At 46.1% G+C, this 67,257-nt stretch overlaps 1 long non-coding RNA gene across 1 annotated transcript; it reads left to right on the top strand.

The window, feature by feature from the left end:
* The first annotated feature begins 36,085 nt into the window (after positions 1-36,085).
* LOC141084959 (uncharacterized) lies at positions 36,086-60,852 on the top strand. The gene is made up of 3 exons (XR_012231186.1): positions 36,086-36,368; positions 60,218-60,344; positions 60,702-60,852. It is a non-coding gene; the product is annotated as an uncharacterized lncRNA (long non-coding RNA).
* Positions 60,853-67,257: the final 6,405 nt, after the last annotated feature.

Genomic DNA, 67,257 nt, shown 5'->3' with positions numbered 1-67,257 from the left:
CATGGAAAGCCCGCACCAGGCGATCAGCATGCATCAACCGGGCTGGTACCCAGGACCTGTCCTCCGGTCCATACCCCTTCCAATGAACCAGGTACTGTACCGACTGCCGTACCAACCTGGAATCTATGATATGACCAACCTCGTACTCAACCTGCCCCTCGACCAAAACCGGAGGAGCAGCAGACTCGGAGTCTCCCCGGACTGCTTCAAAAGGTTTCAGTAGAGATTTGTGGAAGACGTTAGGGATCTTGAAAGAGGGTGGAAGGCACAGCCTATACGCCACTGGATTGATTTTTTCCACAATCTTGTACGGGCCAATGAATTTGGGTCCCAACTTGGCTGACGGAATCTTTAACTTAATGTTTCACGTGGAGAGCCAAACTTTCTCTCCCACCCGAATCATGGGACCAGGTGTTCGTTTCCTGTCCGCGAAAAACTTATACCTGCCTTGAGACCTAGATATACGCCGCTGTACTTCTGCCCATGTATCTTTTAACCGCTGAACAGAATCCTCAGCCCCGGGACACCCCGAATCCAGACGAGAAAACTCACCAAAATGAGGACTGAACCCATAGTTAATCAAGAAAGGGGACCTACCAGTGGATTGACTCACCCGACTATTGAAAGCAAATTCAGCCAACGGCAGTGCATCGCACCAGTCATTCTGTCTAGCAGAGGTTAGACACCTGAGGATCTGTTCCAGGGACTGGTTAGTGCGCTCCGTCTGCCCATTGCTCTCAGGATGGTATGCAGACGAAAAGGACAGAGACATACCTAATTTTTTGCAGAAAGCACGCCAAAACTTAGCCACAAACTGCACACCACGATCAGACACCACATTCAGGGGTACCCCATGCAACCGGATCACATGCTGCACAAACAACCTGGACAACGTCTCAGCTGACGGTAGTGCGGACAGGGGTACGAAATGAGCCTGCTTAGAAAACCTGTCCACCACTACCCATACCACTGTATTACCCTTAGATGGAGGGAGATTGGTAACAAAATCCATGGATAAATGAGTCCATGGCCTTTCGGGCACTGCCAAGGGTATCAGCTCCCCTGCCGGCCGGCTATGAGAGCTTTTAGAATGAGCGCAGACCCCACAACCAGCAATGAATTTTTTTATGTCCGAACCAAGGGTAGGCCACCAAAAGATCCTAGCCACCGCCAGACGTGTGGCTGAAATACCAGGGTGAGCACTCAGCTTGGATTCATGGAACTCCTGCAAGAGTTTCAGGCGAAGTTGCTCTGGGACAAACAACTTCCCCTCCGGCTTGGCCGCCGAGGCCTGCGACTGGGCCCCCAGAATCTCCCGTTCCAATTCAGATGAGACCTCTGCTATCACAACCCCAGGGTGAAGAATGGAGGACGGTGGCTCAGGGGGCGACACCGGCTGAAAACTGCGTGATAAGGCGTCAGCCTTGACATTCTTAGACCCTGGACGAAATGTAATCGTAAACTGAAAACGGGAAAAAAAAAGTGACCAACGGGCCTGTCTGGGCGTTAGTCTTTTAGCAGACTCAATGTACGACAGATTTTTGTGATCCGTGATCACCGTAACCGGGTGACTGGCCCCCTCCAAAAAGTGTCTCCATTCTTCAAACGCCAATTTGACCGCAAGAAGCTCTCTATTGCCTACATCGTAATTTCTTTCCGCAGCAGAGAACTTCTTGGAAAAGAAAGCACATGGCCTGAGGTTGGTTAGAGTGGCAGGCCCTTGGGACAACACCGCCCCCACCCCCACCTCAGAGGCGTCCACTTCCACGACGAATGGTTTGGACGGATCTGGCTGCACTAACACAGGAGCAGACATAAAACATTTTTTCAGCGTTGCAAAGGCCTCTTTTGCGAGCGAGGACCAATTTCTCACATCCGCACCTTTGCATGTTAGATCCGTGAGAGGTTTGACCACTTGCGAAAACCCCCGGATAAATTTGCGGTAATAATTGGCGAACCCCAAGAAGCGCTGAAGACCCTTAAGATCTCGGGGTTGCACCCAATCCGCAATGGCCTGCACCTTCTTGGGGTCCATGCAAAAACCCTCACCGGATACAATTAACCCCAAAAAGGACAACTCTTGTACACAGAATACACATTTCTCCAATTTGGCATACAAATGATTTTCTCTAAGCCTTTGGAGCACAGTTCGTACATGTTCCAAATGAGAATACTTGTCGGGGGAATATATCAAAATATCATCTAAGTAGATAACGACAAAACGACCAATGAGATCCGAGAATACCACGTTGATGAAATTCTGAAATATGGCAGGGGCGTTGGTAAGACCAAACGGCATGACTAAATTTTCAAATAGTCCCTCGGTCGTGAGGAACACGGTTTTCCATTCATCCCCCTCCCGGACCCTTATCAAATTATATGCCCCCCGAAGGTCCAGTTTAGAAAACCACTTTGCCCCTGATAGCTGGTTACATAAATCGGGAATCAACGGAAGGGGGTACGTATTCCGTACAGTAATTTGATTAAGCTCCTGGAAGTCGAGACAGGGACGTAACCCGCCATCTTTTTTCTTTACAAAAAAGAAACCTGCCGCTACAGGTGAGACTGAAGGACGTATGTGTCCTTTGCGCAGACTTTCAGTAATGTACTCCTTCATAGCCAAGCACTCAGGACCAGACAAATTAAACAGACGGGCTTTGGGTAATTTAGCCCCCGGGACCAGCTCAATAGCGCAGTCAAAGGGTCTATGTGGCGGTAACGTCTCGGCCTCGCTTTCGGAGAATACATCTTCGAAGTCCTTCAGGCATTCCGGAATGCCTTCCAGCTCGACAGATGATACAGACACAGATTTAACTGGTTCAACCAGCAGTGCGGATTTATCACATAACTCAAAATCATTAAACCCCCATTGAACAATCTCCCCCGTTTTCCAGTTAATAACTGGGTTATGGCGTTGTAACCAGGGCATGCCCAACACCAACCCTGCAGGTAGATTGTCCAGCACAAAACAACTTATGTTTTCCACATGAATAGCGCCCACTCTGAGCGAAAACACATCAGACATAAAGCGAATTCCCTCCTTAGTGAGGGGAGATGAGTCAATGGCCATCACCTTGATCGGAACCTTGAGCCTAACTGTCCCTATCTTGCAGTGTGTGACCAATTGGGAGTCAATGAGGTTAATAGATGATCCGCAGTCGACGAAGGCTGTAGAGGAAAAAGAACTACCGTCCACAAATAGTTCCACAGGCAGTAATACTTTAGAAAACGAGGAAAATGGTACCTGAGGGTCTGAGCAGCCTCCCCGTTGACTACCCAGACCTAGTCGTTTCCCGCCGACCGGGTTTGAAGACGGGCAATTCGGGCACTCCCTTTTCCAATGTCCCGTTTTACCGCAGTAAAAGCATAACTGCTTGTCCTTCCAGCGTTTCATCTCCGTATCCTTCAGGGAGAGGGCGCCTACATCCATGGGCTCAGGGGCAGTCTCTTTTCCACTGGGGAATAATGGAGTATCCACCTGCATCACCCCTCTGGCCCGCAGCCTGCGGTCCATCCGGACGGCCTGGGTCATGGCGTCCTCGAGAGAGTTAGGTGGGGGATGTAACACCAAGGCATCCTGCAGCCGCTCGGACAAGCCTCTGCGAAAGAGTCCTCGGAATGCCGCGTCGCTCCAAGAGACCTCTGCCGCCCAGCGGCGGAACTCAGAACAAAACCACTCAGCTGAATGTTTCCCCTGACAGACACTCATCACCATGTCCTCTGCCAATCGCACTCGGTCAGGTTCATCATAAATGTGCCCGAGGGCCTCAAAGAATGCGTTCACTGACATACGTTCAGGAGCAGAGGAAGACAGAGAGAAAGCCCATGCTTGCGGAGCCCCCCGAAGTAGGGAAATAATGACCCCCACCCTCTGGAACTCATCCCCGGAGGAGCGGGGCCTTAGAGAAAAAAAAAGCTTGCATCCTTCTCTGAAAGACCTGAACTCCTTTTTGTCCCCTGAGAAAAAGTCTGGCAATTTGACCAGAGATTCGGGGGACGCTAATGACACATCCCTACCCCCAGAACTAGAAGCCCCTGCATCGACAGCCTCCTGCACAGTAACTACCAACTGTTGCTGGGTCTGGGCCATCGTGCGTTGTTCCACATTGAGCTTATGGAACATTTGGGTCAGGTGCTTGACCTGATCAGACAAGGCTTGTATGGGATCCATGAGGATAACACACACACACCTTTTTTTTTTTTTTTTTCTTCAGAAAAAAAAAAAAAAAACACCAACAACTGAAATGGTCAGTTATAATGTCAGGAACACCGCACTGTACTTGCTCACTGAGCCAGTGCGCGTGTCCTGAGTGTCAGCGCCGGCGTGCAGCCTCCGCTGAGCAGTGACTCACCCGCAATGTAGGGGTACCGGGGTCAGGTACAGCCAGAAAGTACCGATGCACAGGACCTGTGGATGCTGAAGTTTAGGAAGCCAGCATAGGACCTATGGTCATGTGAATGGTCATGTGACTGCAAGGGGGTGGGGCTTAGCATCCTGCACACAGAGAAGGAAGAGAACTCAAAGTCCAAGCAAAGCAGAGGTTATGCACAGTACAGACCAGCGAGGTACAGGAGAGATAAACAGATGGGAGGTCAGACAAAGCCAAAGGTCATACACAAGATATCAGTACAGTACCAGGGAGGAGACAGAGCGGATAATCAGGGCCAAGCAGAGATCAAAACCAAACAGACATAGGAGGTACCAGGCAGAATCCAAAGCGATATCCAGGGAACAGACCGAGTCATACACAGAGAATCAAGCAACCAGAACACAGCACTAACACACTCAGGGGTCACCACACAATGCCAAGGGCAAGAGTATAACTGACAGGGATGGGAGCGTCCTGAGGCTATAAGAAGCCTCCCCCAGAACCAGGGAGAGGCCACAATCATAGCCCCAGGTGTGCAGGTAAGCCTGCACCGGGATCACAACCTTTAACCCCAGAAATGCCAGTCATCAGCACTGGTTCCAAACATTAACCCCACGTGTGCGAGTCAAACCCGCACTGAGATCATGACAACATGTTTTAACTTTTTCACTTTCATAAATCTGCTTATTTGAGCTATTTCTATGTATTCTAATTAGTTCTCCCACTGGTATATTTTTGATAGTGTGTGCTGGATGACATGAATCAGCATGTAAAATTGTATTTGATGCAGTCTGTTTCCTAAATGGAGCAATATCTACTTTCTTAGTTTCTGCATTTCCTGAAAGAGTGATATCCAAAAAAATCTATTTTATGACTATCATAAATACAAGTAAATTTTAGATTAAATTCATTACAGTTAATAAATTCGTTGAAATCATCTAATGATTTTTTATCCCCATTCCATACAAATAACAGGTCATCTATATAACGCCCCATCCAAATGATGCGATTTTTAAAAGGATTTTGTTCATTATATACAGTAGGTGTTTTTCTTCCCATCTTCCCATGACTAAATTAGCCAGGGATGGTGAGAACTTCGCACCCATACTAACTCCTTTTGTTTGGAGAAAATATCTGTCACAAAATCTGAAATAATTATGTTCCAATAAAAATTTAACTGCATCCAACAAAAAATCTTTTATCTCTTTTCTATAATTACTATAGGTTTCCAAATAGTAATGTAAACTTGCCATTGCTACATTAAATGGTATCGAAGGGTATAAACCGATGACATCACAGGTGACCCAAGAATAAGTAGGTTGCCATTCAAATGATTCCATCATACCTACAACTGCTTTAGTATCCCGCATAAAGCTGGGAATATTTTTTACCAAAGGTTGCAAATAAAAATCCACCCACTCACCTAATCTTTCCCCTAAACTTCCTATACCTGCCACTATGGGCCTTAGTGGTGGGGGAAAAATGTTTTTATGAACTTTCGGGAGTGAATGATATATAGGTATTATAGGAAACTCAATATACATATATTCTTTTAATTTATTACTAATGGTACCAGTGTATACCCCTTCGTCTAGTAATTTTTTTATTAACAAATTAAATTTATTCGTTGGATCTTGTTTTAATTCAATAAAGGAATCCTCATTCTGTAATACCATTAAATTCAGTTTTTCATATAAACCTGCATTAATCAGGACTATCCCTCCTCCCTTGTCTGCTTTTCTTATTAATAAATCTTGATTTTTTTCTAACTCCTCCAAACCTATCCTTTCTTTATAAGTCAAATTATCTCTTTTTTTGATTTTTCCAATACCATTATTTAAATTGATCAACTCTTTCTCTATCAGTTCTTGAAAAATATCCAAAATAGGCGGCCGGGATTTCAGAGGGTAAAAGGAGGGATTAGATATAGGAAAGTCCTGATTAAGTGTGATTTCTTCTAAATTCCCACTTTTTTTCATCGCATTCATATTCATTAAGGCGATCTGTTCATCAAATAGGAACAAATTATCTGCTTCTATATCCTCTTCAATGGAGATATTCTGTTCTACCATCTCCTGTTCTTTGAAATGGCATTTCAAGGTAAGGGATCTTGCTAAACGATTAACATCCAGTATTGTCTTTTTCGTATTTTTTTTTTTTTTTTATATGTTTTTAAAAAAAAAAAAAAATTTCTTTTTTTTTGGGGGGGGTTTTTTTTTGTTTTTTTTTGTTCATATGGTAAATTTTGTGATATCTAAGAATAAATATAAGATGCGAATAATAATGTATTAGATAAAAATAAGGGCACTTTGTAGCGATATGCTTTAAATATGTAGTACATTTTGTATTTAACAAAAAAGTTTTATCCCTGTGTAAGGGTATACACCCTATTTTAATTAAGCCAAATTTTGTAATTGGATCAAGTTCCTGGAAGCAGGGTATATTACTATCTTGAACACTGCTCACACTTAAGACCTAGAAGAAGACCTAGTAAGGTCGAAACGCGTAGTCTGCACGCATAAAGCAGCAGTGTGCCCTTTTTTTCTTCTGACCCCCTGTATATATTTGGGTTTCTGCCACATGGAACTATTTTAAAAGATAAAAATAAAATGGATTTTATGGCCAAGTAGGAAGCATCCGCTGGAATTATTTGCTGTTTTTTGTTTCTATTGCAACATGGGTGTGCCTCTCCCATTACAACTCCGTGCGGCTTCCTGGCAGTGAGCAGAACCACTAAGGACGTCTAACTGGGTGAGCTGGCTATAATTTTTCTTGTTTGAATTTGTATTTTGAGGCATTTAGCCGTGCACATAAATCCCAGTTTTTATACAGGGGGTAAAGTTTTTTGGACTCACATCTTATTAAACCAAAATGACTGAAAATACAGGTCAAAGTTTTGAAGACATTGAAGATTACAAGGCAAGGTTGAACAAATCTGCCTCTATATTCCAGGGGTCTAAATCGAACCCAGGACATCTAATGAGTACATCAGTGGAATTGACCACTTTAATGAAAGATTTGGAATTGAAAATGTGTAAGGAATTAAAGAATTGGTGGGATCAAAATACCTTACAAACCTATTATGATAAAAATATGGTCCCCAGAGGCCTCCGTATAAAAAAAAGAGTTACACAGCAATATGATGAAAACTTTCACAAAGACTGGGATGGAATACTCAGTGACTGTTCCTTAAAGTTGATACAACTAATAATTAAGGAAGAAAATAAACAGTTGGAAATAGTAAAAAAAGAGATTAAAACTTTACAGAACAGCATGCAAAGATTTACAGCTACTGAGGAATTTAAATTATTAAATAATAAACTTAAAAACAATCTGATGAAATTGGAAACCAAAATTACGGATTTGAAAAAGAAAAAATATGAAAGAGATTTAGAGGATTATAAAAATAATAAGGTTTACACATGGGCTAAACCAATGCGATCATCATATGGTAGTTATAAAAATTTAAAAGGAAAGAAAAAAACCATATTGAAGGAAACAAGAGTTACCTTTCGAGAGTTAAATACCACATTGGAAACCACTGTGTATTCCTCAGAGGAAAACATGGAATCCTCTGATGAATCCGGAGAAGAAAGAAGGACTATGCTGGAAAATTCTTCTAAGGCTGCATTTCCAAAAAACGGAGGAAGCGGGGAGGGAGGAAGCACTGCAAGAAAGGGCTACAACACACGGAAGAAAAATCGTATGAAACAATGAAACCAATCTGGAATTTATCCAGTTATTTGCTAACAGAGGCCCAAATCTCAGTGCTTTCCAAAGATCTCAGTTTTGCTCCCACTAATCAGTTTAATGTCTTCAGAACAATACTGGATGTTAATCGTTTAGCAAGATCCCTTACCTTGAAATGCCATTTCAAAGAACAGGAGATGGTAGAACAGAATATCTCCATTGAAGAGGATATAGAAGCAGATAATTTGTTCCTATTTGATGAACAGATCGCCTTAATGAATATGAATGCGATGAAAAAAAGTGGGAATTTAGAAGAAATCACACTTAATCAGGACTTTCCTATATCTAATCCCTCCTTCTTTTACCCTCTGAAATCCCGGCCGCCTATTTTGGATATTTTTCAAGAACTGATAGAGAAAGAGTTGATCAATTTAAATAATGGTATTGGAAAAATCAAGAAAAGAGATAATTTGACTTATAAAGAAAGGATAGGTTTGGAGGAGTTAGAAAAAAATCAAGATTTATTAATAAGAAAAGCAGACAAGGGAGGAGGGATAGTCCTGATTAATGCAGGTTTATATGAAAAACTGAATTTAATGGTATTACAGAATGAGGATTCCTTTATTGAATTAGCCCCTTCACGACCTTTGACGCCACGTAGGCGTCATGAAAAGTCGTGTCAGAACGACCCATGACGCCTATGTGGCGTCATGACTTTAAAGCCCCCCTGCGGGTCGGGTGACCTAGGTCACTGAAAGGTCACCCGACCCGCAGATACAGGGGGCTTTGTTCTTCGCCACAGGGGGCGTGGCTTCGCCCCCACGTGGCTACGATCGCTCTGATTGGCTGTTAAAAGTGAAACAGCCAATCAGAGCGATAGTAATATTTCATCAATGAAAATTGATGAAATATTACAATCCAGCCATAGCCAACCTCAAAAATTGTGGAGGGCACCACTAAGGGATCACCAATTACATGCTTAAGACCAATATCATAAACCAGAAAAGAGGCATGTAAAAAGGAGGGATCACCAATAAGGTATAACAAAATACAAGATAATAAACTTTTTATTAATCATCCAAAACAAACAACATGCAGTGCAATTATAAAAACAATTAAAACCGCACAATCGCGTTCATTTAACACAATAACCCCTGCACAAACCCTTCATGATGCTATTATTTGCAAATATGCTAACAAAGCACCTGGTATAAGTATATAAAATCCTATCAACAGGTAATGAAAAACATACACTCCACCTTCCACCTTATATAATAATGGATGCAAACTACCTAGTTGGTCTAACAAATTGTTAGGACAAAAAACCTGCTCAAATTAGCACAAAAAACCCCTAACAAATAAACAATGTGTATACACAAATGAGAGCATAGGGGTTGATAGGGTAAAAGGCTGCTAATGCAGTGTAAACAGAACAAAAAACAAGGGTCCCAATTGCCAATGGCCCCCTCTATACAACCTGTTAAGAGCAAAATAATGCTGGCAGGTAAAGCCCTAATCCAGTAACCAGTGGAGGTAAGAGTGAGAAGTGGTGAGGCAGGGGCAGAGGAAACGCCCGACGCGTTACGCCAGAGCAACTGGCTTCATCAGGAGCAGTGTCATGTTGTGAGTGGATGGTGTATAAATACCCATAACATCAGCTTTCAGCCAGGGAACAGGTGTGAGAGCAAGGCTCAAGGGTTGCCATGACATAGTGCAATGATCACAAACCGGAAGGGAGGTGTCTGGTTTTGCACAGCCGCAATAGACTGAGATGAAGTCTTCATAATAGTGTACAAAAATGGCGCTGAGAAAACTCTAATGCGCATGCCCAAAGTAGCGCAACTTCCGGGACCACACCGGAAGTAGAGTGTCCGGTGTTGCGCAGCCGTAATAGGCCAAAATAAAGCGTACAAAGTACACCAAGATGGCTTCTGGCGGGCTCCAGAGCGCATGCCTAGATACAAAAGACATTAATGAGCGGGTAAGGGTCACCAGCCATCTCCCACATCCTATCAGAGACCGGAAGCCATAAAAATATGAGAAAAAAAAAAAAAAAAAACCACTCAGCAATAAAAATAATAACGGAATCCCAGTTTTAGAATGAATGCGCTAAGTGAGCTTAAAGTCATGAGCCACAGTTCTATTCAAGTGCTACTTGGTATGATAGAAACAGTGTGTAAAAAAATACCATACAGAAAGGGATAGGAAAGAAAGAAAAAGGGGTTAAATGGGGAATTAGAATAGCGGCTAGTTATATCATGATGAGACCACATATGTGCCTTACAATAAAATTAAGGCAACTAGCCTGAAAATATAACCTGAAAATATACACAAAGAAAAAAAAAAAAAAAACACAAGTCTCATATGATTTTGACAGACTAACAGTCCCATTCTTTCTTTTGCATTTAATTAAAAAAACCATGGTTTTTTAAGCAGATAGAATACAATTCATCTGCAAAGTTGAAATACCAAGAAAAAATAGGTTTTAAATTTATATTCCTTAAATTTTAATCAGATTTTACCCCTATAGCTAAAAAAAAATATATATATATATATACCGGGTGAGTCATAAAGGACGGATGTATTTGAAGTGGCTATAACTCACCACCAGGTGGAGGTAGAGATGTGCGGGAGGCGGGGTTATGTTTGTGAGGTGAAAGCATTGTTTTTATTTTAGTTTCAGTTTAAGCTATGGTGCCGTGGACGATAGAACATCGCGTTTTTGCGTACGACAGTTTTGTCAAGAATAATGAGTGTATCACAGCCGTTCAGCGTGAGTTTCGGCGTCATTTCAATATTCACAGAAATCAAGCTGTTCCCGCTCGTAACACTATCCTACGTTGGGTTGAAGCACTCCGTACACGAGGTACACTAATGAACAAACGACCACCGGGGGCTCCACGAACGGCACGTACCGCTGCACAGCCCTAAGGTAACGGTGTGGTGCGCTATGGGCAAATATGGGCAAATACAGTCTATCCTTAATGCAGCAGCCAGGGTTGTCCATCTGGCTAATCGTTTCTCAGACGCGTCCGCTCTTCGCCAGTCGTTACACTGGCTGCCAATTCATTACAGGGTACAATTCAAAGTACTTGTTCTCACCCACAAAGCTCTCCACAGTGCGGCACCCCCTTACATCTCCTCCCTCATTTCTGTCTATCGGCCTAACCAACCGCTGCGCTCTGCAAATGACTTTCGACTAACCTCTGCCCTAATCCGTACCTCCCACTCCCGACTCCAAGACTTCTCCCGTGCTGCGCCAATCCTCTGGAATGCTCTACCCCAAAATATTAGGACCATCCACAATTTGCATAGTTTTAGGCGCTCGCTCAAAACACATTTGTTCAGAGCGGCCTATCACATTCAGTAATCAAAGTCATGTTTGTGTGTGTGTAGCCCATTCACTATCTCCATCTAACCCCCACCCCCTGAAGATGGCTGGACCGTCATTGTAAATACATCATTGTAAATACAAACCTGTGCTTTGTATCCCCCCCACCTCATTGTAGATTGTAAGCTCCACGAGCAGGGTCGTCTTATTTCGCTTTAATTATTGTATTGTTAACGTTGTTACTTATGACTGTTGTGTTTGAAACTGTTCAACTGTAAAGCGCTGCGGAATATGTTGGCGCTATATAAATAAAGATTATTATTATTATTATTATTATTATTAAATATGGCGTGATCGGTCCGTACTTTTTCGAAGGCGATAATGGCAATACTGTTACCGTGAACTCACAACGTTATATCGCCATGATAAATAACTTCTTTGTTCCTGAGTTACGACGGCAACATATCCCCATCTCTAGTGTGTGGTTTCAACAAGATGGGGCAACGGCCCACACAGCCGGAGCAACAATGAACGTTCTTCGCCCTCTCTTCCCTGGTCGCATCATTTCCAGGTTTGGCGATATTAATTGGCCTCCTAGGTCCCCAGACCTGTCCATGTGCGATTATTACTTATGGGGTCACCTCAAATCACGTGTATACAAGCTTAAGCCTCGATCATTACAAGAACTGAAGGAAGCTATTCGAGTGGAAGTTGCCCAAATCGACAGAGTTGTGTTGGAACGTGTTGATGCCAACTTCCAAGAACGCCTTTGGAAATGCATCACTGATAATGGCCACCACATGGCAGATGTTGTTTTCCACACTTGAATTTGTCAAATGCTATTAGTATACGTAACCAAATCTGTGAATACATTTATATTTAAATAAATATTTAACGATTTTATGATTAGTTTAAAAACGTCCGTCCTTTATGACTCACCCGGTATATACAAAAGCCAGTATATGCTGATATAATAATTGACTAGCCCCCATAAGAAAGCGCAAGGACCAACAAACATTATGAAAATCAAAATAGGTCCATCAAAGATCTAAAACGGATTTGATTGCAGTGACCAATTCTCAGTCTGTGAGCACAAAAGTTGAATGCTAGGCAATAACGATGTCCATGTCCAGTTGAGCCGTAAAGGAGAAGGAGACTAAGAAATCTGTTGAAATAAGGAATGATAAGATATGAAAAAGCTATACACAAAGACCATAAAGTAGAAACCCAGAGGGAGCACAACAGAGTCACGATCCTTTATAGTTGTTTGTAAAACCCTGTAAAGAGTAATTCTGCATTCAGACCCCTTGGAGAGAGACTGCCCAGATCGTGTATCCATTTGGATTCACATCTGAGCAGTCTCAGGCCCACATCGCCCCCTCTAATATTGGTAGGCACTTCTTCCAGGGCCATTGCCCTTAGTCCCATGGAACGTCCATTATGTACCCTATGCTCTCATTTGTGTATACACATTGTTTATTTGTTAGGGGTTTTTTGTGCTAATTTGAGCAGGTTTTTTGTCCTAACAATTTGTTAGACCAACTAGGTAGTTTGCATCCATTATTATATAAGGTGGAAGGTGGAGTGTATGTTTTTCATTACCTGTTGATAGGATTTTATATACTTATACCAGGTGCTTTGTTAGCATATTTGCAAATAATAGCATCATGAAGGGTTTGTGCAGGGGTTATTGTGTTAAATGAACGCGATTGTGCGGTTTTAATTGTTTTTATAATTGCACTGCATGTTGTTTGTTTTGGATGATTAATAAAAAGTTTATTATCTTGTATTTTGTTATACCTTATTGGTGATCCCTCCTTTTTACATGCCTCTTTTCTGGTTTATGATATTGGTCTTAAGCATGTAATTGGTGATCCCTTAGTGGTGCCCTCCACAATTTTTGAGGTTGTAACTGTTTTCTGGGGTATCTCTTTTGGTTCCCCTTTTCTTAGGAGGAGGCACGCTATAGCAATTTTATTGGTATTTTATCACTGAGAGATGGATTTATCTGCCAGGGAAACGGCTTGGAGCCAAAGGGCTCAGGGGATTTTTGATACGGGCAGTAGTGATGTAGGTGGTCCATCTAATACAGATGAGAGCTTTACCGCCACTACTAATGAGTTGATCAATCTACATAAATCACTCACAAAAGTATGGTGGAATATAAGGAGTTTGGAGGAGTATAAGGTCACAGGCCTCATACCAAGGGGCTTGAGAGTACAAATCTTTCCAGCCTGGGAAGTCGATGAGACTTTTCAAGATATGTGGGAGGCTGGTTTGGTTAAATGTTCCCTTTTATTGATGGACATGTTAATAGCCCATGATCAGGGTCTGTTGGTCAAACTTAAGGATGATATTAAAGTGTTGGAGACTAAACTTCTAACTTTTGACCCCACTATGGTTTCTCCATTTAAACAGCAACTAAAAACAGTTATAGACAAATTTGAAAAGGAGATCATAGAGGGGAAAAGTCATAAATTTCAGCGGGATAAAATGGATTTCAATAATGGCCGAGCCTATAAGTGGAGACATAAAGGGAACAAGCGGGCTACCTTCTCTCAAACAGTGACCCATAAAGAAATTAACCCTAGATACGAACAGTCTTCTAGTGATTTTTTATCTTCGGACCACAGCGACCCAGAAGGAGCAATAGGAGGGGTAGACGCAAGAATAGGTGGCACAAGGAAAAGAAACAGGGGCTACAAACAGACGTCTCCAGCTTACAAGAGGGAAACGAGGTACAACCGCAGGAAACGGTGACCACCCCCTCCTCATCATCTGCAACAGGTGGCACATCCGGTCCAGGTAATTTACAAATTATCAACTTAACATCTTATAATCTCACTACAGCTGAGAGATCTGTTTTGGAACGGGGTCTAACTTTTGCTCCCATGAACACCTTGGATAAATTTACCCTTGTAAAGGATGTGTATCTCTTTTGTCGGCAGCTGACCTTCAAGCTGCTTTACCATCATCCCTCTCCAGTCGATAATTTTCCGAATGTTGATAGACAAGTCCTTAGAGACCTGATGGACCTGCTGCAGGAGAATGAAAATACGACCTCCAGAAGACCTTTTACTAGTCGTCTGCCTTCCCAAAGTACACCTTCTCTGGCCCTTTTTCCAGCAGTTCATATTTTCTTTATGAATATATGTCGGGACATTCAGAATCTTCCTCTTGACACGCTTAAGAATCAAAATTTAAGTAAGGACGAATACAAAGCACTCCTTGATTTACAACGTAACAAGGACTTTTTGATACAGGAAGCTGACAAGGGGGGAAATATTGTTCTGTGGCCTAACTCTCTCTATTTACAGGAGGTGATGCGTCAACTACAAGCCACTCCATGTTATACCCGCCTTCCAGCGGATCCCAGTGAAGTATTCAAAAAGAGGTTGGATGTTCTAATTGGACAAGCTTTGCGTCAGGGGACCATCAATAAGAAAGAGGCTGATTTTCTGACTACTGATGATCCAATAGTACCTACTTTTTATCTTCTTCCTAAGGTACACAAATCTTTGGAAAATCCACCTGGCAGACCAATAGTCTCTGGTATTGGGGGTTTGTTTGAAAAACCGTGTATTTACCTTGATTTCTTTTTACAGCCTCTTGCTGTTAATTTGAGCTCTTATATTCGGGACTCGACATATCTTATTCAAATTCTGAATAACTTTTGCCTACCATCACAGACCTTACTGGTCACTTTGGATGTTGAGTCCCTGTACACGAGCATTAGCCACGATTTGGGCCTGGAGGCTATTGCCTTTCATTTAAACAAAGATTCCATGGGCGACAGGGCACACAACCGCTTCCTTTTGGAGTTGCTCTTCTTTATTCTCGATAAAAACTATTTTGTATTTGATAGGACCTTTTATAGACAGAGTATGGGGACTGCTATGGGAGCACGCTGTGCCCCCGCTTATGCGAATTTGTTTTTGGGGTGGTGGGAGGAGTTGGTGGTGTATTCTCATGTTGGCTTTAAAACACACTGCCTTAAATGGCTACGGTATATTGATGATGTCATCTTTTTCTGGACAGGCACAGAAGAAAGTTGCAGATCATTCATCAGTGAGCTGAACCAGAATCCCTATAATATCAAATTAACGTTTAACATTTCTTGTACGACGGTGGAATTTCTGGATCTCAGTCTCTCTTTGGAAGGTTCGCATATTTCAACTAAATTATACCGTAAGCCTACAGCCACCAACAGCCTCCTACATTATACCAGTTTTCACCCCCAACACTTAAAAAACGGTATCCCCACAGGTCAGTTTTTCCGAGCTAAAAGAAATTGTACTGATCCATCGGACTTTTTGTCGGAAGCAAGAACATTGACAGATCGTTTTAAGAGCCGTGGTTATCCCAAGAAAGTTATTTCTGCCTCATATCAAAGAGCAAGAACAAGTACACGCGCAGAATTGCTACAGAGAAAGCCACGTGAGTCTTCTAGACCTATAGGGATAGTGACCACTTACAACAATCAGTGGCACGATGTACGTAAAATCTTGGGCAAGAATTGGGGTATTCTATTGAGTGAGGCAAAATTGGTACCACATATCTCCAATATGCCCAGTCTGGTAGCACGAAGGGCTCGGAATCTCAAGGATCGGCTTTGCCATAGCCACTATATACGCCCCACGGTTAGACTAAACAGGGGGGTTAGGACTTTGGGTACCTACCCTTGTGGTGATTGCAATGTGTGCCAGCATATGGTTGCCAGACATGGCATTTCATTACCTATCTACCCTTTCCAGATTGTACCCAAAAAGGCATACTTTAATTGCAAGTCACGAAATTTAGTCTATGCCCTTGTCTGTAATTGTCCAAAGATATATGTGGGACAAACCACTCAAGAATTCAGAAGGAGATTACAACAACATCTTTCTAATATCTCCACTGCCAACAGGGATCGTGACAAGGGCAAACATATCACCCCAGTGGCTGCACACTTTTTAGAGGTACATAATGGACGTTCCATGGGACTAAGGGCAATGGCCCTGGAAGAAGTGCCTACCAATATTAGAGGGGGCGATGTGGGCCTGAGACTGCTCAGATGTGAATCCAAATGGATACACGATCTGGGCAGTCTCTCTCCAAGGGGTCTGAATGCAGAATTACTCTTTGCAGGGTTTTACAAACAACTATAAAGGATCGTGACTCTGTTGTGCTCCCTCTGGGTTTCTACTTTATGGTCTTTGTGTATAGCTTTTTCATATCTTATCATTCCTTATTTCAACAGATTTCTTAGTCTCCTTCTCCTTTACGGCTCAACTGGACATGGACATCGTTATTGCCTAGCATTCAACTTTTGTGCTCACAGACTGAGAATTGGTCACTGCAATCAAATCCGTTTTAGATCTTTGATGGACCTATTTTGATTTTCATAATGTTTGTTGGTCCTTGCGCTTTCTTATGGGGGCTAGTCAATTATTATATCAGCATATACTGGCTTTTGTATATATATATATATACACTCACTGGCCACTTTATTAGGTACACCATGCTAGTAACGGGTTGGACCCCCTTTTGCCTTCAGAACTGCCTCAATTCTTCGTGGCAGAGATTCAACAAGGTGCTGGAAGCATTCCTCAGAGATTTTGGACCATATTGACATGATGGCATCACACAGTTGGCGCAGATTTGTCGGCTGCACATCCCTGATGCGAATCTCCCGTTCCACCACATCCCAAAGATGCTCTATTGGATTGAGATCTGGTGACTGAGGAGGCCATTTGAGTACAGTGAACTCATTGTCATGTTCAAGAAACCAATCTGAGATGATTCGAGCTTTATGACATGGCGCATTATCCTGCTGAAAGTAGCCATCAGATGTTGGGTACATTGTGGTCATAAAGGGATGGACATGGTCAGCAACAATACTCAGGTAGGCTGTGGCGTTGCAACGATGCTCAATTGGTACCAAGGGGCCCAAAGAGTGCCAAGAAAAAATTCCCCACACCATGACACCACCACCACCAGCCTGAACCGTTGATACAAGGCAGGATGGATCCATGCTTTCATGTTGTTTACGCCAAATTCTGACCCTACCATCCGAATGTCGCAGCAGAAATCGAGACTCATCAGATCAGGCAACGTTTTTCCAATCTTCTACTGTCCAATTTCGATGAGCTTGTGCAAATTGTAGCCTCAGTTTCCTGTTCTTAGCTGAGAGGAGTGGTACCCGGTGTGGTCTTCTGCTGCTGTAGCCCATCTGCCTCAAAGTTCGACGCACTGTGCGTTCAGAGATGCTCTTCTGCCTACGTTGGTTGTAACGGGTGGCAATTTGAGTCACTGTTGCCTTTCTATCAGCTCGAACCAGTCTGCCCATTCTCCTCTGACCTCTGGCATCAACAAGGCATTTCCGGCCACAGAACTGCCACTCACTGGATTTTTTTTCTTTTTCGGACCATTCTCTGTAAACCCTAGAGATGGTTGTGCGTGAAAATCCCAGTAGATCAGCAGTTTCTGAAATACTCAGACCAGCCCTTCTGGCACCAACAATCATGCCACGTTCAAAGGCACTCAAATCACCTTTCTTCCCCATACTGATGCTCGGTTTGAACTGCAGGAGATTGTCTTGACCATGTCTACATGCCTAAATGCACTGAGTTGCCGCCATGTGATTGGCTGATTAGAAATTAAGTCTTAACACACAGTTGGACAGGTGTACCTAATAAAGTGGCCAGTGAGTGTATATATATATATATTTTTTTATTTTTTTTTCTTCTTATCTTCATAAGTGTATATTTATTGTTGTAATTGCAATGAGCTATAGGGGTAAAATCTGATTAAAATTTAAGGAATATAAATTTAAAACCTATTTTTTCTTGGTATTTCAACTTTGCAGATGAATTGTATTCTATCTGCTTAAAAAACCATGGTTTTTTTAATTAAATGCAAAAGAAAGAATGGGACTGTTAGTCTGTCAAAATCATATGAGACTTGTGTTTTTTTTTTTTTTTTTTGTTTTTTTTTTTCTTTGTGTATATTTTCAGGTTATATTTTCAGGCTAGTTGCCTTAATTTTATTGTAAGGCACATATGTGGTCTCATCATGATATAACTAGCCGCTATTCTAATTCCCCATTTAACCCCTTTTTCTTTCTTTCCTATCCCTTTCTGTATGGTATTTTTTTACACACTGTTTCTATCATACCAAGTAGCACTTGAATAGAACTGTGGCTCATGACTTTAAGCTCACTTAGCGCATTCATTCTAAAACTGGGATTCCGTTATTATTTTTATTGCTGAGTGGTTTTTTTTGTTTTTTTTTTCTCATATTTTTATGGCTTCCGGTCTCTGATAGGATGTGGGAGATGGCTGGTGACCCTTACCCGCTCATTAATGTCTTTTGTATCTAGGCATGCGCTCTGGAGCCCGCCAGAAGCCATCTTGGTGTACTTTGTACGCTTTATTTTGGCCTATTACGGCTGCGCAACACCGGACACTCTACTTCCGGTGTGGTCCCGGAAGTTGCGCTACTTTGGGCATGCGCATTAGAGTTTTCTCAGCGCCATTTTTGTACACTATTATGAAGACTTCATCTCAGTCTATTGCGGCTGTGCAAAACCAGACACCTCCCTTCCGGTTTGTGATCATTGCACTATGTCATGGCAACCCTTGAGCCTTGCTCTCACACCTGTTCCCTGGCTGAAAGCTGATGTTATGGGTATTTATACACCATCCACTCACAACATGACACTGCTCCTGATGAAGCCAGTTGCTCTGGCGTAACGCGTCGGGCGTTTCCTCTGCCCCTGCCTCACCACTTCTCACTCTTACCTCCACTGGTTACTGGATTAGGGCTTTACCTGCCAGCATTATTTTGCTCTTAACAGGTTGTATAGAGGGGGCCATTGGCAATTGGGACCCTTGTTTTTTGGCCTGTTTACACTGCATTAGCAGCCTTTTACCCTATCAACCCCTATGCTCTCATTTGTGTATACACATTGTTTATTTGTTAGGGGTTTTTTGTGCTAATTTGAGCAGGTTTTTTGTCCTAACAATTTGTTAGACCAACTAGGTAGTTTGCATCCATTATTATATAAGGTGGAAGGTGGAGTGTATGTTTTTCATTACCTGTTGATAGGATTTTATATACTTATACCAGGTGCTTTGTTAGCATATTTGCAAATAATAGCATCATGAAGGGTTTGTGCAGGGGTTATTGTGTTAAATGAACGCGATTGTGCGGTTTTAATTGTTTTTATAATTGCACTGCATGTTGTTTGTTTTGGATGATTAATAAAAAGTTTATTATCTTGTATTTTGTTATACCTTATTGGTGATCCCTCCTTTTTACATGCCTCTTTTCTGGTTTATGAATCCAGCCATGGCCGATGCTGCTGTAGCATCGGACATGGCTGGAGACACCGATTCCACCCCCCCATTGGCGATCGCCCCCCCGCAACTGAATGACAGCGGCGATCTGCTGTCCCGACAGCTCCCCGACAGCTCCCCTCTGCTCCCCGACAGATTCCGATAACCCCCTCACCCCCTCTCACCTCCCCCGGCACCTTCTAAGTCCCCCTGTCGCTCCCGGTGTCCGGCGGGTCCGGTTCATGGGCGCCGCCATCTTAGAAAATGGCGGGCGCATGCGCAGTGCGCCCGCCCGAATCTGCCGGCTGCAGATTCCATTCTTTCATTTTGATCACTCTCACAGTGATCAAAATGAAAGAAAAAGTAAATAAACCCCCCGATTATCACCCCCATAGGTAGGCAGAACTAATAAAATAAAGAAAATATTTTTATTTTTATTTTTCCATTAGGGTTAGGGTTAGGGTTGAAAAGAGGGTTAGGGTTGAAAAGAGGGTTAGGGTTAGGGTTGAAAAGAGGGTTAGGGTTAGGGTTGAAAAGAGGGTTAGGGTTGAAAAGAGGGTTAGGGTTAGGGTTGGAAAGAGGTTTAGGGTTGGAAAGAGGGTTAGGGTTGGAAAGAGGGTTAGGGTTAGGGTTGGAAAGAGGGTTAGGGTTAGGGTTGGAAAGAGGGTTAGGGTTGGAAAGAGGGTTAGGGTTAGGGTTGGAAAGAGGGTTAGGGTTAGGATTGGAAAGAGGGTTAGGGTTGAATTAGGGTTAGGGTTGGAATTAGGGTTAGGGTTGGAATTAGGGTTAGAATTAGGGTTAGGGTTGGAATTAGGGTTAGCGTTGGAATTAGGGTTAGGCTTGTGGTTAGGGATGTGTTAGGGTTAGGGCTGTGGTTAGGGGTGTGTTGGGGTTAGGGTTGGAGTTAGAATTGAGGGGTTTCCACTGTTTAGGCATATCAGGGGGTCGCCAAACGCGACATGGTGCAACCATTGATTCCAGCCAATTTTGCGCTCAAAGTCAAACGGTGCTCCCTCCCTTCCAAGCCCTGACGTGTGCCCAAACAGTGGTTTACCCCAACATATGAGGTATCAGTGTACTCAGGAAAAATTGCACAACAACTTTTGGGGACTAATTTCTCGTGTTACCCTTGGGAAAATAAAAAATTGGGGGCTAAAAAATTATTTTTGTGGAAAAAAATGATTTTTTCATTTTCACGTCTCTGCATTATAAACTTCTGTGAAGCACTTGGGGGGTTCAAAGTGCTCACAACACATCTTACATACGTTCCTTGGAAGGTCTAGCTTCCAAAATGGGGTCACTTGTGGGGGGTTTCCACTGTTTAGGCACATCAGGGGCTCTGCAAACGTAATGACGACCGCAGACTATTCCATCAAAGTCTGTATTTCAAAACGTCACTACTTCCATTCCGAGCCTTGACGTGTGCCCAAACAATGGTCCCCCCCCACATATGGGGTACCAGCGTACTCAGGACAAACTGGACAACAACTTTTGGGGTCCAATTTCTCCTGTTACCCTTGTGAAAATAAAAAATTGCGGGCTAAAAAAATCATTTTTGGAGGAAAAAAAAGATTTTTTATTTTCACGGTTCTGCGTTATAAACTTCTGTGAAGCACTTGGGGGTTCAAAGTGCTCACCACACATCTAGATAAGTTCCTTGGTGGTCTAGTTTCCAAAATGGGGTCACTTGTGGGGGGTTTCCACTGTTTAGGCACATCAGAGGCTCTGCAAACGTAACATGATGCCCGCAGACCATTCAATCAAGTCGGTATTTCAAAACGTCACTACTTCCCTTCCGAGCCCCGACGTGTGCCCAAACAATGGTCCCTCCCCACATATGGGGTATCAGCATACTCAGGACAAACTGGACAACAACTTTTGGGGTCCAATTTCTCCTGTTACCCTTGTGAAAATAAAAAATTGCGAGCTAAAAATTCATTTTTTGAGGAAAAAAAAGATTTTTTATTTTCATGGCTCTGCGTTACAATCTTCTGTAAAGCACTTCGGGGTTCAAGGTGCTCACCACACATCTAGATAAGTTCCTTGGGGGGTCTAGTTTCCAAAATGGGGTCACTTGTGGGGGGTTTCCACAGTTTAGGTACATCAACGGCTCTGCAAATGTAACATGATGCCCGCAGACCATTCCATCAAAGTCTGCATACCAAAACGTCACTACTTCCCTTCCGAGCCCTGACGTGTGCCCATACAGTGGTCATCCCCCACATATGGGGTATCAGCGTACTCAGGACAAACTGGACAACAACTTTTGGGGTCCAATTTCTCCTGTTACCCTTGTGAAAAAAAAATTGCGTGCTAAAATTCATTTTTTTTGAGGGAAAAAAAATGATTTTTTATTTTCACGGCTCTGCATTATAAACTTCTGTGAAGCACTTGGGGGTTCAAGGTGCTCACCACGCATCTAGATAAGTTCCTTGGGGGGTCTAGTTTCCAAAATGGGGTCACTTGTGGGGGTTTTCTACTGTTTAGGCACACAGGGGCTCAGCAAATGTAACATGACGCCCGCTGACCATTCCATCAAAGTCAGCATTTCAAAATGTTACTACTTCCCTGCTGAGCCCCAACGTGTGCCCAAACAGTGGTTCCCCCCCACATATGGGGTACCAGCGTACTCAGGACAAACTGGACAACAACTTTTGGGGTCCAATTTATCCTAGTACCCTTGTGAAAATAAAAAATTGCCAACTAAAAATTTTTTTTCTAGGAAAAAAAAAGATTTTTTATTTTCACTGCTCTGCATTATAAACTTCTGTGAATCACCTGGGGGTTCAAAGTGCTCACTATGCATCTAGATAAGTTCCTTAGGGGGTCTAGTTTCCAAAATGGGGTCATTTGTGGGGGAGCTCCAAAGTTTAGGCACACAGGGGCTCTCCAAACACGACATGGTGTCCGCTAACGATTGGAGCTAATTTTCATTTCAAAAAGTCAAATGGCGCTCATTCCCTTCTGCGCCCTGCCGTGCACCCAAACAGTGCCCCCCCCACATATGGGGTACCAGCATACTCAGGACAAACTGGACAACAACTTTTGGGGTCCAATTTCTCCTGTTACCCTTGTGAAAATAAAAAATAGCGTGCTAAAAAATGATTTTTGAGGAAAAAAAATGATTTTTTATTTTCACTGCTCTATGTTATAAACTTTTGTGAAGCACTTGGGGGTTCAAAGTGCTCACTACACATCTAGATAAGTTCCTTAAGGGGTCTAGTTTCCAAAATGGTGTCACTTGTGGGGGAGCTCCAATGTTTAGGCACACAGGGGATCTCCAAACGCGACATGGTGTCCGATAACGATTGGAGCTAATTTTCCATTCAAAAAGTCAAATGGCGCTCCTTCCCTTCCGGGCCCTGCCGTGCACCCAAACAGTGGTTTATGACCACATATGAGGTATCGGTGTACTCAGGAGAAATTGTCCAACAAATTTTAGGATCCATTTTATCCTGTTGCCCATGTGAAAATGAAAAAACTGAGGCTAAAAGATAATTTTTGTGAAAAAAAGTACTTTTTTTTTTTTTACGGATCAATTTGAGAAGCACCTGGGGGTTCAAAGTGATCACTATGCATCTAGATAAGTTCCTTGGGGGGTCTAGTTTCCAAAATGGGGTCACTTGTGGGGGAGCTCCAGTGTTTAGGCACACAGCGACTCTCCAAACGCGACATGGCAAGCGCTAAATATTCCAGCATATTTTCTATTCAAAAAGTCAAATGGCACTCCTTCCCTTCTGAGCCCTGCCATGCGCCCAAACAGTGGTTTTTGACCACATATGAGTAATCGGTGTACTCAGGGGAAATTGCCCAACAAATTTTAGGATCCATTTTATCCTGTTGCCCATGTGAAAATGAAAAAATTGATGCTGAAAGAAAATTTTTGTTGGAAAAATTAAAATGTCCTTTTTTCCTTCCATGTTGCTTTAGTTCCTGTGAAACACCTAAAGGGTTAATAATCTTCTTGAATGTAGTTTTGAGTAGCTTGAGGGGTTCAGTTTTTAGAATGGTGTCACTTTTGGGTATTTTCTGCCATATAGACCCCTCAAAGTGACTTCAAATGTGAGGTGGTCCCTAAAAAAAATGGTTTTGTAAATTTTGTTGTAAAAATGAGAAATCACTGGTCAACTTTTAACCCTTATAACTTCCTAACAAAAAAATATTTTGCTTCCAAAATTGTGCTGATGTAAAGTAGACATGTGGGAAATGTTATTTAGTAACTATTTTGTGTCACATAACTCTCTAGTTTAACAGAATAAAAATTCAAAATTTGAAAATTGCGAAATTTTCAAAATTTTCGCCAAATTTCTGATTTTTTCACAAATAAACGCAAAAATTATCGATCTAAATTTACCACTAACATGAAGCCCAATATGTCACGAAAAAACAATCTCAGAATCGCTAGGATGCGTTGAAGCATTCCAGAGTTATTACCTCATAAAGGGACACTGGTCAGAATTGCAAAAAATGGCCAGGTCATTAAGGTCAAAATAGGCTGGGTCATGAAGGGGTTAAAACAAGATCCAACGAATAAATTTAATTTGTTAATAAAAAAATTACTAGACGAAGGGGTATACACTGGTACCATTAGTAATAAATTAAAAGAATATATGTATATTGAGTTTCCTATAATACCTATATATTATTCACTCCCGAAAGTTCATAAAAACATTTTTCCCCCACCACTAAGGCCCATAGTGGCAGGTATAGGAAGTTTAGGGGAAAGATTAGGTGAGTGGGTGGATTTTTATTTGCAACCTTTGGTAAAAAATATTCCCAGCTTTATGTGGGATACTAAAGCAGTTGTAGGTATGATGGAATCATTTGAATGGCAACCTACTTATTCTTGGGTCACCTGTGATGTCATTGGTTTATACCCTTCGATACCATTTAATGTAGCAATGGCAAGTTTACATTACTATTTGGAAACCTATAGTAATTATAGAAAAGAGATAAAAGATTTTTTGTTGGATGCAGTTAAATTTTTATTGGAACATAATTATTTCAGATTTTGTGACAGATATTTTCTCCAAACAAAAGGAGTTAGTATGGGTGCGAAGTTCTCACCATCCCTGGCTAATTTAGTCATGGGAAGATGGGAAGAAAAACACCTATATAATGAACAAAATCCTTTTAAAAATCGCATCATTTGGATGGGGCGTTATATAGATGACCTGTTATTTGTATGGAATGGGGATAAAAAATCATTAGATGATTTCAACAAATATATTAACTGTAATGAATTTAATCTAAAATTTACTTGTATTTATGATAGTCATAAAATAGATTTTTTGGATATCACTCTTTCAGGAAATGCAGAAACTAAGAAAGTAGATATTGCTCCATTTAGGAAACAGACTGCATCAAATACAATTTTACATGCTGATTCATGTCATCCAGCACACACTATCAAAAATATACCAGTGGGAGAACTAATTAGAATACATAGAAATAGCTCAAATAAGCAGATTTATGAAAGTGAAAAAGTTAAAACATGTCAGAGATTACATGATAGACATTATCCAGATTGGAATTTAACAAGAGCAATATCAATAGTGGATAATGTGGATAGGAAAAAATTATTGGAAAATAAAAGTAAAAATAAGAATAAAAAATGTTCTAATAGAAACAGTGAACAAAATATTACTTTTAGTACTGAATATACACCACAATATACAGATATAATTAAAATAATAAAGAAATATCTACCTATCCTAAAACAAGACAAAGATTTGGATAAAATTTTAGAAAGAAATAAAATCAGATTTGTCGCTAAAAAAGCGCGTTCGATTCAGTCACCTAGTGAATATAACATTGTTGACCAACAAAAATCTCATACTTGGCTTGATTTAAAGGGCTTTTATAAATGTGGAGCTAAAAAATGTAAATGTTGCAGATTTGTAAATAAAACAGAAAAAATAGTTTCAGTAAAAAATGGTAAAGAATATAATATTAATAGTTTTATCAATTGCAATACTACTAATGTAGTTTATTCTGTTGTATGTAATAGTTGTAAATTACAATATATTGGATGTACTACGGGCTCTTTGAAAAAAAGAATCCGTAGGCATTTATCTGATGCAGTAAAAGAGAATATGATAGGAGGCTCTGCAGTTTCAAGACATTTCTGGTATGAACATAAAGGAAATTTGAATGATTTGTCCTTTTATGGTATAGAGAAAGTAAAGAAATCCTTACAGGGAGGTAATAATAGAAGGACTTTATTAAATCGTGAAAGTTATTGGATTTTTACACTGGAAAGCCGTATACCTAATGGACTGAATAATAGGTTAGATTTAATCAGTCAATTCTAAATGGCAGGTTTTCCAGTGGTAAATATACATATATATATAAAAACACTTGAATTTTCCTTTCTTTTTCCTATATTTTTTTTTTTTTTTTTTTTTTAAAAATTTTTTTTTTTTTTTTGGGGGGGGTTTTTTTTTGTTCATATGGTAAATTTTGTGATATCTAAGAATAAATATAAGATGCAAATAATAATGTATTAGATAAAAATAAGGGCACTTTATAGCGATATGCTTTAAATATGTAGTACATTTTGTATTTAACAAAGTTTTATCCCTGTGTAAGGGTATACACCCTATTTTAATTAAGCCAAATTTTGTAATTGGATCAAGTTCCTGGAAGCAGGGTATATTACTATCTTGAACACTGCTCACACTTAAGACCTAGAAGAAGACCTAGTAAGGTCGAAACGCGTAGTCTGCACGCATAAAGCAGCAGTGTGCCCTTTTTTTCTTCTGACCCCCTGTATATATTTGGGTTTCTGCCACATGGAACTATTTTAAAAGATAAAAATAAAATGGATTTTATGGCCAAGTAGGAAGCATCCGCTGGAATAATTTGCTGGTTTTTGTTTCTATTGCAACATGGGTGTGCCTCTCCCATTACAACTCCGTGCGGCTTCCTGGCAGTGAGCAGAACCACTAAGGACGTCTAACTGGGTGAGCTGGCTATAATTTTTCTTGTTTGAAAAATACAGAAGTGGTGCAAATTTTTCTATTATGCTTTTCCTCTGACCGTTCCACCCCTGGTTTTGGTTTACAAATACTGGGGTAAAAAACTCACCAAATACTCAATGTGTGCATGTGGCCATAGTGTGGCCATAGCCTAAGGCTAGAGTCACAGTAGCGATTTTGAAATCAGTCCGATTTTGTTCCAGCAAAGTCGGATGAGTGTAATGCAACTGTCATATGAGCACTATCCGAACTTTCACACCTAGCATCCGATTTAGATTCGAATCCAATGCAATTTTAACATGAGCTTTTACATAGAGAAATTCTTTATGTCATTTACACAAAGTTTTCAAAGGGAATATTCTTCAAAACACACATATATATATATATATATATATATAGTACAGTCCAAAAGTTTGGACATACCTTCTCATTCAAATAGTTTTCTTTATTTTCATGACTATGAAAATTGTAGATTCACTCTGAAGGCATCAAAACTATGAATTAACACATGTGGAATTATATAATTAACAAAAAAGTGTGAAACAACTGAAAATGTGTCTTATATTCTAGGTCCTTCAAAGTAGCCACCTTTTGTTTTGATTACTGCTTTGCACACTCTTGGCATTCTCTTGATAAGCTTCAAGAGGTAATCACCGGAAATGGTTTTCACTTCACAGGTGTGCCCAGTCAGGTTTAATAAGTGGGATTTCTTGCCTTATAAATGGGGTTGGTACCATCAGTTGTGTTGTGCAGAAGTTTGGTGGATACACAGCTGATAGTCCTACTGAATAGACTGTTAGAATTTGTATTATGGCAAGAAAAAAGCAGCCAAGTAAAGAAAAACGAGTGGCCATCATTACTTTTAGAAACGAAGGTCAGTCAGTCCGAAAAATTGGGAAAACTTTGAAAGTGTCATGATCCCAGTGCAGGTTTTTGAGCGGCACACCTGGGGTTAATGTCTGGAGCTCGGTGCAGGTTTTGACCTGCACACCTGGGGTTAATGATTGTGGCCTCTTTCTGGTTCTGGGAGAGCTTCTTAAACCCCTGGGAAGCTTCAATCCCTGCCAGTTATACTTTTGCCTTTGGCCTACTGTGCTGACCCCTGTGTGCCTGTTTGTTGCTATAGCTTGTTTATATGGTTCTGACCCGATTCTGTTTCCCGTTGTGAGTTTGCCTGTTGATTTTGTACTGCATTATTATCTCTGTGTTTGACTCATTGCCTGTGACCTGACTACTCTCTGCTCGCCCCTCTTGTACCTTTGCAGCTATCTCTGTGTGTGACTCATTGGCTACGTCTTGACTATCCTCCCTGTCTATGCCCCCTGGTAACTTTGTCTTGCAGTTACCCTGCTAGGAGTTATCTTGCAGCTCCTAGCTCTGTAGAGTTTAGGCCACACCCCTAGCAGTCACATGCTTCAGGTCCTGCGGCTCTGAAGTACGCATCTACTCGGCTGCTGCCCGCTCCACAGGTATCTTTGAGCACTGTTCGCTTTACTCAGGACACGCACACTGGCTCAGTGAGCAAGTTAGTGCGGTGTTCCTGACAGAAAGTGTCCCCAAGTGCAGTGGCAAAAACCACCAAGCGCTACAAAGAAACTGGCTCACATGAGGACCGCCCCAGGAAAGGAAGAACAAGAGTCACCTCTGCTGAGGAGGATAAGTTCATCCGAATCTCCAGCCTCAGAAATCGCAGGTTAACAGCAGCTCAGATTAGAGATCAGGTCAATGCCACACAGAGTTCTAGCAGTAGACACATCTCTACAACAAGTGTTAAGGGGAGATTTTGTGCAGCAGGCCTTCATGGTAAAATAGCTGCTAGGAAACCACTGCTAAGGACAGGCAACAAGCAGAAGAGACTTGTTTGGGCTGAAGAACACAAGGAATGGACATCAGACCAGTGGAAATCTGTGCTTTAGTGTGATGAGTCCAAATTTGAGATCTTTGGTTCCAACCACCGTGTCTTTGTGCGTCGCAGAAAAGGTGAACAGATGGACTCTACATGCCTGGTTCCCACCGTGAAGCATGGAGGAGAAGGTTAGGTGTGATGGTGTGGGGGTGCTTTGCTGGTGACACTGTTGGGGATTTATTCAAAATTGAAGGCATACTGAACCAGCATGGCTACCACAGCATCTGCAGCGGCATGCTATTCCATCTGGTTTGCGTTTAGTTGGATCATCATTTATTTTTCAGCAGGACAATGACCCCAAACACACCTCCAGGCTGTGTAAGGGCTATTTGACCAAGAGGGAGAGTGATGGGGTGTTACCCCAGATGACCTGGCCTCCACAGTCACCAGACTTGAACCCAATCGAGATGTTTTGGGGTGAGCTGGACCACAGAGTGAAGGCAAAAGGGCCAATAAGTGCTAAGCATCTCTGGGAACTCCTTCAAGACTGTTGGAAGACCATTTCCGGTTACTACAATTATAATTATTGAGGGGTTGACTCACTCCGCTGCTTCACAAGGTAGTCACAGGAACAGTTCTGGTAGTAATTCACCTGCTGGTTTATTGTAGACAGTGTAAAGGAGGAAGACCGAGCTGCAGGTACCTGTGCTGAGCCGGGTCCGGAACTGTTGAGGCTGTCTCCTGTGTTGCCTTGGTGAAGGAATGAGGGACCGGACCAACCTCATGACCCGGGTAGAAGGGGCGATATAAAAACAAAAGAGCGCGCAGCAGCGGGAACTTTGGGCACAAACGGACAGCGTGCAGCCGTGTGAGCAGAGTTCTCCGTCTACTGAGCACCGGTGCTGCTACAGGCTGCAACCACTGGTTCCCATCGCCATCAGCGGGAGCATAAGGGAGAGAGGTGCAGAGCACCTGGAGACTATGAGTACTGCACCCATGTGGAGGAGGAAAGGCCGAGTAGCGGACATTCGTTTGCGGCCCTCCCTGTCATCTGTTCTTCGCCAGCCCATGGTTAACCCCGAGAGTGCTGCAGCCCGGTTTGCTTTGGCTGCACAAGTTAATGGACTGGGGGCTCAACGGAAGGTACCAGAGACCGACTTCTGCCGCCAGGAGACGGATCATCGTTTAGAGGGCTCCCATGGTGGACATCTTCCCGGCTGTGGCCGGCACCACCACCCCTGCGGGACCATCTGCGGAGGAACATAAAGGACACAATATGTTTGATAACTGGACTGCTGTTATTCTGCAGTGTAGGACTGTCCCGATCAGAGTTACCTTGTCATGGTGGGATGGCTTTTATGCTATTTTTTTTATTAAAAAAAGTATTCCTAAAATCTCTGTGTTATTTAAATGCACTTTTTGCTTTTTATTTACTTAGTTACAGCAGGGTTTTTGCTCACTTTTTCTCTTGTAGGTTTTATATGTTTTATGGCCAATGTGAACATGCGTTTATGTCCTGCATGTGTACCAACTTAAGTCAAGCTCAATCTTTGTGGGTTTTTTGTTATTCTGCATATGTTGTGTCTGTTATTCACCCCTTAACCATTTTATCTCCCTTCGAGGAGTTTAATACCCTGTTGGATTAATCTGTTAACACTTGTTCTGCTGCTTGCCTGTCACTGCATCCCGCAACCTGCTTACACTAGCATAAACCTTAGCAGAGTTCAGAAGAATAAACAGAGCCTTTCTGGCATAATGGCAAAACAAAGATAAAGTCTATCAGAGTCCTTGTCCTGCAGGCTTCACTGCAGGTAACACACACAGCATTCTTAGCTCCTATGGGAGCCACATGTGAGCTCCTCCTTTCTCCCAATACACCACACAGACTCTGGCCCATTGAAATCTGTACATGGCCTCTCAGCACCTAGTGTGCTAGAAACACAAAAACACTCCTATTTCACATCACTGATCACTGCATGCTCAGTGACATGTACCTACCTTCCTCTACAAAGCATATCCCCCCCTCTGCCCAAAGCTGGGGGTTTTGGCACCATCAGACACCAGACAGGGAATTGAGGAGAGCTCATTTGCGTTACCATGTAACATCCCTGGCCTGTGTTCGACATGAAACAAGAAATCCTGAAGAGCTAAGAACCACCTAGTCACCCTGGTGTTCTTACCCTTTTTCTCACTCAACCATCTCAGCGTGCCATGGTCTGACACCAATTTGAATCTATGGTTCAGAAGATAGTATAGTGTATCAACAGCCAACTTTATGGCCAAGCACTCCTTCTCCACAATTGTATAATTTTTCTCGCAAGAAGAGTTTTCGGCTCAGATATACTCTTCTCTGTTTATTTCTTCTGAGAGTCCCTCTCTTAATCCAGCCTCTGAAGCATCGGTCTGTAACACTTCTTAGAGTCTGTTGTGACCAGGACCGTATGCCTACACAGAGCTCGCTTGCGTTCCTGAAATGCCCACTCTGTGTCAGGAGTCCATTTTACTACAGTCGGCCTGAATCCGCCGAGGAGGTCCGTTAACGGTGCGGCAATCGTGGCCAAGTTCAGAATAAACCGCTGGTAATACCCCACAATCCCAAGAATTGCCCTCACTTGCTTTTTGGAAAGCGGTTGCGGCCACTCCTGAATTGCCTCTATCTTTTTCCATTGGGGCTTGATTACTCCGCGCCCAACGATGAGGCCCAAGTACCTGGCCTCCTCCTTCCCGATGGCACATTTCTTCGGGTTTATTGTAAACCCTGCTTTCCTCAAGGCATCGAGGACCACCTGTACTTTTGGGAGATGCGAACTCCAATCATGGCTGAAGATGACGATGTCAACCAAGTAAGCGGTGGCATACTACCTATGAGGCACCAAGATCTGATCCATTGCCCTCTGGAAAGTAACGGGGGCTCCTGCAACCAAATGTCATCCTGGTGTAATAGAAGCAGCCACCCAGCGCCGAGAAAGCCGTCTTCGCTTTGGCGCTCTACGACGTCAGAATCTGCTAATATCCATTTGTTAGGTCGAGGGTTGTGATATACCTCGCGGGCCCCAGTTGCTCAATAAGTTCATCCACGTGGGGCATCGGGTATGCATCAACACTGGACACCTCATTGAGCTTGCGGTAATCTTTGCAAAACCGACACTCGCCACTGGGTTTCGGTACGAGGACGATGGGATTGGCCCAGCCACTTTTTGATTCTTCTATTACCCCAAGGTCCACTTCTTGTGAGATTATCTGCCAGCATGCTTCGGGGATTCAGTAGGGTTATAGGTTCACCCGTGCCATGGCTCCATTAGTATTTCGTGTTCAACGAACTGGGTGCGTCCTGGCAATTCCGAGAATAGATCACGGTTCTGCTGCAGTGGCGCTCGACATTGCTGCTTCTGGGCCAGCGCTAACGTCTCTGCTATCATGACCTCTTTGACCTTGGCTTTGAGACAGGCCCCCAGACAAGGAGCTTCCAGCAGTTCACTGTCCCACCAGGGTTTGAGGAGGTTCACATGGTACGGCTTCCTTCGACCGGGCTGGTGTACCTTATAATTCACGTCCCAAATTTCTCCATGAGATCATACGGGCCTTGCCACTTGGCCAGGAATTTGCTCTACACCATTGGTATGAGTACTAGCACGCGGTCGCTGGGCTGGAACTGCGTCAGCCTTGCTGATCAGTTGTACACCCTGGCTTCGGCCTCCTGCCCCTGGAGCAGATGTTCCTTTACAATAGGCATTACGTGAGACATCCTCTCCTGCAGCTGGGTGACATGCTCTATCATGCTTCAGTGTGTTACGACCTCGGCTTCCCAGGTTTCCTTGGTGATGTCCAGGAGCCCTTGTGGATGTCGGCCGTACAGAAGCTCAAACGGCGAGAACCCCGTGGATGTCTGTGGAACGTCTCTAATGGAGAAAAGCAAGAATAGGAAAAGATAGTCCCAGTCTCGACCGCCCTTTTCAACGACCCTCCTGAGCATGGCCTTCAAGTTCATTTTGAAGTGCTCCACCAGGCCATCGGTCTGCGGATGGTTCACGGAGGTTCACAGCTGAGCGATCTGGATCACTCTACACAGCTCCCGCATCACTTTGCTCATAAGCGGCGTTCCCTGATCCATCAAAATTTCCTTCTGCAAACCGGACCTGGCAAAGATGTGTACCAGGTCCCGGGCGATACTCTTAGCTGACGAGTTCCTCAGTGGCACTGCTTCTGGGTATTGGGTCGCATAATCCATAACCACTAAGATGTATTAATGGCCTTGTGCTGACTTAACAAGTGGACCCACCATGTCCATAGTGATTCACTCAAAGGGAATTTCTATCACCGGCAATGGGAGTAAGGGGCTTCTGAAGTGAGACACAGGGGCAGTGATCTGGCAGGTAGGGCAAGACCTACTGTAATCTAGAATCTTACGGTAACAACCTGGCCAATAAAATCTCTGCAGTACTCTCTCCTGGGTTTTCTCTACCCCTAGATGACCACCCAGAATATGTGCATGGGCCATATCTAGAAACCTCTGCCGGTACGATGTTGGAACTAACAGTTCTACAATTTCTCCACCCCTCAGTTTAGTCACCCGATACAGTAACTCGCTAGTCACAGCAAAATGAGGGAATATGGTGTCAGCCCCCGGCTCTTGAGCAACCCCATTACATACAGTGACATTTTCAAAAGCATATTTCAATGTGAGGTCTCAAAGCTGAGCAGTCCCAAAATTCTCTCTGAGCACCTCTAAGTCAGGGAAGCTGGGCTCCTCTTGTACAGTTTCGTTCTCTCCAGCGAGGACACAAATTTCATCTCTGCTCCCGACGGAGTTACCTTCAGGGGGGCCTAGCTTTGAACTGGGACACTCGGTACAGCCCCCTTTTGCCACAAGTCCCAGAATAGAGAAAAGTCACGACCCAGTATGACAGGATGGATCAAGTCTCTCACTACCCCAACCTTATGGGTCTTATCATCACAGTCTGTCCCCATTGTTACTCTGGCGACAGGGTAGTCCTTGGCATCTCCTATATGCAGCGGACACCCACCAACTTATTGGGGAGTAACTGGTGGGGTAGTGCAGTGCTGATTAGTGTCACCAGACTTCCAGAGTCCAGCAGCCCGAGGACCCTCACCACATTGATGGAGACGGCACACAACTGGGGACCATCGCTGGGTTTACCGTGCACACCGCAGACTGGATAAGCATAATACAAGCACCATCTGCCGAGACTGCTGTCCATTGGTTCAGGGGGCATATTGTACCGGGCGGCTACATGCCCGGGATTGTGACACTGCCAACAGACCACGTCTTTCATCCCAGTCTTAGAGGTCCCCTCAGCAGGATTGAGTTGTCCCCCAGTTGTGGGCCTATCCATCCACTTTCATGATCCCGCCCCCTTTTGGGTATCCCAGTACAGGAACATAGTGACATCAAGTCTCCGGAGGAAATTCTCAACCAGTCCAACCAAATTGTCTGCCTTCCGGGGCTCGCCCTGGGCAACCCAGGTCTGTATTGGCCTGGGTAAGGAATAAATGAATTGGTCTATCACCACCCGCTCGACCATCTGTGCCGGAGTAGATGACTCTAGCCACTTTTGGACCAGGTGTAGCAAGTCAAACGTCTGTGAACGGGGTGGTTTATCTCCAGCATATGACCAACGGTTGACTCATTGAGCCCTTACAGACATTGTCACCCCCAGGCGTGCCAGTATCTCCATTTTTAACTTCTCATCCTCCTTGGCATCCTGAAGGGCTAAGACATAATATGCCGTCAGATATGGAGCCAGTACCTCTGCCCAGTGCTCCGGCGGAAGTCTCTCCCGTTCAGCCACCCACTCAAAAACTGTCAAGAAGGCTTCCACATCATCCCCCGGGGTCATTTTCTGCATAGCTCGCTTTACCGTTTTCCGGGCGTATGCATCACTTTCCGGAGATGAGGAGACCGCCGGCCTTACCCGAACCGCCTCTGTGAGGAGCTCTATTTGTTGCGTTAGCGGCTCCTCTTGCTGCCGCTACTGCTGTTATGATTGTTGAAGCTGCTGTATCAAGAGCTTATTCGTTTCTTGTTGTGTCAGCTGTGCCTACTGACTAGCCAGCTGGTGTTGTTGCAGCGCCTGCATGAGATGTTTCACCAACTCCTCCATGTTGCCGGACGTCTCATGCTGGATGGCGGATTTCACAGACACCATAGAATAGATGGATTATATACAGTAAATAGAATAGGTAAATATGTAGATGTCAGTGACAAATACAAATAGTACAGTGTGTGTAGCTTACTGTACATGTAATTATTAAAAGATTACTTTTCTGAAAAAGTTTGTGTGGGCTCCCGAGTAATTTTCTTAGCTAGCAGAGGTAAAGCCAATGGCTGGGGGCATATGTTTATAGGCAGGTGAGGGGGTAATATCCAGGCTAATAATATCAGCTCACAGCTGTATACTTACCCTTTACTGGCTATTAAAATGGGGGACCCCCCAAAAAATTATGTAGGGTCCACCTATAATTAATAATCAACAAAAGCTATGCAGACAGCTGTGGGCTTATTTTAATAGCCTAGGAAGGGGCCGTGGATACTGACCCCCCCGGCTAAAAACATCAGCTCTCAGTCCCCCCAGAAAAGGCGCCTCTCTAAAATGTGCCAATTCTGGCACTTAGCCTTGCTTTTCCCACTTACCCTGTAGCGGTGGCAAGTGGGGTGATAGTTGGGGGGGTTGATGTCACCTTTGTATTGTCAGGTGACATCAAGCCCCGAGGTCAGTAATGGAGAAGCGTCAATAAGACGCCCCCATTACTAAACCCAGAGTTATATCGTATAAAAATACAGACACCAAGAATAAAGTCCTTTAATTGAAAGAATGACACAGACTCCTTTAAAAAATCTTTATTACACCATACTTATGACCTCGCCCATTCTACTGCCATTTTCTTCTGCAAAAGAGTTAAAATAAAAAACAATATTACTCAGCTTTCCGCAGAGAAGATAATCCATTTGTCCCACGATGGGTCTAGCTCTGCTACATCTAGATGGCAGGCTGTATGTTTGCATGATGCGCATATAGCTTGTCATCCAGCAGAGACACTAAGCAGTGTGTGCTGTCGCTGCCCAGTGGCTCGAGGTGAACTGGTAGGACCTGTCTGATGTCACTGCGAGCATGAGAAAGTTCTCCTGCTCGCGGTGCCGTCAGACAGGTCCTGGGCGTTTACAGCCAGTGAACTCACTTCACCTTCCTGACGTCAGCACGAGCGCCATGGGAAAATTTGGGTCTTCCATTTAGCCTATGCGTTTTGTTCCTCATATTTATAATAAACTAGCTGAAGAGCCCGGCGTTGCCTGGGCATAGTAACTGTCACGGTCACGCATGTCTGGACGCAGCGAGTACCGCAAGGCAAACCCATATGACACACGTGACCCTGGATACACCGCTGTAAGGACTTGGCCTGCATATCCGTTTCTCTGAAATCCTTGCCTTATGTCTGTCGCTCAGTTTCTGCTTTGCCCTTAGTTTAGTTCATTTTTGCCCTCATCCAAGATGGAGTCACGAGCCTCAACGGGGGCCATCTTATTTCCTGTGTTGATCTCTCTTGTTCCTGTCTGCTCTGTATATAAGGATGCTCTGTATGATTACTCATTGCTTGAGTATACTTGTTATCAAGCTGGAAGGACTGCTACCTAGCTAGTCTCTTTGTTACCTTTGGATACCCCGCTTGCCTGTGAATCTTGGTCTCATTGTAAAGACTTGTTTGTTTGGATCAACTCTGCACCCACCTCCACTTCAAAGACTGTTTCCTGCTAGCAGGCCTGGCCTGCTCACCAGGTCTCCGGATCTGGCAACTTGGACTTCATACGTCTCCACGGTCTGTACGTTTGCTCACTGCATTATTATCTTCATCTGCTTTTACCCTGCTGTGTCTTATCTGTAAACCTGCTTGATTCTGATAAATACTGCGGCACTGAAAACCTATGAGCTCAGGCCTCTTTTCTGAGCCACGTCACCGACCATTGCACGGAGTATATAAAGTTATAACAACCGCCTCCAGTGGGGCGAATTTAAATAATTAACATGTGCAGCTGGATTCATCGCCTCCAACTGGCGAATTTAGACATTGCGCGTATATACAAGTCTGGAAACCCCGCCTCCAGTAATGCGAATTTAAACAATAAGGGAAACCTGGGAAACATTAACAATGGTGGGCCCTGCGATAGGGAAGTGGAGACCACCTGAGCTCCCCTGAGCCAGTGTCCCTGCACTCCTAACGTTCCCTATGCCGGTTCCGCACCGGGTGCGCAACAGGAACCTAAAAATCCTAGCTCGCCCTTACTTAAACCCTCACTAGGGAATTGGTCAGTGCGGAAACTAATCCCACCACTGCACTAAAACACACATGAGGAAAGATGATAAAACAGGGGAAACACCACTTAGCTTTGCTCTGTTGCGTACGCTCCTAGCAACAGAGCCCACCACCTGTGTGCATCTTCTCCTCCACCCGGATCCATCACCATAATCGGATCCATCACCATAGTGCAGCCTTGGAGCAGAGTCCACCACTAATTGCAGCAGTCCAGTAACAGAGTCCCAATGATGAGTTCAGCTTCTGCCCAAAAAGTCAAGCATGCTTGAGTCCAGCTCTCAGCAACCAGGTCCAGCATGGTGAGTGCAACTCTCACCATCGTCGCCACTCCACCAAGCCATGCAAACACCTCCTGCCGACACCATAAACTGTGACTCCACCACGCCATTCCAGCCCTTCTTGCAGACCACCTAGCTGCCACTCGTCCCCTCTAGCTGGGCTGCGCAGGACTCATGTTCAGCTCCTTCTTTCACCCAGGCTTCCTTGTGAATGACTAACACACAATATCACCAACAGTGATTGAACCCACCCGGCTCCCTTTTATATAGCCTAACACCTGATTTGTAATTGCGTGCACCTTAACCCTAAAACTAAGGTGCGATACCACTCACCACCACCGGGCAACTTAGAATGAACGACACCACGTGTAATAATTCTAATGGCCACCGGGGGCAATCAACCCACTTTGGCACCTAGCCAAAGGAAAAAAGTTCACTTTTCCATTTAAATCTGTCAGATCCACGCTGGATCATGACAGTAACCAACTGTGGTTAGTTATAACAAATCATAATGATTATATTGCACATAAAAACCATGCATCTAATCCTATCCTGCGTGATACTGACTGCTGAGCTGTGTATCTATCTAATCCTATCCTGTGATACTGACTGCTGAGCTGTGTATCTAATCCTATCCTGTGTGATACTGCCTGCTGAGTGTGACATCGGCGGTCATGCCCGCCGATGCCCCATCAGCGGTGGCAGCCGCCGCAGCCTCTCCTCACCTGCGCGCCTCCGTCCGTGCGTCCGCCCTGTCTTCCGTCCTGCTGCACGCGCCGGTCTTAGGTTGCGGGCGCGCGCCCGTCCATCTTCGTCATTTGGCCGTGGGCGTCACTGAGGGGCAGGGCTGAGGAGCACTTCCTGGCGCTAAGGTACTTCAGGCGTCCTCCCTAGGAGGAGGGCGCCTGGTGATTGTGTGGATCTCATGCACTGTTCTGGTCGCACTCCTCTTGTCTTGTGCTACTACTTGGTACTCATCGCGGCACCTGTTTCTGTGTTGTGTCAGTCCTCCCTGCCTGCCTCGGTTCCCCTTGTCCGTTAGGTCCTCCCTGTCTGTCCCTACCTACCTGCTGGTATTCATTTCCCCGGTTGGTTCCTGCCATCCTGGTCTCCCTGTTTTCTCCTGTCCGGATTCTCTTGCATAATTCCCTCTAGGCTTCCCCGTCTGTCCGTCTCCCCTCTGTGCCTCGCTCTGTCGCCCCACGGGCCTTTCTGCTGGGTTCCTCCTTCCTCTGGTTTTCTCACCTAGGTACCCTTGTCTCTGTCCGTGGTTCCCTGTCCTACCTCTTGTCTTGCGTCTCCCTGAGACGTCCCTCTTGGTACCGGCTGTCGTGGATCTGACCTCTGTGGTCTTGCCCCTAACGATCCCTGTATAGGGGTTGGTCATCACCTGGTGCGCTCGGCCCGGGGGCTCCAGATCCACGACCCAGAGGGTCCACTCTTGGACGTAGTCTGCTCCTGAAGCGTCACAGTATCACCAGGCCATGGACCCCGCAGGAACTGCTTTTTTTTAACGAGAGAATCAGACCCAGATAATGTCCTTCATGAAATCGATGGACACCCGGCTCTCCGCCCTGCAGACCTCTGACCCCGGGCATGCTCCCCTCTTAGCCAGTCTCCAGCAGGAGCTCGCGCAGCAGCGCGATGCTCAGTCCCACATCCAGGGGTACGTGGCGTCAGTTGACGATCGACTGCTTGCTCTGCAGTCCTCTGCGGCTGCTTCAACCCTACCTCGGGACGCAGTCTCGTCCCCGCCTCCCCGCCTGGGAAAGCCTCCCAGGTATAACGGGGATCCTAAGCTATGCCGGGGTTTTCTAAATCAGTGCAGATTGCACTGACCGCGCCAAGGTGGCGTTCATAGTGTCCCATCTTGAGGGCAAGGCTCTGGCTTGGGTAAACCCCTTGTGGGAGAGGGATGACCCGGTAGTTTCCAGTATCCAGAATTTTCTGGAAGTATTCCGCAAGGTGTTTGACGAGCCTGGTCGCTTGGCGTCCACTACTGAGGCCCTTTTTAATCTCCGCCAGGGTTCCCTTACTGTAGTACAATACGCCATCTGCTTTCGGACCCTGTCTTCAGAGCTGGGGTGGAATAATGAGGCACTTGTGGGTGCCTTTTGGAGGGGTCTTTCGAGTGAAAGCAAGGACGAGCTTGCCGGGCGAGACACCCCCATCACCCTGGAGGATCTCATTTCCCTGGCCACCGGTATAGATCTGCGGTTTTTGGAACGCGCTTGAGAGTCGGCTAGGGAGAAAAGACCCTTCAGGCTGTATCAGGTTCCTATTCCACGTTCCTCTGCATCCCCTATTAGCACCGCCCCCGAGCCCATGCAGATAGATCGTGTCAGGCTGTCAGAGCAGTGGCGCAGGGAGAGGATGAATAATGGACTCTGTCTGTACTGCGGTGGAGCCAACCACTTTGTGCGCACCTGCCCTGAGAAACCGGGAAACGCCTCCACCCAGGTCAGGTAAGAGAGGACCTCCTAGGTGATCATAATTCCTCTCTGCCCCTTACACTTTCAGCTTTGATTATTGCAGGTCGGGGGCATAGATCTGTGGAGGCGTATGGGGACTCAGGCGCAGCCGGTAATTTCATTCGCCAAGAAGAGGTTGATGAACTCCAGATCCCGGTGGTCACCCTAAGAGACCCGTGTGCTATTACCGCCGTCGATGGCAAACCGCTACCCGAGCTCGTCACCATGGTTACCGCTGAAGTAGATCTTCAAATTGGGGCACTCCACTGCGAGAAAATAGCCTTTTACGTCCTGCCTCGATTGTCCCATGCTGTTCTCCTTGGATTACCCTGGCTCAGACGGCACGAGCCAGTTGTCGACTGGCGCTCAGGAGATACTGGCCCTTGTTCGTCCTCGTTCTCTGCCTAGGCCAGTCGACCTTCCGGGCCTTCCCGCACCGTACCACGCATACGCCGATGTTTTCAGCAAGAAGGAAGCGGATTCTTTGCCACCGCACCGGTCCTATGACTGCCCTATCGACCTGATCCCTGGAGCCTCCCCTCCCAGAGGGAGAACATATCCTCTGTCCCCAGAAGAGACCACGGCTATGACAGAATACATACAGGAAAACCTGACCAAGGGGTTTATTCGGAAATCCTCATCCCCTGCAGGCGCAGGTTTTTTCTTTGTCCGGAAGAAAGACAGATCATTGCGACCATGTATTGACTACCGGGGCCTGAACGACATCACCGTTAAGAATCGGTATCCGCTCCCGCTGATTCCAGAACTCTTCGACCGGCTGAGGGGGGCCCGGATCTTCACGAAGTTGGATCTGCGGGGAGCCTACAATCTAATCCAGATCCGCCCAGGGGATGAGTGGAAGATTGCCTTCAATACCCGTGATGGACAATATGAATATTTAGTCATGCCGTTCGGTCTCTGCAACGCTTCGGCAGTGTTCCAGGAATTTGTTAATGAGGTGTTCCGGGATCTACTCTATTCCTGCGTGGTGGTGTACTTAAATTATATTCTCATCTTCTCGCCTGATCTGTCCTCTCAATGGAGAAGCGTACGCATGGTCCTCCATCGCCTTCGAGAGAATCATCTCTACGCCAAAATTGAAAAGTGCCTCTTTGAGCAAACGTCGTTACCCTTCTTGGGATATATCATCACTGATTCCGGTCTGAAGATGGATCCAGAGAAACTCTCTGCAGTACTCAAGTGGCCTCGGCCCGTTGGCGTAAAGGCCATCCAGCGTTTCCTCGGATTCGCTAACTATTACCAACAATTTGTGCCTCATTTTTCTACAGTTACCAAGCCCATCACGGCCCTGACCCGTAAAGGGACTAGGTCAAACAACTGGTCTCCCGAAGCTGAAGACGCCTTCCTTGCTCTGAAATGCTCTTTTGCATCAGCTCCGATCTTGCATCGTCCGGTAGCCAGTAGGCTCTTTGGCCTAGAGGTGGATGCCTCCTCCACCGGAGCCAGGGCTGTTCTTTCCCAGCAGGCTCCATCTGGACATCTGGTTCCCTGTGGATTTTTTTCTAAGTCCTTTTCTCCTGCGGAATGCAATTACTCCATTGGAGACTGGGAATTGCTAGCCATTAAGGTGGCCCTAGAGGAGTGGCGATACTCGAAGGGGCAGTACACCCCTTTACTATCTTCACAGGCCAAATTCTTATGGACCGATCTGCAGTCCGCTCAAAGACTCAAATCCAGACAGGCCAGATGGGCTCTGTATTTTTCTCGTTTTGATTTTAAGCTCCACTTCCGACCTGGCAATAAGAACATCAAAGCGGATGCACTTTCCAGGTCTTTGCAGTCGCCGGAGGGAGAAGAGGACCCTTCGTATATTATCGAGCCTGCTAAAGTTATCACCGTGGCTCCTGTGAGTTTCTCTTCGCCGCCGCCAGGCAAAACCTTCGTTCCCCAGAACAAGCGTTCGGAGGTGCTACACTGGGGGCATTCCTCCAAGGTCGCAGGAAACGTTGGGACTAAGAAGACTCTTTTACTCCTCTCCCGTTACTACTGGTGGCCCTCCCTTCGCCAAGACGTGATGGACTATGTAGCCTCTTGCATGACCTGTGCTCAGAACAAGGTTTCTAGGACCCTGCCGGCCGGTCTCCTTTACCTGTTCCGGAAGCCCCTTGGCAGCAAATCGCCATGGATTTCGTGACTGATTTGCCCCGCTCAGCTGGTTGTACTACCATCTTAGTCGTAGCAGATCGCTTCTCGAAGATGGCTCATTTCATTCCCTTGCCCGGACTGCCGTCCGCCCCGAGGTTGGCCGAGATCTTCATCCACCAGATCGTCAGACTGCATGGCCTTCCTCAGCGGATCGTGTATGATCGGGGGGTCCAGTTTACTTCTCGATTCTGGAGGGCTCTCTGTCGGCTTATGGGCACGTCTCTCGACTTCTCCACTGCGTATCATCCTCAGACCAACGGGCAAGTGGAGCGGATTAATCAAGTTTTGATAGCCTTCTTACGTCACTTTTCCAACGCCCATCAGGACAATTGGGTCTCTCTCCTACCTTGGGCAGAATTCGCGCATAACAATCACTCCAGCGAATCTACCTCCAAGTCGCCGTTCCTTGTGGTAACAGGACAGAATCCTAGTATTCCGCTGCCCTTTTCCACTTTGTCAGGAGTTCCCGCAGCAGATACTCGCGCCAAGGAGTTTGGGCAAATCTGGAGGGAGACCAGGGAGGCGCTCGAGAAGGCCAGTAACCGAATTAAGAAACATGCGGACAATAGACGGAAGGATCTTCCTCCATACCATCCTGGCGACAAAGTCTGGCTTTCGACTAAGCATATCCACCTGAAGGTCCCTTCTTACAAGTTAAGTCCCCGATACATCGGGCCTTTTGAAGTGCTTAGACGCATTAATGAGGTGGCTTATAAACTGAGGTTGTGTGACGGACTCAGCTCCTGCTGAGCCCATCTTTTGAGTGGACCCTCTGGGTCGTGGCACCCACCCACCTAGGGCGAGCTTACCTTGTGAGAAACCACCCCCTATACAGGGAGCGTCAGGGGCAAGACCAAGTGTCTGAAGACAAGGACGAGCAGGAAGCAAGACAAGACAAGACGTAGGTGCAAGGTATCTTCATGAGGATACTCAGGATCACATACAGTGTAAAAAAGTGAGAAAGCAAACACAGAAAGGTGCGTGCGTGGGCACGCCAAGGTCCATAGCATGGTACGTGCCAGGTGGCACGCCTAGGTACAGGTAACGGCACGATGGCATCGGACTCCGGACTGCTGGCAACGATCGACATCATCAAGGCATCAGGCTGCGGACATCAGCTCCGGACGTCAGACCGCAGTCATCCAACTCATGATCTCTGGCAGCGATCGGCAGGTTCCGGGCATCCAGCAGGCAAACCAGGTTTCAGGCAAGGAGGCACGACAGATATCCAGGCATGGTGCGTGTTAGGGAACACGCCGAGGTCCAAGGCTACGTGCAAGGCAAGGTGCGTGTGTAGGGAACACGCCAGGGTTCAAGGCTAGGCGCAAGGCAAAGTGCGTGTGTAGGGGACATGCCAGGGTTCACAAAACAAGACAGGGTGCATGTGTGGAGACTCGCCAAGGCACGAGGTACAAGACAGAGTCCTGAGCATGCAAAGGGGCACGCCAGGGTCCAGGTGAGGCAGAGGCCTGCGCGTGCAGAGAGGCACATCAGGGTCAGGGTTCCTGGACAGGGCTAGGGCCTGTGTGTGCAAGAGGGCACGACAGGGGACATGGCAAAGCCTGCGCGTACTTTTACATAAGCACGGGGAGGTATGCCATGGGCAGGCGAGGGCCTGCGCATGCTTTAGAGAGCACGCAGAGCACAGTGCGGAAACAGCGTGAAGTGCAAGGGAGCACAGAGGGCACGGCTGGGGCACTGGCTAGCTGATCGGGCTGCGGCACTGACAACCAGGCAAGACTCCAGCGAACCCGGCTGAGGCATGGCAGGCGACACAGCTGTCACTGACCGACAAGCACGGCTGAGGCACAAGCAGGCGGGCACGGCTAGGGCAGGCACGGCTGAGGCACAAACAGGAGGCTAGGAAGGCCTGGCATATGCAAAGGGCACACGAAGAAACAGAGCAAGGGAAGACAAGACGAGAAACAAGGCAGGGCTTAAGCAGAGTACAGAACCAGGAACGGAAGCATAGGCAGAAACACGTAATCAGGTCAGAGCAAGAACAGAGCTAGCAGCGGAGCGTAGGCCAAAGCCCAGAGCCCGGCCAAGGGAGAACCTTGGGACTAGCCTAGAAACGTGCAAGAGAGCAAAATAGGAAAGAGTCTAGCAGCGGAGCGTAGGCGAAGCCCAGAGCCAGGCCAAGGCAGAGCCTTGGGACTAGACATGGAAAGGAGCACGAAAGGAAAGAAAGGAGGGATGATGCGTGTGCCAGGGAGCACTACAGTGCACCATAGGAGAGAGCGAGGCAGAGCAAGCAAAGACTGAGACCATAGGGAGGAACAAGGCAGAGCAAGGCAAGGTACGAAACAAGGCATAGCGAAAACGGGCAAGGCAGAGAAACAGAAGGACTACAAGTCCAAGCAGGACAAAGACGAACATGGCACAGCGGACGAACATAAGACAAGGCACGGGACAAGAGATGGAGTACGAGTACGGAGCATGTGCAGAGATGCACGACAGAGCAGAGTGCAAGGGCACAGAATAGAGGGAGCGCCCCACAGACCAAGCAGCCATGCAGGGACACCACACAATACTCAGGCCCTGAGCATAGGAAGGGGCGGCCTGATATAGGGCATAGCACCTCCTCTTCCAGGTCAGGACCAGGGGAGCACTTCAGAGCCACAGGATAACAGAGCATAGTCACATGATCAGAGTTCCAGACATGACGAGATGACTGCAGAATCAGTGCTGAAACCTAGATGGGTCACATGATCAGAGTTCCAGACATGACGAGATGATTGCAGAACCAGACAGTGCAGGATCCTAGGAAAGGTCACATGATCAGAGTTTCAGACATGACGAGATGATCACAGAACCAGACAGTGCAGGATCTTAGGAAACGTCACATGATCAAGTGTTATGAATGAGTCACCGTAGGAGGCAAAAACAGAAATGCTAGCTAAGTCCAGAAAACCAGAGAAGTTGGCAGCTATCGGATTGCAGACCCCTGAACCTAACAACACAACTAGCAGTAGCCGTGGGGGCTTCCTACGATGCCCTAGACCCCTCGATCACAGCCGGAGGACTATATAGCCTAAAGACAGAAAGGGAAATCTAAACTGCCCCAGAGCAGACCCCAAAGCAAAAGGCAGCCCCCAACATATAATGACGGTGAGGCAAGAAGAAAGAACACTAACACAGACAGAAAGATAGACTGAGCAAAGACGGGGCCCAAGCTAACTAGATAGGAAAGGACAGGAAGGCTGCTGTCTGCAATCCGTGAAAATCCCTATGAAAATAAGAGCCAACAAACTGACAGTGAAAAAAGGCCCTGAAGACGCTAGGCTTCAAAAAGGCTATGTCAGTACTCAGGAATATTCTGAAGACAGAGCAACCGGCAAAAGGAGATTCAGCTCACCCAGCAGGGAATGGCAGAATCCAGAAAAGCAAGGCAAACAAAAACAAAACACAAATGCTAACAGGCAAAGCAGAAAACTTAGCTTTAGAGGAGCAGGAATCAGACTGGTCTCCAAGAAGTCCACAGAGAAATCACCCGCAGGGCAGAAGGGCGACGGCAGCCTTATATCCAGTCCGTGACTCCACTCAGCCAGTCATCATCATTAGGCTCAGGTGCCTGATAAGCAGGCTCATTACCTTCCTTTACCAGAATAGGGAGTTCACCAGACCTCAGTGACGAAGGGGAAAATGAACTCACAACAAACAAAGTTTCAGACATGACGATGATTGCAGAACCAGACAGTGCAGGATCCTAGGAAAGCCACATGATCAGGGATTCTAGACATGACGAGAAGATCACAGAAGGCAAAGCAGAAACGCAAGCATCTTGCAGCTCAGCAGACATGAAGTGAGTGTGCACACTGCTCTAGGGAACAAGCAGCATAGCAGACATGAGATGCGCGTGCACACCGCTCCAGGGTCATGAGGCACAACAGACATGGCGGAAATAACAGACATGGCGAGCATGACAGGTTGCCTGCTTCGCTCCGAGTCCCTAACGCCTTCCATGTCTCGCTCCTGAAACCTGTGGTTCTTAATCGGTTCCAAACAGCTTTCATTTCCCCTCCTTCGCCAGTGGGTTCGGATGACGTTTTTGAAGTAAAGGACATTTTGGCCATGAAAAAAGTCAAGGGAAAAACTTTTTTCCTTATCGATTGGAGGGGTTTTGGCCCCAAAGAGAGGTACTGGGAGCCTCGAGAGAATGTTAATGCTCCTCTTATTCTGAAAAAATTTCTGGCCAACCTCAGGAGAGGGTGTAATGAGGGGGGTACTGTGACATCGGCGGTCGTGCCCGCCGATGCCCAATCAGTGGCAGCCACCGCAGCCTCTTCTCACCTGCGCGCCTCTGCCCGTGCGCGCGCCCGCCCTGTCTTCCGTCCTGCTGCACGCGCCGGCCATAGGTTGTGGGCGCGCGCCCGTCCATCCTCGTCATTTGGCCGTGGGCGTCGCTGAGGGGCAGGGATGAGGAGCACTTCCTGGCGCTAAGGTACTTCAGGCGTCCTGCCTAGGAGGAGGGCGTTTGGTGATTGTGTGGATCTCCCGTACTGTTCTGGCCGCACTCCTCTTGTCTTGTGCTACTACTTGGTGCTCATCGCGGCACCTGTTTCTCTGTTGTGTCAGTCCTCCCTGCCTGCCTCGGTTCCCCTTGTCCGTTAGGTCCTCCCTGTCTGTCCCTACCTACCTGCTGGTATTCATTTCCCCGGTCGGTTCCTGCCATCCTGGTCTCCCTGTTTTCTCCTGTCCGGATTCTCTTGCATAATTCCCTCTAGGCTTCCCCGTCTGTCCGTCTCCCCTCTGTGCCTCGCTCTGTCGCCCCACAGGCCTTTCTGCTGGGTTCCTCCTTCCTCTGGTTCTCTCGCCTAGGTACCCTTGTCCCTGTCCGTGGTTCCCTGTCCTACCTCTTGCCTTGCATCTCCCTGAGCCGTCCCTCTTGGTACCGGCTGTCGTGGATCTGACCTCTGTGGTCTTGCCCCTAACGATCCCTGTATAGGGTTTGGTCATCACCTGGTGCGCTCAGCCCGGGGGGCTCCAGATCCACGACCCAGAGGGTCAACTCTCGGACGTAGTCTGCTCCTGAAGCGTCACACTGAGCCATGTGTCTAATCCTATCCTGTGTGATACTGACTGCTGAGCTGTGTATCTAATCCTATCCTGTGTGATACTTACTGCTGAGACGTGTATCTAATCCTATCCTGTGTGATACTGGGCTCCCCCTGCAGTCTATGTCAGAGGGTGGTCTGTGTTGGCACGGTAATAAATTGTGTTATTTCCAGCTTTACAGAAGGACGATAACACCATAGAAATGATAAGAATAATAATAGGCCTCAGTTAGCACAACTGTCTACAAAGAAAACTGTTGCTGATAGCAACCAATCACAGCTCATTTTTCATCTTTTAAACAGCTCTGGGACAGCGTGGCGAGTTTTGAGTGGAGACTTTTGTGTTTCGACTTTTATGTGGCGAGGTTAGTGTATGTGTGGTGAAATGTTTGCTGAGGGTGGTACATGTGTGGAAGCACGTGGTAGTTTGTGGCGCATTTTGTGTGTGTGTTCATATCCCCATGTGTGGTGAGTATCCCATGTCAGGGCCCCACCTTAGCAACTGTACGGTATATACTCTTTGGCGCCATCGCTCTCATTCTTTAAGACCCCCTTGTTCACATCTGGCAGCTGTCAATTTGCCTCCAACGCTTTTCCTTTCACTTTTTCCTCATTATGTAGATAGGGACAAAATTGTTTGGTGAATTGGAATGCGCGGGGTTAAAATTTCACCTCACAACATAGCCTATGACGCTCTCGGGGTCCAGACGTGTGACTGTGAAAAATTTTGTGGCTGTAGCTACGACGGTGCAGATGCCAATACATACATACACTTTTTCCCCATTATGTAGATAGGGGTAAAATTGTTTGGTGAATTGCAACGTGCGAGGTTAAAATTTTGCCTCAAAACATAGCCTATGACGCTCTCGGGGTCCAGATGTGTGGCTCTGCCAAATTTTATGGCTGTAGCTGTGACGGTGCGGATGCCAATCCTGGACATACGCACACACACACACACACACACACACACCCACATTGAGCTTTATATATTAGATAATAATAATTTTATTTCTATTGCGCCAACATATTCCGCAGCACTTTACATTATAGAGGGGACTTCTACATACGATAGACATTACAGCATTTCAATAACTACATAGATCAAAACAGATATCAAGAGGAATGAGGGCCCTGCTCTCAAGCTTACAATCTATAAGGAAAAAGGGGAGACATGAAAGGTGGATGGCAACAATTGCTTTTATTGTTTGGACCAGTCATAGTGTAAGAATCAGGTGTTACTGTGATCCTGCATGAACCAGTTAATAGTCTAAATATGTAACAGTAGAGACACAGAGGGCTATTAAATGCATAAAGCATGTGAGAATATGATGCGAGGAATCTGGTTATGGTAAAAAAATTTTAGGGATATTTAGGTTAATGCGTTGAGGCGATAGGCCAGTCTGAACAAATGCATTTTTAGGGCACGCTTAAAACTGTGGGGATTAATCGTATTAACCTGTATAGTGCATTCCAAAGAATTGGCGCAGCACGTGAAAAGTCTTGGAGAAGGGAGTGGGAGGTTCTGATTATTGAGGATGTTAACCTCAGGTCAATAGCAGAACGTAGGGTGGTAGGCTGAGACGAGGGAGGAGATGTAGGGTGGTGCTGAGCCATGGAGTGCTTTGTGGGTGAGGGTAATAAGTTTATACTGGCACAAGGTAGAGGCATCAGTATGAAATGTTAAATTGACTTTACTTCCTTTGAGGCTGAAGATGTTAACGACTTCAATACAAAAAGTGAAACTCATATATTATTTAGAGTCATTACAGAGTGATATATTTCAAGTGTTTATTCCTGTTAATGTTGATGATTATGGCTTACAGCCGATGAAAACACAAAATTCATTATCTCAGTAAGTTAAAATAATTAAAAAGAAACACCTGCAAAGGCTTCCTAAGCATTTTAAAAAGGTCCCTTAGTCTGTTTCAGTAGGCTCCACAACCATGGGGAAGACTGCTGACTTGACAGATGTTCCGAAGGCAGCCATTGACACACTCCACAAGGAAAGTAAATTTTGCATTTCATTTTGAAATCAAGGTCCCAGAGTCTGGAGGAAGAGTGGAGAGGCACATAATCCAAGCTGCTTGAGGTCTAATGTGAAGTTTCCACAATCAGTGATGGTTTGGGGAGCCATGTCATCTGCTGGTGTAGCTCCACTGTGTTTTATCAAGACTAAAGTCAGCACAGCCATCTACCAGGAAATTTTAGAGCACTTCATGCTTCCCTCTGCCGACAAGCTTTAAGGAGATGTAAAGTCATTCTCCAGCTGGACTTGGCACCTGTCTACATTGCAAAAAGTAACAATACCTATCAATGTGCTTGATTGGCCAGCAAACTCACCTGACCTTAACCCCATAGAGAATCTATGGGGTATTGTCAAGAGGAAGATGAGAGACAGCAGACCCAACAATAGAAATACCTTTATTAGACATATAAAATAAAACAAGATTAAAAACCCGAGATACATATCCAATGATAAACTGCCTACCAGGCACATAGACCCATATATAATCAACTAGTGTGACCTACACTACCGTTCAAAAGTTTGGGGTCACCCAGACAATTTTGTGTTTTCCATGAAAACTCATACTTTTTTTAATCAAATGAGTTGCCGAATGAATTTAAAATCTAGTCCAGACATTGACAATGTTCGTAAAAAAAGATTTTTATTTGAAATGATAATTTTCTCCTTCAAACTTTGCTTTCGTCAAAGAATGCTCCATTTGCAGCAATTACAGCATTGCAGGCCTTTGGCATTCTAGCAGTTAAAAGTTAAGGTAATCTGGAGAAAGTTCACCCCATACTTCCAGAAGCCCTTCCCACAAGTTGGTTTGGCTTGATGGGCACTTTTTGCGTACCATACGGTCAAGCTGCTCCCACAACAGCGCAATGGGGTTGAGATCTGGTGACTGCACTGGCCACTCCATTAGACAGAACACCAGCTGCCTGCTTCCTCCCTAAAAAGTTCTTGCATAATTTGGAGGTGTGCTTTGGGTCATTGTCCTGTTGTAGGATGAAATTGGCTCCAATCAAGCGCTGTCCACAGGGTATGGCATTGCATTGCAAAATGGAGTGATAGCCTTCCTTATTCAAAATCTCTTTTACGTTGTACAAATCTCCCACCTTACCAGCACAAAAGCAACCCCAAACCATCACATTACCTCCACCATGCTTGACAGATGGCGTCAGGCACTCTTCCATCTTTTCAGTTGTTCTGCGTCTCACAAATGTTCTTCTGTGTGATCCAAACACCTCAAACTTGGATTCGTCTGTCCATAACACTTTTTACCAATCCTCCTCTGTCCAATGCCTGTGTTCTTTTGCCCATATTATTATTTTCCTTTTATTAGCCAGTCTCAAATATGGCTTTTTCTTTGTCACTCTGCCATGAAGGCCAGAATCCCGGAGTCGCCTCTTCACTGTAGAGGTTAACACTGGTGTTTTGCGTGTACTATTTAAAGAAGCTGCCAGTTGAGGACCTGTGAGGCATCGATTTCTCAAACTACAGACTCTAATGTATTTGTCTTGTTGCACAGTTGTGCAGCGGGGCCTCCCACTTCTCTTTCTACTCTGGTTAGAGCCTGTTTCTGCTCTCCTCTGAAGGGAGTAGTACACACCATTGTAGGAAATCTTCAGTTTCTTGGCAACTTCTCGCATGGAATAGCCTTCATTTCTTAGAACAAGAAAAGACTGTCGCGTTTCACATGAATGTTCTTATTTTCTGGCCATTTTGAGAGTAATGGAACCAACAAATGTAATGCTCCAGATTCTTAACTAGCTCAAAGGAAGGTCAGATTTATAGCTTCTCTAATCAGCCAAACTGTTTTCAGCTGTGCTAACATACTTGCACAAGGGTATTCTAACCATCCATTAGCCTTCTTAGGCTAGTTTCACACTAGCGTTTATTTCCTGCAGCGCACGGCGCCGCTAAGCCCCGCCCCCTCCTGGCTCCCTGCCCGCCCCATCCGGTCATCGCCGCCTACTAGTGCACATGGGCGCTTGCGATCTGCGCACCCTATCTTTAGGATAGGGTGCACAGATCGTGCGCCGGCCGTGTGCTAGCAGGATTTTGCCATGCGCTGCGCACTTTTGAAGGTGCGCCGAGCGCGCCGAAATGCAACATGCTGCGTTCGGCGCACACGGGCGCACCTTCAAAAAAAAAAACACAAAGTACCATAAGAACACTGGAGTGATGGTTGTTGGAAATGGGCTTCTACACACCTATGAATATATTGCATTATATACCAGATGTTTGCAGCAAGAATAGTCATTTACCATATTAACAATGTATAGAGTGTATTTCTGAATCATGCAATGTTAGCTTCATTGGAGAAAACTGCTTTTCGTTCAAAAATAAGGACATTTCTAAGTGACCTTAAACTTTTGAACGGTAGTGTATCTAGCAGCGATATATGTCAAAAGTATCATATAAATAGAAACTCTGACTTTAACTCTACCGAGGCCAAAACTAACCAAATGAAAATAAATGAGTAGCAACAAGATAGCTAAAGTATCAAATCAGGGGCAAGTCCCCATAGTATTAATTGCCACAATTTGTACATCATCGGAATCTATAGCAAGCATACTGGACAGAATAGCAGCAAAAACAATATAGGCAATGGTGCAAAGATAGGTATTTTATGGCTTTTGCTTCCTTGCTCTCATTGGAATTTCTTGTATTTGGGAAGTGCCATTGCTCTAGGCCATTTTTTTCAGACCCAACAATGCAGACGAGCTGAGGGCTGCTATCAAAGCAACCTGAGCTTCCATAACACCTCAGCAGTGCCACAGGCTGATCGCCTCCATGCCACGCCACACTGATGCAGTAATTGATGCAAAAGGAGCCCCGGCCAAGTATTGAGTGCATTTACTGAACATACATTTCAGTAGGCCAACATTTCGGATTTTAAAATCATTTTTTCAAGCTGGTGTTATAAAGTATTCTAATTTACTGAGAAAATGACTATTGGGTTTTCATTGGCTGTTAGCCATAATCATCAACATTTACAGAAATAAACACATGAAATAGATCACTCTGTTTGTATTTACTTTATTTAATGAGATTCACTTTTTGTATTGAAGAACTGAAATAAATTAACTTTTTGATGATATTCTAATTTTGTGAAAAGCACCTGTATATGTTCCAGGCCTCCTGGGGAAGGAGACAGCTTAGAGTATAACAGAACAGTAAGGCTGGTGGCCCAAACAGTCATACTTTATTGTACAAAAATAGAGAAAGGAAGTCACATCTTTATGTCTAAAAACCATTAAAGGGAACCCGTCAGCAGGATTGTGCTCACTAACCTACAGATAGTGTCAGGTTGCCGCCGTTCTACTGATTGCAATGATACCTTGGTTGATTAAATCCGTCTTTTGGTTGTTATTAATCTTTATTTTCAGTTTTGAGCTAATCATATGCTTGTGTTTCAGGACGGCCTGTGGGGGGGTCTTCATGTGGTGCTCTGATTACCGTATTTTTCGCTTTATAAGATGCTCCGGATTATAAGACGCACCCCAAATTTTGAGGAGAAAAATAGGAAAAAACTTTTTTTTAATAAAATGGTGGTGCTTCTTATAATCCAGGCATCTTATTGTCGCCCACTCTGTCCCCGGTGTGCTGTCGCCCACTCTGTCCCCGGTGTGCTATCACCCACTCTGTCCCCGGGGTGCTGCCGCCCACTCTGTACCTGGTGCTGCTGCCACCGCGCTGGGTCCCCCGGGTACTGCCGCCACCGCAATGGGTCCCTGGGGTGCCGCTGCGCTGTGTCCCCGGGGCCTGCCGCTGCCGGGCTCTGTCCTGTGCTGCGTGGGGGGCTCTGCCGTTCCATCTATGCCTGTGCGGTGGATTGCTTCCTGGAAAATGGCCGCCGCGCAAGCGCAGATGGAGATCTCTGCATTGAAATCTCGGGAGATGAGATTTCAGCGCTGAAATGGGAGTGATGGAGAGAATGCAGTGATGGGGTGATGGAGAAGGCAAGGATGGGAGTGATGGGGAGAAGGCAATGATGGGGGTGATGGAGAGAAGGCAATGAAGGGAGTGATGGGGAGAAGGCAAAGATGGGGTGATGGAGAGGGCAATGATGGGAGTGATGGGGAGAAGGCAATGATGGGAGTGATGGGGAGAAGGCAATGATGGGGTGATGGAGCAGGCAATCATGGGAGTGATGGGGAGAAGGCAGTGATGGGGGTGATGGGGAGAAGGCAGTGATGGGGTGATGGAGAAGGCAATGATGGGAGTGATGGGGAGAAGGCAATGATGGGAGTGATGGGGAGAAGGCAATGATGTGAGTGATGGAGAAGGTAGTGATGGGGTGATGGAGAAGGCAGTGATGGGGTGATGGAGAAGGCAAAGATGGGGTGATGGAGAAGGCAATGATGGGGGTGATGGGGAGAAGGCAATGATGGGAGTGATGGGGAGAAGGAATTATGGGAGTGATGGGGAGAAGGCAATGATGGGAGTGATGGGGAGAAGGCAGTGATGGGGTGATGGAGAAGGCAAAGATGGGGTGATGGAGAAGGCAATGATGGGGGTGATGGAGAGGGCAATGATGGGAGTGATGGGGAGAAGGCAATGATGGGAGTGATGGGGAGAAGGCAATGATGGGAGTGATGGAGAAGGTAGTGATGGGGTGATGGAGAAGGCAGTGATGGGGTGATGGAGAAGGCAAAGATGGGGTGATGGAGAAGGCAATGATGGGGGTGATGGGGAGAAGGCAATGATGGGAGTGATGGGGAGAAGGAATTATGGGAGTGATGGGGAGAAGGCAATGATGGGAGTGATGGGGAGAAGGCAGTGATGGGGTGATGGAGAAGGCAAAGATGGGGTGATGGAGAAGGCAATGATGGGGGTGATGGAGAGGGCAATGATGGGAGTGATGGGGAGAAGGCAATTATGGGAGTGATGGGGAGAAGGCAATGATGGGAGTGATGGAGAAGGTAGTGATGGGGTGATGGAGAAGGCAGTGATGGGGTGATGGAGATGGCAAAGATGGGGTGATGGAGAAGGCAATGATGGGGGTGATGGGGAGAAGGCAATGATGGGAGTGATGGGGAGAAGGAATTATGGGAGTGATGGGGAGAAGGCAATGATGGGAGTGATGGGGAGAAGGCAGTGATGGGGTGATGGAGAAGGCAAAGATGGGGTGATGGAGAAGGCAATGGGGGTGATGGAGAGGGCAATGATGGGAGTGATGGGGAGAAGGCAATTATGGGAGTGATGGGGAGAAGGCAATGATGGGAGTGATAGGGAGAAGACAATGATGGAAGTGATGGGGAGCAGGCAGTGATGGGGAGAAGGCAATGATGGGGTGATGGAGAAGGCAATGATGGAGGTGATGGGAAGAAGGTACTGACAGGGTGATGGAGAAGGCAATGATGGTAGTGATGGGGAGAAGGCAATGAATGAAGTGATGGGGTGATGGAGCAGGCAATGATGGGAGTGATGGGGAGAAGGCAATGATGGGAGTGATGGGGAGAAAGCAGTGATGGGGTGATGGAGAAGGCAATAAGGGGAAAAGGCAATGATGGAAGTGATGGGGTGATGGAGCAGGCAATGATGGGAGTAATGGGGAGAAGGCAATGATGGGAGAGATGAGGAGAAGGCAGTGGTGGGGTGATGGAGCAGGCAATGATGGGGAGAAGGCAATGATGGGAGTGATGGAGAGAAGGCAATGATGGGGGGTGAGGGAGAGGGCAATGATGGGAGTGATGGGGAGAAGGCAATGATGGGAGTGATGGGGAGAAGGCAATGATGGGGTGATGGAGAAGGTAAAGATGGGGTGATGGAGAAGGCAATGAGGGGGGTGATGGGGAGAGGGCAATGATGGGAGTGATGGGGAGAAGGCAATTATGGGAGTGATGGGGAGAAGGCAATGATGGGAGAGATGAGAAGGCAGTGATGGGGTGATGGAGCAGGCAATGATGGGGAGAAGGCAATGATGGGAGTGATGGGGAGAAGTCAATGATGGGGTGATGGAGAAGTGTTGTGAATTCACTTTCTGGCCTACCTCTGGTTGCTGAAGAAGGTAGTGGAGATGGTTGTATTGACAGAGGGGTCGCAAGTTCTCTTTCCTGGCTCCCTCTGGTGGTTACAGGAGGTAATGGAGCTAATCTAATTAACAGAGTCCTGCATCTTATTGTCGCCCACTCTGTCCCCGGTGTGCTGTCGCCCACTCTGTCCCCGGTGTGCTATCACCCACTCTGTCCCCGGGGTGCTGCCGCCCACTCTGTACCTGGTGCTGCTGCCACCGCGCTGGGTCCCCCGGGTACTGCCGCCACCGCAATGGGTCCCTGGGGTGCCGCTGCACTGTGTCCCCGGGGCCTGCCGCTGCCGGGCTCTGTCCTGTGCTGCGTGGGGGGCTCTGCCGTTCCATCTATGCCTGTGCGGTGGATTGCTTCCTGGAAAATGGCCGCCACGCAAGCGCAGATGGAGATCTCTGCATTGAAATCTCGGGAGATGAGATTTCAGCGCTGAAATGGGAGTGATGGAGAGAATGCAGTGATGGGGTGATGGAGAAGGCAAGGATGGGAGTGATGGGGAGAAGGCAATGATGGGGGTGATGGAGAGAAGGCAATGAAGGGAGTGATGGGGAGAAGGCAAAGATGGGGTGATGGAGAGGGCAATGATGGGAGTGATGGGGAGAAGGCAATGATGGGAGTGATGGGGAGAAGGCAATGATGGGGTGATGGAGCAGGCAATCATGGGAGTGATGGGGAGAAGGCAGTGATGGGGGTGATGGGGAGAAGGCAGTGATGGGGTGATGGAGAAGGCAATGATGGGAGTGATGGGGAGAAGGCAATGATGGGAGTGATGGGGAGAAGGCAATGATGTGAGTGATGGAGAAGGTAGTGATGGGGTGATGGAGAAGGCAGTGATGGGGTGATGGAGAAGGCAAAGATGGGGTGATGGAGAAGGCAATGATGGGGGTGATGGGGAGAAGGCAATGATGGGAGTGATGGGGAGAAGGAATTATGGGAGTGATGGGGAGAAGGCAGTGATGGGGTGATGGAGAAGGCAGTGATGGGGTGATGGAGAAGGCAAAGATGGGGTGATGGAGAAGGCAATGATGGGGGTGATGGAGAGGGCAATGATGGGAGTGATGGGGAGAAGGCAATTATGGGAGTGATGGGGAGAAGGCAATGATGGGAGTGATAGGGAGAAGACAATGATGGAAGTGATGGGGAGCAGGCAGTGATGGGGAGAAGGCAATGATGGGGTGATGGAGAAGGCAATGATGGAGGTGATGGGAAGAAGGTACTGACAGGGTGATGGAGAAGGCAATGATGGTAGTGATGGGGAGAAGGCAATGAATGAAGTGATGGGGTGATGGAGCAGGCAATGATGGGAGTGATGGGGAGAAGGCAATGATGGGAGTGATGGGGAGAAAGCAGTGATGGGGTGATGGAGAAGGCAATAAGGGGAAAAGGCAATGATGGAAGTGATGGGGTGATGGAGCAGGCAATGATGGGAGTAATGGGGAGAAGGCAATAATGGGAGAGATGAGAAGGCAATGATGGGGTGATGGAGCAGGCAATCATGGGAGTGATGGGGAGAAGGCAGTGATGGGGTGATGAGGAGAAGGCAGTGATAGGGTGATGGAGAAGGCAATGATGGGAGTGATGGGGAGAAGGCAATTATGGGAGTGATGGGGAGAAGGCAATGATGTGAGTGATGGGGAGAAGGCAGTGATGGGGTGATGGAGAAGGTAGTGATGGGGTGATGGAGAAGGCAAAGATGGGGTGATGGAGAAGGCAATGATGAGGGTGATGGAGAGGGCAATGATGGGAGTGATGGGGAGAAGGCAATTATGGGAGTGATGGGGAGAAGGCAATGATGGGAGTGATGGGGAGAAGGTAGTGATGGGGTGATGGAGAAGGTAGTGATGGGGTGATGGAGAAGGCAAAGATGGGGTGATGGAGAAGGCAATGATGGGGGTGATGGAGAGGGCAATAATGGGAGTGATGGGGAGAAGGCAATTATGGGAGTGATGGGGAGAAGACAATGATGGGAGTGATGGGGAGAAGGCAGTGATGGGGTGATGGAGAAGGCAGTGATGGGGTGATGGAGAAGGTAGTGATGGGGTGATGGAGAAGGCAATGATGGGGGTGATGGAGAGGGCAATGATGGTAGTGATGGGGAGAAGGCAATTATGGGAGTGATGGGGAGAAGACAATGATGGGAGTGATGGGGAGAAGGCAGTGATGGGGTGATGGAGAAGGTAGTGATGGGGTGATGGAGAAGGCAAAGATGGAGTGATGGAGAAGGCAATGATGGGGGTGATGGAGAGGGCAATTATGGGAGTGATGGGGAGAAGGCAATTATGGGAGTGATGGGGAGAAGGCAATGATGGGAGTGATAGGGAGAAGACAATGATGGAAGTGATGGGGAGCAGGCAGTGATGGGGAGAAGGCAATGATGGGGTGATGGAGAAGGCAATGATGGTAGTGATGGGGAGAAGGCAATGAATGAAGTGATGGGGTGATGGAGCAGGCAATGATGGGAGTGATGGGGAGAAAGCAGTGATGGGGTGATGGAGAAGGCAATAAGGGGAAAAGGCAATGATGGAAGTGATGGGGTGATGGAGCAGGCAATGATGGGAGTAATGGGGAGAAGGCAATGATGGGAGAGATGAGAAGGCAATGATGGGGTGATGGAGCAGGCAATCATGGGAGTGATGGGGAGAAGGCAGTGATGGGGTGATGGAGAAGGCAATGATGGGAGTGATGGGGAGAAGGCAATGATGTGAGTGATGGGGAGAAGGCAGTGATGGGGTGATGGAGAAGGTAGTGATGGGGTGATGGAGAAGGCAGTGATGGGGTGATGGAGAAGGCAATGATGGGGGTGATGGAGAAGGCAATGATGGGGGTGATGGAGAGGGCAATGATGGGAGTGATGGGGAGAAGGCAATTATGGGAGTGATGGGGAGAAGGCAATGATGGGAGTGATGGGGAGAAGGCAGTGATGGGGTGATGGAGAAGGCAAAGATGGGGTGATGGAGAAGGCAATGATGGGGGTGATGGAGAGGGCAATGATGGGAGTGATGGGGAGAAGGCAATTATGGGAGTGATGGGGAGAAGGCAATGATGGGAGTGATAGGGAGAAGACAATGATGGAAGTGATGGGGAGCAGGCAGTGATGGGGAGAAGGCAATGATGGGGTGATGGAGAAGGCAATGATGGAGGTGATGGGAAGAAGGTACTGACAGGGTGATGGAGAAGGCAATGATGGTAGTGATGGGGAGAAGGCAATGAATGAAGTGATGGGGTGATGGAGCAGGCAATGATGGGAGTGATGGGGAGAAGGCAATGATGGGAGTGATGGGGAGAAAGCAGTGATGGGGTGATGGAGAAGGCAATAAGGGGAAAAGGCAATGATGGAAGTGATGGGGTGATGGAGCAGGCAATGATGGGAGTAATGGGGAGAAGGCAATGATGGGAGAGATGAGGAGAAGGCAGTGATGGGGTGATGGAGCAGGCAATGATGGGGAGAAGGCAATGATGGGAGTGATGGGGAGAAGGCAATGATGGGAGTGATGGGGAGAAGGCAATGATGGGGTGATGGAGAAGGTAAAGATGGGGTGATGGAGAAGGCAATGAGGGGAGTGATGGGGAGAAGGCAATTATGGGAGTGATGGGGAGAAGGCAATGATGGGAGAGATGAGGAGAAGGCAGTGATGGGGTGATGGAGCAGGCAATGATGGGGAGAAGGCAATGATGGGAGTGATGGGGAGAAGTCAATGATGGGGTGATGGAGAAGTGTTGTGAATTCACTTTCTGGCCTACCTCTGGTTGCTGATGAAGGTAGTGGAGATGGTTGTATTGACAGATGGGTCGCGAGTTCTCTTTCCTGGCTCCCTCTGGTGGTTACAGGAGGTAATGGAGCTGATCTAATTAACAAAGTCCTGCCACCTGATAATGAGGAGGACAATTGGACATTGGGAGTTTCTGACTGGATTTAACACAGCCGACTCCCTCTATCCCTGCTGGTGATTTTTCCTACCTCCTGAGGTCTAAGTTTCCAGTTCAGTCCCTGCATGCTCAAGCTAAGTGTTCTTTTGCTATTGTTCACATTTGATTTGGTTCTGTCTATTTCAGTTTTGTGTGGCCAGCCAGCCCCGGCTGGGGCTGTGCTGAATTTCCATCCTTATGTTATTGTTTGTGCCAGTTTGTTTTTGTCCCTTATTAGATTGGTCTCTCTTTTGCTCTGTTTTCAGAATATACCAGAGTGCTGATATAGTGGGCGAAGTCTAGTGACTTCAGTATTTTTTCTATCAGACGTGTAGGGCATTTTTTGCAGGGTTTTTTGCATGATTGCAGACAGTGTCTTTCCTTTCCTGTCCTGTCTAGTTAGTTTGGGCCCCATCGTTTGCTCAGCCTATTTTCCTACCTGCGTTTGTTTTTTCATCTTGTCTCACCGACAATATATGTTTGGGGGCTATCTATTCCTTTTGGGTATGCTCTGGGGCAGGTTAGATTTCCCCTTTCTTGCTTTAGGCTTATTTAGTTCTCTGGCTGTGTTGAGGCATCTAGAATCATCGTAGGTACGCTCCACGGCTACTGCTAGTTGTGTGGATAGGATCAGGGGTCTGCAATTCGCTTAGTTACCAACCTCTCTGGTTTTCTGTGGCTTAGCTTGGTCTTGCTATCCTCCTCGGTGACCCAATCATAACAGAGAAGGTAATGATGGGAGTGATGGGGAGAAGGCAATGATGGGAGTGATGGGGAGAAAGCAGTGATGGGGTGATGGAGAAGGCAATGATGGGGGTGATGGCGAGGGCAATGATGGGGTGGTGGTGGAAAAAGAAATGATGGGAGTGGTGGGGGAGAATGCAATGATGGTGGTGGTGGAAAGGGCAATAATGGGGGTGGTGGAGGAGGAGGAAATGAAGGAGGTGGTGGAATGAGCAGTGATGGGAGTGGTGGGGAGAAGAAAATGATGGAGGTGGTGGAGGGCAATGATGGGGTGGGAGAGAGGACAATAATGGGATGCGAGGTGAGGAGGACAATGAGGGGTGTGGGATGGGAGGAAGGGGGACTTATAATTGCCTGAGGAACAAGGGAGGTGGAGGAAGACATTATTATCGCTTATTATGTCTAACACAGTCCCTTAGTATATAGTGTACTCACTATGTCTATCACAGCTTCTTAGTATATAGTGTACTCACTAATTCTGTATAACACCATCCTTAGTTACATAGTTTCCTTTTATTATGTATAACACCGTCCCTTATTACATACCATCCTCTCTAGTTATATATGGTGCCGTCCCTTATTATATAGCATCCTCTGCTGTTATGTATAGTGCTGTCTCTTACATAGTGTATTCTTGTTAATTTTGTTATTCACAGCGCCCTCTTTAATTACATAGTCCCCTCTCTTTTTAGATATAAATTGACTGCTGATCGAGGAGCCGGTGACCAAACTACCAGTCCACCAGCTCCTCCATTAGAAAGGAAGCTTTCCCATGCTCCATCAGCCATCATTGCATTATACAGCTAACAAGACAGGAAGGTATGTAATATATAATTCAATATGAAAGGGGTGGTGCTATACATAACGAGAGGGCACTGTATATGGGACAGCAATATACATAATAAAGGAGACTATGTAATATATATACATGTATGTGTGTGTGGCTATATATATATATATATATATACTAGCTGAAGAGCCCGGCGTTGCCTGGGCATAGTAACCAACTGTGGTTAGTTATAACAAATTCTAATTATATTGCACATAAAAACATTTCACATCATATATTCAACACTACAGATTTGCAACACAAATTAACTAAACGATTACCCAAGTATTGATAGTATTTTATTTTCAACTCATTCAAGATTTTTGGTTTTTCCTTTCGGTGCAAAGATGAACAGATTTTTGGCAGTTCCAACTCTTGAACAGACCACGTAAAGTTGACCATGAGAAAAGCATGGAGATTGCAAATCGATCCCTACTACTTTCAAGAACTGTCCCTGAGCATTGTTAATGGACATTGCAAATAGCAGTTGAACTGGAAACTGGAGGCATTTAAAATTAAAAAACAAATCAGATGGAATGAGTGGAATTCTTGGAATAAAAATGTCCTCTCCTTTGGTACATCCTGTTTCTGAGCTGTGTATCTAACCCTATCCTGTGTGATAATGTCTGCTGAGCTGTGTATCTAATCCTATCCTGTGTGATACTGCATGCATAGCCGTGCATCTATTCCTATCCTGTGTGATACTGACTGTTGAGCTGTGTATCTAATCCTATCCTGTGTGATACTGACTGCTGAGCTGTGTATCTAATCCTATCCTGTGTGATACTGACTGCTGAGCCATGTGTCTAATCCTCTCCTGTGTGATACTGACTGCTGAGCTGTGTATCTAATCCTATCCTGTATGATACTGACTGCTGAGCCGTGTATCTAATCCTATCCTGTGTGATACTGGGCTCCCCCTGCAGTCTGCGTCAGAGGGTGGTCTGTGTTGGCATGGTAATAAATTGTGTTATTTCCAGCTTTACAGAAGGACGATAACACCACAGAAATGATAAGAATAATAGGCCAAATTGTTTGGTGAATTGGAATGCGCGGGGTTAAAGTTTCACCTCACAACATAGCTTATGACGCTCTCGGGGTCCAGACGTGTGACTGTGCAAAATTTTGTGGCTGTAACTGCGACGGTGCAGATGCCAATCCCGGACATACACACATACATACATACATACATACATACATACTGTGGTGTAGTGACCACTGTGTTCCCTAGGGGGCGCTGTGTGGGTGTCCCAGGAAAGAGGATGAGTGGCAGGATGCTGAATGATCATTATGTATCCCAAGGTAGGTGGCCTGGGGATGGAAGCTTGAATATGTGTGTTGATCAGCAGAGGTACTGCTGAGATTTCGTGTCAGGGAGAGCTTTCCAGGTAGCTGGTGAGACAGGCGGAACCAGCTACCTACAAACCCACCTAGGGGCGGGTATCTAGAATGCCATAGTGAAGTACAGTTGTGGCCAAAAGTATTGACACCCCTGCAATTCTGTCAGATAATACTCAGTTTCTTCCTGAAAATGATTGCAAACACAAATTCTTTGGTATTATTATCTTCATTTAATTTGTCTTAAATGGAAAAACACAAAAGAGAATGAAGCAAAAAGCAAAACATTGATCATTTCACACAAAACTCCAAAAATGGTCCAGACAAAAGTATTGGCACCCTCAGCATAATACTTGGTTGCACAACCTTTAGCCAAAATAACTGTGACCAACCGCTTCCGGTAACCATCAATGAGTTTCTTACAATGCTCTGCTGGAATTTTAGACCATTCTTCTTTGGCAAACTGCTCCAGGTCCCTGATATTTGAAGGGTGCCTTCTCCAAACTGCCATTTTTAGATCTGGACTCATTGCTGGCCACCTTAGAAGTCTCCAGTGCTTTCTCTCAAACCATTTTCTAGTGCTTTTTGAAGTGTGTTTTGGGTCATTGTCCTGCTAGAAGACCCATGACCTCTGAGGGAGACCCAGCTTTCTCACACTGGGCCCTACATTATGCTGCAAAATTTGTTGGTAGTCTTCAGACTTCATTATGCCATGCACACGGTCAAGCAGTCCAGTGCCAGAGGCAGCAAAGCAACCCCAAAACATCAGGAAATCTCCGCCATGTTTGACTGTAGGGGCCATGTTTTTTTTCTTTGAATGCCTCTTTTTTTCTCCTGTAAACTCTATGTTGATGCCTTTGTCCAAAAAGCTCTACTTTTGTCTCATCTGACCAGAGAACATTCTTCCAAAACATTTTAGGCTTTTTCAGGTAAGTTTTGGCAAACTCCAGCCTGGCTTTTTATGTCTTGGGGTAAGAAGTGGGGTCTTCCTGGGTCTCCTACCATACAGTCCCTTTTCATTCAGACGCCGACGGATAGTACGGGTTGACACTGTTGTACCCTCGAACTGCAGGGCAGCTTGAACTTGTTTGGATGTTAGTTGAGGTTCTTTATCCAACATCCGCACAATCTTGCGTTGAAATCTCTTGTCAATTTTTCTTTTCCGTCCACATCTAGAGAGGTTAGCCACAGTGCCATGGGCTTTAAACTTCTTGATGACACTGCGCACAGTGGACACAGGAACATTCAGGTCTTTGGAGATGGACTTGCAGCCTTGAGATTGCTCATGCTTCCTCACAATTTGGTTTCTCAAGTCCTCAGACAGTTCTTTGGTCTTCTTTCTTTTCTCCATGCTCAATGTGGTACACACAAGGACACAGGACAGAGGTTGAGTCAACTTTAATCCATGTCAACTGGCTGCAAGTGTGATTTAGTTATTGCCAACACCTGTTAGGTGCCACAGATAAGTTACAGGTGCTGTTAATTACACAAATTAGAGAAGCATCACATTATTTTTCGAACAGTGCCAATAGTTTTGTCCACCCTCTTTTTTTATGTTTGGTGTGGAATTATATCCAATTTGGCTTTAGGACAATTCTTTTTGTTTTTTCATTTAAGACAAACTAAATGAAGATAATAATAACAAAGAATTTGTGTTTGCAATCATTTTCAGGAAGAAACTGAGTATTATCTGACAAAATTGCAGGGGTGTCAATACTTTTGGCCACAACTGTATATGAGTGTGAATGATTGAAGGACCTGTGATGAGGTCATAGCCATATGATCCGGTGGGCGTGGCTACGGACCATATAAGGTAGCCAGGGTAGGTCACATGAGTGAATGCTTGGGCCTGGTTGGTCCGTTTGGAAGGTCTCGCTGGAAGATGTGTCTGCCTTTCTGAAGTGCCTGTGTGTAAGGGCTGCATGTGTCTGAGAGTTCCCAGAGGAGGGAATGGATGTCTGCAGTGTGGTGAAGCAACCATGAGGTAACCCTGACAGGGTGAGATAACTGTGAGGCTAGAGAGCCTGCATATTGGACATTGCATAAATCTGTCTGACTACAGGGTGGAGCTCTGTCATGGACGCTATGCTGTTTGATATGAACTTTCTATTGCTTTGGGTTTATGATGACCGAATAAACCGCATGGACTGTTATTGTTTTATGGAAAACCCATGCTGGATCTGGTTATTTGGCTGGTTATTTGGCAACGGACGAGGACTGCAAAATTCGGTTGCTAAGGGCAACGGTTCCAACAACACATGTTGCAGTGCTGGTAACGCTGAGCCAGGAGGGCTGATGGTCTTGAAAGCCATGTGATATGCTGACTGGGGTTAGTGGAAGAGACTTATAGGACAACTCTGCGGTAGAGGGGTCCGAGAACCTGCGTGGCTGGCAGGTGACGGTCGTGAAAGCCATGTGATGTGCTGACCGGGGTCAGAGAAAGAGACTGGTGATTGCTATAGGGTGCCTCTGTGGATAAGAGGTACTCGAGAACCTGTGTGGCTGACACAGGTAACGGACAGGTGTCCGTGTTATACTGACTGGGGTCAGTGAGAGACTGTGTACCTGGAGGGTTCAGTGAGCAAGGTCCTGGAGGGTCAGTGTTGGGAGGTTCTGGGAGAAGAATCGGATCACTGGAGCACGTGCTGTGACCTTGGACCTGGTGAGGCGTGAGTGTTGGGCAGTCTCAGGTGGAGACGGAAGTCATGAAGAGCACCCGCTGAGCCCCTGGACCTGGTGAGGCCGGTGTGTTGGGAAACCCAGGGAGGAGGGTCGGCTCCCTGAATAGTACCCGGTGCACCCTGTTTTTTGGATGGTCTCAGGAGGAGACGGACGTCCTGAACAGCACACAGACAGGACACATGAGTTTTGTGTGTGTGTTGTGTTATTTTCTTTTCCCTCTCAAGTCAGCTGGCGTTGGCTCAGTGGGGTCAAGAAGGTGACAAGCAACTTGCTGTAACTCGGCGGGGTTACGAAGGTGACAAGCAGCTTGCTGTAACTCGGCGGGGTTATGAAGGTGAAAAGCAGCTTCCTGTAACTCGGCGGAGTTATGAAGGTGACACCAGCAGCTGTGTGTGAACGGCAGCCGGAGGTGTTTAAGATCGGTGACAGCAGGAGCTGTGGTGGTGCCAACAAGAACTTGTGTGGTATCGTTAAAGACATAAATTGTTTTGGTGTGAACTGTGGTCTAAGGAGACCTGTAGAAAAGACATGGGGAAATCCTGAAAGGGGGCGGTGACCCAAATCGGGGTGGTAATCCGAGAAGGGGTGGAGTCTCAGAGGCAGGTGATGACCCAAATGGGGGTGGTAACCCAAAAAGGGGTGGAGTCCCAAAAGGGGATAGTCGCCCAAAAGGGGGTGGAGTCCTGGGGAATGGGGGCGGAGCATCCCAATGTGAAAAAGCTGGTACAGATGAACTGTTGCCAGGAGCAAATGTCCTATGTCTGTCCTATCTGCCTGGTAAACTACCCAGCCGGCACGATGCTAAGGGGGTGTGGCCTCCAGATAGATAATGAAGATATAGTTGGTCTGGTCGACCCTGGGAGCCCGGTGACTCTGGTGCGGGTTGCTCCTGAGATACCCGGCAGAAAGGTGGGGGTTACTTGCAACCACGGGCGCACTAAGAGTTGCCCAGTCGCCAGGGTAGTCTTTGAGAAAGGTTGGGACATCGAGGGACAGGATGTAGCGATAGTCCCGAATCTGTCCTGTCCAGTGGTTATAGGCCGCGACTCTAGACTGTTCTCTGGCTTGTGGGAGAGGGGAGTTCATCTACAGCAAGGGGTTGGAGACATTTCTACTGCTGGGCTAGCAGACAGTGGCACGGTGATGCTTGCTAAAGTGGACAAATCAGTTGTAGGAGTGACCGGAAGAAAGGGTGCATCTGCCCAACTTACGGACCTGACATCTTGTGACATGATGGATGGTGGGCTGGGAAATGAGACGACTGGAACGGACACACGGTCAGAGGGTAACTGGAGGGTTCACTCGGATGATTGGGGTGACTCAGTCTCTGGGGGTGACTGTGGCTCTGAGAGAGAAAGGGAGCACAGACTAGAAGAGCTAGAGAAGGAAGTCTTCAAGTTCAAAGGTCACCTGGCAACGTGGCAAGGTCTGAATAAGTCCCTCAGAGAAGAGGTACGAGAAACTAACAAACGGTAAGAGGTCTTCTGCGAGAGAAGAACTGGGAAGAAGACTTACAGAGGCCAGGCCCAATTGGTGAACAGAGTGAAGATAAGAAGAAGCTGAAAAGTAGGGAAGAAGAGATGATCCATATGCAGGAGGAGCTTGCTGCTGCAGAGCATGCTAAGAGGCAAGTACAGCAGGAAAAAGATGAACTGGCTGATATGATTGCCAACAACAGTGGTAAAGATGCTCTGGCTTTGGAAGAAAAGAGGTGTTTAGAGTCTTGCATTGCTCAGCTTAAAGAAGAATTGGAGGAAGAACATGGCAACGTTGAATTAGTCAATAACAGACTGAGAAAGGCCACACTTCAGGTTAACCAGATGAATGCTGATCTGAATGCAGAACGCAGTAATGTTCAGAAGAACAAGAATGCCCGTCAGCAAATTGATCACCAGAAAAATGAGTTAAAAGTAAAGGTTGCACAACTGGAGGAACAGCTTGATGCTGAAACTAAAAAGCGACAATCTGCAAGCAAACAAGTATGGCATACAGAGAAAAAACTGAAGGATGTACTAATGCAAATGGATGATGAAAGGCATAATTCTGAGCAGTACAAAAGCCTGGCAGAGGAAAATAATGTGCGTCTGAAACAGCTGAAGCGCCAGGTGGAAGAAGCAGAGAAAGAGGCTCAATGTGCCGATACATTGTACCGTAGATTACAGCGTGAACTGGAGGTTGCTACAGAGACAGCAGATGCAATGAACCATGAGGTTAATGCACTGAAAAGCAAACTTAGATGTGGTGATGTACCATTTGTTACAAGACGCATAGACAGGAAAGGAGGTGACGGAGCGCACTGTAGAAGTGTGGTGACTAAACAGTGTCTGATGACGCAGACAGACTGTGACTGGAGGGCAAAAGATCAAGGCCGATATTCTGACCACTGGGGGCGGCCTAATGTAGAGATGAGGCCATATGACAGACAAAACAGACGGAGATGGTTCTCTCGACCTGTTGGGAAAGGTAACATGGGTGTCCGGTCATAGAATCATAGAATCGTAGAGTTGGAAGGGACCTCCTGGGCCATCTGGTCCAACCCCCTGCTCAAAGCAGGATTCGCTAAATCATCCCAGACAGATGTCTGTCCAGCCTCTGTTTGAAGACTTCTATTGAAGGAGAACTCACCACCTCTCGTGGCAGCCTGTTCCGCTCATTGATCACTCTAACTGTCAAAAAGTTTTTTCTAATGTCTAATCTGTGTCTCCTCCCATTCAGTTTCATCCCATTGCTTCTAGTCTTTCCTTGCGCAAATGAGAATAAAGATGATCCTTCTACAATGTGACAGCCCTTCAGATATTTGTAGATAGCTATTAAGTCTCCTCTCAGTCTTCTCTTCTGCAAGCTAAACATTCCAAAATCCTGCAACCTTTCCTCATAAGACAG

The sequence above is a fragment of the Dendrobates tinctorius genome, unplaced genomic scaffold, assembly GCF_039654945.1.
Source record: "Dendrobates tinctorius isolate UK_male_01 unplaced genomic scaffold, ASM3965494v1 ptg000028l, whole genome shotgun sequence".
NCBI lineage: Eukaryota > Metazoa > Chordata > Amphibia > Anura > Dendrobatidae > Dendrobates > Dendrobates tinctorius.
The sequence above is the reverse complement of the archived record's forward strand: the minus strand, read 5'-3'. Positions and strand labels throughout refer to the sequence as shown.